At 46.1% G+C, this 72,089-nt stretch overlaps 1 long non-coding RNA gene across 1 annotated transcript; it reads right to left on the bottom strand.

The window, feature by feature from the left end:
* Positions 1–19,553: 19,553 nt before the first annotated feature.
* On the bottom strand, positions 19,554–67,098 carry LOC146035688 (uncharacterized). The gene is made up of 3 exons (XR_014460698.1): positions 66,681–67,098; positions 54,298–54,504; positions 19,554–20,655 (listed from the first exon to the last, which is right to left on the bottom strand). It is a non-coding gene; the product is annotated as an uncharacterized LOC146035688 (long non-coding RNA).
* Positions 67,099–72,089: the final 4,991 nt, after the last annotated feature.

Here is a 72,089-nt window from a genome sequence, read left to right as displayed (position 1 = left end):
TGGCAAGGCTCTGATTGACAGGAGGAGATGTGCCTGGGTGGTCACCTGGCATCTCATGGGCATGCCCACAAAAACTGGTGAGAGCGCCCATAATACCGTTGGACAGGTTAGCACGAACGTTCATTTGTCTGTTTAGGGCAGGTGCATGACATTGGTGCCCGACCCTATTTTGCTTCAAACCCAGCAGGCTCCTGGGTCATGCCACGAGAGCCAGGGAGAGGAGAAATCCTTTGATGATAAGTAACCACTGAATGATTTCTCCTCTGTGCAGGTGCTAGCAAACTGATGTGTACCTGCACAGCGGCGCGGAAGGCTGTAGGCGTGCACTCAGCAGGGCGGTGTCAACCTGCTCACTGGGTTCCGAACACACGCAGCCCAGCAAGCAGGTCTGAATTGGGTCATGTGTCTGAATGCCCTCAGAGAGGAGCTTGTGCCCGGAGGGGAGAAGCCTGTGATCAGGAGCTGGAGAGAGGGGGAGCCTGTGACCAGGTGCCCGGAGAAAAGGAGCATGTGATCGAAAAACCTCCCTCTTCACCCCTCTCCTCATTCTCTACCCTACCCCTCTGTCCCCTCTTTCTCATTCCTCCTCCGTCTCGGCTCTCTTTATCTCTCTCTCTGCCACTAATCTCTCTCCTCCCCACACTTCCCCTCTCTATTTCCTCCCTCTCTAGCTGACCATATCTAACTGGTACGGTCTCTCCCCCTTTCTCTCCCTAACACACTCTCTCTCCCTATGATTTTGTTCCCACACTGCTGTTCACACACCTCCCTGTCTCTCTTGCTCCCCCTTTTTTCCATAAAGCCCCCTCTCTTTCCCAGCGGTCATTCAATTCAGCGCACTGTGAACAGTGCTGTGATAAAGCTCCCCAGCATTATTTATCAGCGCACTGTTAAGTCTGACTAGTGGAGTCTGCGTGCACCCCAGGAGTTTTGCAAGCAGAAATCCCACAAAACTATCTTGGCAATGCTGTTTTGTGCCCTAGTGTGGTGCGAACACAGCAGTGCGATAAGACACCTTAGTCTCAGAGTGCTGTTACTTCAGTGAATATTGTCATTTTCCGTCATAATAGCGCTTCCAATTGGAAAGCCTCAGAAGCTCCAACCCAGTGCTATTTGCAGTGCGCTGAATTATAATTGAACTCTGCCTCATATAGTCTCTCTTCTGTCCCCCCCAGAAGAGAATATGTAGTGACAATGGTGGGGGCCATTTCATAATATTGCTATGGGGCGCACAAAGTACTAGTTACGCCCCTGCCTTGTTATTATAGAAAGCAATAATTATCAGGTGCAAAAGAATAATTCATAATTCTTTAAAACACTCTGAGCTCATTACATTCTAATTTAAATTATGCAGCTCCAAAATGTAATCTGGAAATTAATTTATGTAGACAATAAAAGATGAAAAAGAGCACAAATAAGGAGAATATATATTTTGTAATATTTGCATATATAGACATAAAGATATTCAACTGACTTATAAATTAATATTGTCTATCAACAATCCAAATAGGCAATGCACAATCACCATCAACCGACCAATTATGTTTTAATGTCCATAGATGAGCGCTATGCCCAGTGATCAGGTGTTTAATGTAGTGCAAGATGATTTTCTTCCAACGACATGGATATTGGTCAAGGCATAAACGGTAGTAGAGGTCCAGCCTTAGGTGACATTGTTGACTATATAGCAAATTCCAATTGGAATTCAAGGGGCTGGATCCACTGACTTGATGAACTGGTTGTTTTAAGAAGCAATAGTAAGAAAGTTTAATTTATATAGCGCACTTTCTCCAACAGGACTCAAGGCTCAATAGAACCACTGGAAATAGATAAGTAAATTAGATGCCAACCTTTTGCGCTGCATAGGGACAGCAGGCATTGTGCCAGGAGCATCAGCACCAGACCTGCACAGTGAGGACAAGTATGGATACAACTGGTGACAGGGAGCTGATGCAGGACTCTGATAACAGCAATGATAGACCCACACACCGGGAGGTGACATGATCACCACTGGCAGGGAGCCATTGCAGGGCTCAGGTAACATCAGCGTCCACCTGCACGCTGTCAAGACCAAAACACTGCTAGCAGGGGGCAGATACACACTTCTAGTGCTGTCAGATCCAAACCCGCTTGATGGAGAGGAGGGGTAGGGATAAGGTTAGCAGAGAGCCAGGGCTGCAATGAAGTAGCAGCCATGCCGGTCCAAGCTGTCTCTATGGAAATGTAGCTGTCTAATCAGAGGGAGGGCGTTCAGTTCATATGCAAGTAGCAATGGGCAAGGATAGGTGATAGTGTGTAGACCCCAACTTTTCTCTGCTGTTAAGGCTATAGCGGTTTCCTCAGATGATAGTTGGGGTCATCCATATTTAACAGATGCCACAGCCAATCGGTATTCAGATGTACTTATTGATCTCAGGTTTATCAAGGATTTACCCAAACATACAGAAAATGGGGATGATTCATTCAATACAAAACCCACCTTAACATATAATATACAAACCATACAAACATTTTCAATAAATATAGGCAATACAGTTACATTATTAATGGAATCCAGCATTACTTATAATACAATACAATATTAAAAGATTTTAATCTTATATTTTTATTATCTTAATTATTTGCAATCTCTTTTTCATCTTTTATTGTTGTGCGTATATTTTGGGTTTCCAATGGAAGGCCCTGTGATATATCCCAGTGCACAACACTGACATTATCTCAGCCCTCACTACTGGGACTCATCTGAGTGGGCATTACAACAGGAACAAAGCTGAATGAAAACATGGTTGGGAAATAAACGGACCTCCAGCTGCTTCAAAACTACACATCCCAGCATGCCCTGCAATACTTAAAAAAAAAAATACTGTAGCAAGGCATGCTGGGATGACAGTTATTGCCCACCTCTAGTGTAGTGGTTAACATTACAGCCCATGACATTTGTTGACAAACAGAGCCTGTTTCTCACCAAATAACGGAATGTAAAGATGACATCATGGCTGACAGTTCTGTATGTTGGAGGTGGCAAGATATAATCTCAATTTGGCACCCCTAAATTGCTATATGTCACCCCCATGTTACAAATGGAGAAACTCTCATCAGAGCAGCTCCCAGCGCGACTACTGCCATGCGTCGTCCACCAGAATGGGGCGCGTGCACCTCCTGTCCCCATTCCCCCAGAAACCTGCAGATGGCGGTCTGGAGGCAACAAAGAGAATGACCCCATCTGTATATCTCATAATAAAACAATCAACCAGACATAGGGCATTGTGCACTCAGTCATCATTACCTGCCGCTCTGTATAGCCTACCTATCCAATTCTCTACCAGACGGAGACCAGGGTGTAGGGTGTGGGGTCTGGGGATAATCAGATGGATGTGGATAGCTGGCATACTTTTTTAAATAGGGAAAAAATTCAGAAAAACTAGGACACCGTGATACAAAAATGTAGGAACCACTACAGTTAGCGATACTATAATTATTATCACGCTGCAAATCCCTGTGCAGAAGCTGTGTGATCAAAGCACTTGCCAATAGACAGAAAGGAATACAATAATGTCAATATAGTTATAAATCCAACTGCAGAATATCCATGTGCTATAGTAATAAATATATATATGTAACAGGGTGAGAAGATAAAAGCTGTCCCTATGCATGCAATTTGGACACATTTTATGGGACTGCAGTGACCAATCACATAAAAAGCGAGAAAATTGCATGCATTTAACAGCAGGTCCAATGCGATGCGCGGCCCCGTGCGCATCACTCCGAGGCCTGCAAGTCGTACCAGCTGCAGAAGTGATCCGCTAGATTGCATTTAAACCAGGCAGGCTTGGCTGGGATCGCACAGGCTGGATTAAAAAGTAATGCAGACACTTTTTCTTTATTTTTATACATGATAACTCAGTTTATCCCCTACGTAATGCACTGCTCACTTTTCAACATAGTCCCCATCCCTATCCACGCATGTGCGCCAAAGCTTGACGAGCTGGACAAACCCATCGGAGAAGAAAGCTGGTGTTTGATGTCGACACCAGGATCATACGGCAGCTTTCACCTCGTCGTCAGAGTTGAAGTGTGACCCTGAAGGTGGTCTTTCATCTGTGGGAAGAGGTGAAAGTTGCAGGGCGCAAGGACGGGTCTGTACAATGGGTGTGGCAGAACCTCCTTGAACTGCAGGTGCTGCAACCCTAAGGTGATCTTTCATCTTTGGGAAGAGGGTTACAGCACCTGCAGTTCACGGAGGTTCTGCCACACTGTTATACAGTCTTGACCTTGCACCCTGCGACTTTCACCTCTTCCCAATAATGAAAGAGCACATTAAAGGCCAACACCCCAACTCTGACGACGAGGTGAAAGCTGCCGTTTGATCCTGGTGTCGAGAACAACCACCAGCTTTCTTCTCCGATGGGTTTGCCCGACTCATCAAGGGTTGGTGCACATGCGTAGAAAGAGATGGGGACTACGTTGAAAAGTGAATAGTGCATTACATAGAGGATAAACTGAGCTATCATGTACAACAAAAATAGTGTTCAAATGTGTTCACAAATAAAAAACTGCCATGGATGCATTACTTTTCAGTCCAGCCTCGTATGTAGCATGCAGAAGGACCACATATGCTATACGACGCGATCCTGGCGGGCGGCTCAAGAGGAAACATTGCCATGTAACCATGCGCAAAGCAACCCAACAATACTAATCCAAATACAAAGCCAGTAGCACCAGGTCGGTAGAAGGCATCTGATGCAGGCAGCTAACAACCACCTGTTTCCTGATTGCAAATATAAAGCTATTTTCTGCCCATTTCACATGGTTCCTGGAATTATTATTATCGTTTATTTATATGGCGCCACAAGGGTTCCGCAGCGCCTGACAATACAAAGATGATCAAAAGAACAAAACAAGAAAATAGTGATTTACCGTACAAATGCAAATTAGTACAAGTACAGTACATGGTAAAAAAAAGACAGTTATAGCAGCGAACACTGATGCAATTAGAACAGTGGCAGAGATATATTCTTAGAAAAGCACACGAGGAGAGAGGGCCCTGCTCTTTAGAGCTTAGACACCATCAACCTGGTTACATTCTAATATTAATGGTGACTAGTAGAGATGAGCGGGTCCGGATCTCCGGGATCCGACAGATCCGAATATCGCGATCCAAGTCTGGATCCGAGCCGGCTCGGGAGTTCCCGCCTTAATTCCGGACCGAAAACGAGTCAAAACATCATCATCGCGCTGTCGGATTCTCGCGGGATCTGGATTCTATATAAGACGCACGCGCGCCCCGCCATCTTTACTCCAGCATAGGAGAGGGAAGAGGGTGGTTGTGCTCTGTGCTGTGCTATAATAATAATATATTATTTTGCTGCTGCTCACTCGATTAGGGTCTGCAGGGGCTGCTGTACACAAGTCCAGTGTACAGGCGCTGCAGTGGCCAGTGTACAAGGGGCTGTACAGGGGCTGTGTTCAGTGCGACAGGGTTTGTGTCCAGTGCGACAGGGCCTGTGTCCCGTGCGACAGGGCCTGTGTCCCGTGCGACAGGGCCTGTGTCCCGTGCGACAGGGCCTGTGTCCCGTGCGACAGGGCCTGTGTCCCGTGCGACAGGGCCTGTGTCCAGTGCGACAGGGCCTGTGTCCAGTGCGACAGGGCCTGTGTACAGGAGCTGTGTCCAGTGTCCAGGGGCTGTGTACAGGGGCTGTGTCCCGTGTACAGGAGCTGTGTCCAGTGTCCAGGGGCAGTGTCAAGTGTCCAGGGGCAGTGTCCAGTGTCCAGGGGCAGTGTCCAGTGTCTGTGTCCAGGGCCTATGTCCAGTGTGACAGGGCCTGTGTCCAGTGTGACAGGGCCTGTGTCCAGTGTGACAGGGCCTGTGTCCAGTGTGACAGGGCCTGTGTCCAGTGTGACAGGGCCTGTGTACAGGGGTTGTGTCCAGTGTACAGGGGTTGTGTCCAGTGTACAGGGGTTGTGTCCAGTGTACAGGGGTTGTGTCCAGTGTACAGGGGTTGTGTCCAGTGTACAGGGGCTGTGTCCAGTGTACAGGGGCTGTGTCCAGTGTACAGGGGTTGTGTCCAGTGTACAGGGGCTGTGTCCAGTGTACAGTGTACAGGGGCTGTGTACAGGGTTTGTGTCCAGTGTACAGGGGATGTGTCCAGTGTACAGGAGCTTTGTACAGGAGCTGTGTCCAGGGGCTGTGTCCAGGGGCAGTGTCCAGTGTGACGGCTGTGTCCAGTGTACAGGAGCTGTGTCCCGGGGCGGTGTCCAGAGGCTGTGTCCATTGTCCAGGGGCTGTGTCCAGGGTGACGGGCTGTGTCCATTGTCCAGGGGCTGTGTCCATTGTCCAGGGGCTGTGTCCAGGGTGATGGGCTGTGTCCAGTGGCAAGGTCCTGTGTACAGGGCCTGTGTCCAGTGTGACAGGGGCTGTGTCCAGTGTACAGGGGCTGTGTCCAGTGTACAGGGGCTGTGTCCAGTGTACAGGGGTTGTGTCCAGTGTACAGGGGCTGTGTACAGGGGTTGTGTCCAGTGTACAGGGGTTGTGTCCAGTGTACAGTAGCTGTGTCCAGTGGCTGTGTCCAGGGTCAGTGTCCAGTGTGATGGCTGTGTCCAGTGTACAGGAGCTGTGTCCCGGGGCGGTGTCCAGAGGCTGTGTCCATTTGTCCAGGGGCCGTGTCCAGGGTAACGGGCTGTGTCCATTGTCCAGGGGCTGTGTGCAGGGTGACGGGCTGTGTCCAGTATCCAGGGGCAAGGTCCAGGGGCAGTGTCCAGTGTGACGGCTGTGTCCAGTGTCCAGGGGCAGTGTCCAGTGTGACAGCTGTGTCCAGTGTACAGGAGCTATGTCCAGGGGGGGTGTCCAGAGGCTGTGTCCATTGTCCAGGGGCTGTGTCCATGGTAACGGGCTGTGTCCATTGTCCAGGGGCTGTGTCCAGGGTGACGGGCTGTGTCCAGTGTCCAGGGGCAAGGTCCAGGGGCTGTGTCCAGGGTGACGGGCTGTGTCCAGTGTCCAGGGGCAAGGTCCAGGGGCAGTGTCCAGTGTGACGGCTGTGTACAGGAGCTGTGTCCAGGGGGGGTGTCCAGAGGCTGTGTCCAGGGTGACAGGCTTTGTCCATTGTCCAGGGGCTGTGTCCAGGGTGACAGACTGTGTCCAGTGTCCAGGGGCAGTGTCCAGTGTGATGGCTGTGTCCAGTGTACATGAGCTGTGTCCAGGGGCGGTGTCCAGAGGCTGTGTCCAGTGTACAGGAGCTGTGTCCAGAGGCTGTGTCCATTGTCCAGGGGCTGTGTCCAGTGTGACGGCTGTGTCCAGTGTACAGGAGTTGTGTCCAGAGGCTGTGTCCTTTGTCCAGGGGCTGTGTCCAGTGTGACGGGCTGTGTCCAGTGTCCAGGGGCTGTGTCCAGGGGCAGTGTCCAGTGTCCAAGAGGCTGTGTCCAGTGTGACAGGCTGTGTCCAGTGTAAAGTAAGAAAAATAAATAAAAGTAATAAATAAAATAAAAACACATTTTTGGAGGATGATGGAGGAGGAAATAGTGGGAGATCAGCAACCTGATAGAAGTGCTGAAGCTGCTACCACCAGTCATGACAAGGCCGATACCTCTTTGTATTTTTTCTCTTTGGAGCATTTCTCTTTTATTGGGATAGTTATTAAACTGCCACCCTGTCTGCCCCTGCAGTGCCGCTCTGCTTCCAAGATGTTCCAGGTTGGAAGTGTAAGGTCCACATGTATGTGATGCCCACTGCTGTCGCTTAGCTTAGTCATCCAGCTACCTCGGTATACCCTTTTGGCCCAACTAAGCTGTGAAGTGATCAAAATTGACTAGAAATGAGTGGAAACTAATGTTATTGAGGTTAATAATACTTTAGGGGCAAAAACAGGCCCATATTCTGTTATTTTAGCCATTTTTAGCATTTTTTCATAAAAATACAGATCCAAAACCAAAACCCACAAGGGTGGTTTTGCCAAAACCAATCCAGATCCAAAACACGAAGGGAGATCCAGATCCAAAACCCGAAAAAGTGGCCGCCGCACATCTCTAGTGACTAGTATGCCATCAATATTATTCTAATGAAAGAAAGTCTCTGGCAGCAGTTTAAAGGCCCCATACACTAGGGCGACTTGTCCTGAGGACAAGTCGCCCCCGACATCCCCCTGAGCTTCCCCGGCAGCTCCCCGGGGGGAGCTTGATAAGATTGGCACTTGATGTGCCATTTTTTACATGTGATAAATCGTCTCGATTTATCACATGTAAACCCGGAGCAGGGGGGGGGGGGGGGCTGCGGGGGGGGGGGCTGCGGAACAGGGCTGCTGGTGGGGGGCGCTGCTAAGGCAGCGTGCAGGGGACGCTGCGGGGGAAAGTGACAGAGCCGGGCAGCATACAATGAATGGGCAGCCTGTGATTGGCTGAGCGCTCTCTCAGCCAATTGCTGGCTGGCTGAGAGAGCGCTCAGCCAATCACAGGCTGCCCATTCATTGTAGGGGCTTTTTTTTTCCAGCGCTGACAGCTTTTCCTGCCCGGCTCTTGTACTGCCAACTCTGTGTCCCCCGCAGCGCCCCCCTGTCTTACTAGCAGCGCCCCCCCGCATTGACCGCTCCCTGCGGAGGTAGTGCAGGCGGGGACCGCAGGCGTCGCAGAGCAGATACTGTTGGCGCGGCGGGAGAATAGAAAGAAATCTTATTCAAAAGACCGGGCGGCCGCTGAGCTCAGCCAATCAGGGCCGCCCGGTCTTTTGAATAGGATTTCATCCTATTCTCCCGCCGCGCCGACGGTCTCTGCTCTGCGACACCTGCGGTCCCCGCCTGCACTACCTCCGCCGAAGCCGTCAATTTTGGGGGGGGGGGCGCTGCTAAGACAGCGGGGCTGTATATAAAGATATATCGGATCGGAACATCGTGGGTGCTAAAAAGCACCCATGATGGCTCAGATTCCGATATATCTTCTGTTCTGCAGGTCCGACGCCGTGATCCGATCCGCGCGGGACCGCGCATCAGATCAGATGTCAAACACATGCGATTTTGGTCCGATTTATCTGCCCAAAGGGCCGAAATCGGATGAAATCAGCCGAAAATTGCATAGTGTAAGACCTCCCACAGGTACTGTAATACGCATGGTACATGTAGAAGTAATGTCTTGTTGGTGGTGACACTAAGCAGATGTACAGCAGGGAGCTCTACAGACATCACATACTAAAGCTGTTCCATGGAAGCGTTTTTCCACATTAATAAGCTGATCTTGCACAGCTCTTGTAGTAAATGGAAAAGGTTCTCGTGAGTGCCTTATTATCAGAGACTTTACTCATCTAGGCCTACTGACATTGCATGACTTTACAGAAAGAGGTCTGCGGAAGCTAGATGGTGGAATCTTAGTGATAGAAATATTCTAACCATAGACAGGTATATTACTAAGATTAGTTACATTGGGGCAGATGTACTAACCCCACCTTAGCGCTTCTCAAATAACGGGTCCCGCTTCTCCTGCATAACGAGGAGAAGCAGGCTCCCGTTATTTGCTAATGTATTAACCCCCTGCAAGCCGATAAGGAGAGCCGTTATGCCCAGCGTTAACGTCTCTCCTTATCGGCTCCCCCGGCGTCCCGCGCATGCTCAGTGCGCTCCCCCCCCCCCCCCGTCCGGCTCTAATGGGCATGCGCGAGTTCTCGCAATAAACGTGCGATCTCCTGCACAGCCCGAGCCAGAAGCAGGGCTAGCGTTGTCCCCACAGTGGGGGATAGGACAACGCTAGCCCTGAGCTGTCGAAGCGGCCGGGGCAAAATAACGCCTTGAAGGCTGTTAATACATCGCCCCGGACATTAATTTCTGGGGGGGATTGCAGGGGACAGCCCCGCCGAGTTACACGTTAGGTGCGCTAGTGATACATTAGGGAAATCGTAATCCCCCCGGTTAACCAGCGTTAAGTGCATTTTTGCACTTAATGCTGGATCATACATCTGCCCCACAATCCTGGGATGGATATTTTAGGATACGGTCACTAGGTATACAAGCATTGGGTCGAAAAGCATTAAGGTCAACATGACTGAATGTCGACAGGGTAATTCGGTCAACCAAAGCATTAGGTCAAAATGGGGAAGATTTACAGTCAAAAGGCTGACATGGGGTTTTTCACTTTTTTTTTTAGTTTTATGTGCCAACAGGCGGTATTTCATGCCCTACCATCCACTAGGGCGTGGTGGGAGAATAAAATAGTGTGCCAGAGCCATGAGAGGGGATGCAGTGAAGTTTCAGTGTCCATGTCGACTGTGTCGAAATTCGGGACAAAACCCCATGTCGACCTAATGCTTGTGTCGACCTAACCCATGTCGACCTTAATGCTGTCTACCCAATGATCCATACCCTTTTAGACCAACACCATATATTACAGTCACACACAGCATCTAACCAGTCTATCTCTAGTGGTCATCAAACCACTGTAACACCAACATTATCACGTGACCCATAAGGCACAAGAACTAACACCATACTGCGCGTCTGATCGGCAGCCTTGCAAATATCAAGCGGTCTGAATACAGCAACAATTGTGGACAAAGTATATTAAATATGGGGGAGGGGGGTTTACAAGCAGAAAGCAACATTCTGTGGTATAGGGCTGATGCCGTCTGTCTAACCTGTACTTCAGGCATTAAGGAGGCACCAGAAAATGTGTTCCATGATGACTAGAGACAGGATTATATGCAACAAAAAAATCTTGAAATATGCATGCAAATATGCATGAACAATGCTTAAAATATGCATGAAAAGTGTTAAAATATGCTACATTAAATAATTAAAAAAAAGTAATTTTTAACTTATTTATTTAAAAATCAGCATACAATTAGTTGCAAAGAAACCTCAAAAATAGGCCCACAGCTGCAGATGTCTAGTGCTGTACACAGGATTTTTTTCTTCCTGGCTGCTACAGCATACTGCATTATCCAAAGCTCTTCAACTACACGGACCCTCATCTCCAGCTCCGATGGATCCAATGTCAGCATACCTGTAGCATGTGAGGGCAGCGCAGTGGAAGGCTTCCTCCCTGCGCCGCATACTCACTGTGACACAGCATTTCCTCCGCGCCATGTGATGTCACAACCCTTCTGCCCGCCTCCTCTGCTGCAGAAGTCTGTCTCTTGGTGTAAAGTCCCAGGCCAGGGGCAGGCAAAGGTTCAGGAGCTCCGTAATGGCATCCGCCCTGACTGACTTTTATCAACATGGATTGGCAGCCTAGAGCAGTGTCAGACATCGCGTACATCCAAGGTTCCCCACACTGCGCACATATTGCCCCAGCCTGCACACTCTACCACTACCTGGTCTGCAACAACAGGGCAAAGCAGTGCTGTGACTCGCAGGTGGGAGGAGGGTGGGGCCTAAAATATGCACCATCACTAGATTTTAGGTAAAATATACAATAACCAGTGAGAATGGGCAAAATATGCAAATGCATATGCAAATATGCAAATGCATATAATCCTGTCTCTAATGATGACAAATAGAATTGTATGACAAAGGAAAAAAGACCTCTAAACAATGATCATATTCAAGAAAAGTGTAAGTAGCTGGAATTGTTCTCTAAACAAAAGAAGTCACTTGTCATAAAATAGTCAAAACAGAGCAAATATGTAATGTTCTTAACATACACCATGGAAATAAACTGCCAGTACACATAGTTCGATTGTGACGATTTTTCTATTTGATTTTGCTTATATAGTGTAAATCACAAGGGTTTCAGAAGCATTCGGTCCCGATGCGTGGCCCTGCGGAATCGAAACTGAACAGAAAATAGACGTCAGGCAAGACTATATAAAACAGTTCTGTCCTATATAGTCTGACCCGCAGGGTGCCGGACGGCTCCCCGACAGTCGGTATTCCGACAGTCAGTACTCCGACGTCGGAATCCCGGCTGCTCCCTAGTGGGGGTCCACGACCCCCATAGAGGGAAAATAAAATAGGTGGCGAGCGCAGCGAGCCCGCAAGGGGCTTCATTGCGCTCCCCACGCTGTGCAGTCTGGATCCTGACGTCGGAGTACTGACTGTCGGAATCCCGACTGTCGGGGTATTATACCACACCTGACCCGAATGTGCACATCCAATCCTGACCGAATCGTGATTGAATAGAAAAGGAATTGCACGGTGTGTACACCCCTGTAACATTTATAGCAGTCTACACTGCACAACACACTGTCTATACTGTACAACATGTTACCAGAACATAAAACCAGTTTAGGATTTCAAACCCCCCTAAGAATATTCATGTTGCAAGCTATTTATACTCACAGAGATACAGTAAGTCCAGATTTATTGGGGGGAATTTAATTAATCAGAATGGACACAGTGCTTCCGGAACATTCGTTTGAAGGCACTTTGCAACCAGTATCGTCACTGTGGGCCTGATTCAGAGTTTATTATTTATTTATTAACACTTACACTACCGTTCAAAAGTTTGGGGTCTTCGATATTTCCTTATTTTTTTTAAAGAAAAGCACCATTTTTTTCAATGAAGATATAATCAAATTAATCTGAAATACATTCTATATATTGTTAATGTGGCATATGAATATGAGCTAAAATCACCTCATAATGCAGTGCCTCCTCCACCCCGATGTCTGACCAACTTCCTAAGCTTTCTAACATCTGAACTATATAGGAGGAGGGGGCAGGTTAGCGTGTGGGGGGACAAGGGGGGCACAGGCACATATGGAAGATGGGGGTTGCATGTAGCCTGGCGGTGAGGGCAAAATGTGATGCACTGGAAGAGGTGGGGGTGAAGTAGGAGAGGCAGCTCCTCCAGTTCCAGTGCATCTCCCCCCCCAAGCAGGTTACCTGCATCTTGGTTCAGGAGCTGACCTGTGAGCATTGCAAAGGGTGTGTGCAGCCAGCACCCATCTGAATCCCTGCTGTAATGCATCGCTGATTGCACTGGTGGAGCTCTGAATCTGACAGTCTACTTCCCTCCAACGTCCCCACGCACAGTGCTGAGTGCAGCATTTGGGCAAAGGTTTGCTGATCTGTTGCACAGGTAGAGAGACAGGTATGGGGTATATTTAAGCTTGGCCCCCTCTAGTAAGGATAAGTATAAATTGTAATTTTCTTAGGGGTGTGCTACCACAGACAGTATTAGTAGAAGACTTTTTTTAAGGAGAGAAAGAATTGTCATATGGTGGTGCACCATTTATAAGAACTTGAGTCATAAAATATACCTTTTATTAGTTATCACTTAAAAAGGAACGCGAAATATGACATACAACATAAAACATATACACAAGTGAAAACAGTGTGTTTTAAAAGGCATGTGCGAGTTCAAGGAGCAACTAACCATTTAATACTCCTTTTTATCATAAAACAATTGTTAAGGAGAGAGGTGTCAATATGATTCTATTAGGGTTTGGTGTGTGTTTAAGTACAGTTTCAGTCAGCCATATTAGTAGCTACTATTAGGTTACAGTGTTGATAATTGTAGGGTGTCACTTTGCAATCAATTGGTTACAATAGACTAATTTGTTAATTCGGCATCAGAGTGCTGGCAGTCTGCCTAATATGTATCACTTCTGAACCAGATACATGTTAGTCTTAGTAAATGGGCGTTTTAAATTAGATCTTATATACCCCGTTATTTACAGTCATCTCCTTTAATGGAAAAAGGTGCTGTGATACGGGTTTATTAAATCACACTTGTCTCTCTTCTGTATCACCGTATTACCTGTATCTGTATCTGTAGCACTATACCGCCCCCCTGTGAGCACTAACAGTATTACAGCTCAAGAGCTACACTTCTTTAACATATCCCTGCCTGATAGGTGACCACTGTGTTTTAAGAAAATGATCCAATGATTACAGTCCTTATATACCTATACCAATACCATGGTGATATCATAGGATAAATGAGGATCAATAACTAAACACTAGAAACCGGCTGTCTCCTTCCCCCTAGGAGGCAAAGTTTGCCCCTCACCAAATACCACATATTTTTGCGGCGCTCTAAACACCAAGGTGACATATAATAAGGAACAATATGTTAGAGCATACCTAATAAAGATTTATTCCTTTTTAAATTGTATCAATAACATTCATCAACAACAGTGACATAAGGGTGCCCCCACCCAGAGTTTTCTTTCCCTCTTTACCTCCCTTGGCAAGCCTACATATTGCTATTCTAACTCCGGGGTGCACCATTGACTGTCCGACAAATAGGCACCCATTGGCTCAGAGCCACAAGGTGCATAGGGACACACAGATCCTATCTTACAGGTAAAAGTCAGTTTCTCATTGTTGTCTATTTCTATTTGAATTTTCATACACACCTGTGCGGTCATACTCCCTTTTTCCCAATTCCCCTTTCCCACCTGTATATAATTTTATATTATGCAAACCTGCTGCAGGTTCAATCTGTGGGATCCGACCCCTCAGCGGCAAATCGCGGGTGCTGATGTATTGGTTCCGTACTGTAGGTGTGTGTGTCAGTGGTAAAGCGCCACTGGCACACACCTACTGTATGTGCAGGGGTGGGCAGCAGTGGTGTTGGGCAGAGACGGGGTTCGGGAAACAGCGACGGGAAGCAGAAGGTGTCGGGCGGTGGGACAGAAAGCAGCAGTAGAATTTAAGAAAATATTTTTGAAAGACCCCACTGCTGGCCGCCAGTGTCTGCAACACTTTCCATGCCCTATAGATACACAGGCACTTGAGTGGGAAGCAGAGTAGTCCCTGTGTGGGGCTGCGGGGCTCACAAAGGCTAGTTAGCTTCACTGAGGATTAAGAACAGGGACAATAAATATGCTGGGAAAGCTCTAGTGTAGTTTTTGGGATTTTTTATCTATTTTAAGTTTACTGTAAGTTACTACTAGAAAACGGTAACCCTAAACATATTATGCCACTATAATTATATAAATCTTACCCTGATTATCTATAGATATACTGTATACTAAATGTTACATTAAAAAAGTACATGGCTGACATTGACATGCAAATAGTATTCTCTACACAAAATAAATAAAAATGAGAAATCCATGTAGAGCCTGTCCTAGTGGCGTGTGATAGCATAATGATTAGCAGTCCTCAAAAGAGGCATTAGGGAACTTGTAAATCTGGAGTTGTTCTTTATCTGTGGTTCAAGCCAAACAAATAGAAATGTGTATGAGATGGGTCTGATTCTGGTTCACTTACAAAAGAAAATTCTCTCTAATGGACAAAACCATGTGCACTGCAGGTGGGGCAGATGTAACATGTGCAGAAAGAGTTAGAGTTGGGTGGGGTTTTTTTACTTCAAACTGATATCTAAATTGCAGTGTAAGAATAAAGCAGCCAGTACTTAGCCTGCAGAAACAAAATAACTCACCCAAATCTAAATCTCTCTATACATGCTACATCTGCACCCCCCCCCCCTGCAGTGCACATGGTTCTGTCCATTAGAGAAAAAAAAATTGCTTTTACAAGTGAACCAGAATCAGGCCCCAAGTGCACATACAGAGCAGCGAGTCAGATATTATTCCCTAATCACTCCACCAAAACGTCATACTCAAAACAACATGAAGGGATGTAAAATGAACCTATCTGGGGCTCTTCAGTAGCTCTTTCAGCGGGTATTCCGCCCAATGTCAGATATGTAAACAAGAAGGGAAATGTTGATAGTTGAGTACGGTTAATTTTAATGTACATACAATCACCTATACAGACTTAGGGGCCAATTCAGCCCTGTGTCCGATGGTGGAGGTTTGCACATGTGTGAATATGCGCTTGCTCAAACCTCGGGAGAAAACGGCTGCAGCGAGTTTCCGCTCTGGACAGGGAGGACCGGGGCGGGCAATGAGCAGCAGCAGGAGAACGGGTGCCGGACGCGGTCCCAACAGTAGGGATCCCAACTGTTAAAACACTGACAGACGGGATCCTGACGGCCACTGGCTATTCCGCCCTCGTGGGGGTCCACGACCCCCATAGAGAAAAAATAGAATATGTGGTGAGCACAGCGAGCCCGCAAAGGGCTTTGTTGCGCTTGTCATGCTGTCTGAGTCCGGCCTGTCGGGATCCCGACTGTCAGAACCCTATACCACACCCCATGGGGGTCTCCATAAAGACGCTGGTCATTCCCCTGAGAAGAGACAGAATAGGAGAATCTGCCGCACAGGATACACTATTGTGATGAGAAAATAAGGATATTTTGGCCCCCTTATTTCTTATAATTGGCAATGACCATCAATTTATACAGGGGTGTGCTACCACTGACATTATCATGAGAATTAGATACACAAGAGAAGAAAGTATGTCATGGTGTGGTGCACCAAAGAAAATACAAATAAAATATAACCTTTATTTATACATTATTTAAGACTGCGAAATATTAAAAACATTTAAATGACAAACAAAGTGAGAATTGTGCATGTTTAAAAACAGCACGTGCGGGGACTGTTTGTGTGTTGTCAGTGTGTCTCTATACTGCATTCTGAGTGAGCAACAGTAGTTGTTAAAGGTCTGTGCACTGTAGTTACCTCTTGGCTCCCTTAATTACTCTGGTAGCCAGAGTGTTGCTAAATAATTCTCCCCTCCTTTTTTTAAACTAGGGGATGTTTTAATATGGTGGACCGTAATACAGTACATTTATGGGGTATATATCAACCTCCGAATAATTCTTACTGCCACCAACATATAACACAGCACCAGAGGTAAAAGAGCGGGTTACCTTGATAAAGCGGGGAGCGAAACGTGCGCCGGTAGTACGGCAGTGCGGGTGTCCTGTTGTGTGTTCTGCCTCTCCAAGCCAGACACATACAGCCTAGCGGCTCATACATCTAGCCCTTTTCAGGGCTGTAATTTGAAATGTTGTTGTATCTAATTTAATTGTGTCTAGGCAGATTTCTACAATAGACAGTGGCGTTCTATTCAATTTAACCCTATTCAGGGCTGCAACATTACTCCAAGTTGCATGATATCTCCAATAGCTGAATTGTTACAATGTACCTGAACAACGGGCATGCTCAATTATAGCACGTACCGCATTCAGTATCAGGCATTCCACGAGTAAATCTCGTTTCTGTGTTATATGTTGGTGGCAGTAAGAATTATTCAGAGGTTGATATATACCCCACAAATTTACTGTATTACGGTCCACCATATCAAAACATCCCCTAGTGTAAAAAAAGGAGGGGAGAAATATTTAGCAACACTTTGGCTACCAGAGTAATTAAGGGAGCCAAGAGGTAACTACAGGTCACAGACCTTTAACAACTACTGTTGCTCACTCAGAACGCCACATTATAACTGTATAGAGACACACTGACAACACGCAAACAGTCCCCGCACGTGCTGTTTTTAAACATGCACAATTCTCACTTTGTTTGTCATTTAAATGTTTTTTTATATTTCGCAGTCTTAAATAATGTATAAATAAAGGTTATATTTTATTTGTATTTTCTTTGGTGCACCACACCACGACATACTTTCTTCTCTTGTATATCCCATTCCCCTGAGAACACAGGTGTGGCATGATGTCAGCACCTAGCCGAATACGGAGATCACAGGCCACCTGAAGTACTGACTTACTTTTCAGAACAAATGCTGAAAATGTATTCGATGGTCCCATATTCAAGAGGGGATTCGGCGGCAGAGAAGCGGTGCTGACTTGATGGCTAGGCTGCGAGTATACACAGCCTAGCGAACATGCCTGAATCAGGCCCTTAGTCACATACAATGGCAATCACAGCAGCCCAATAGTGCAGCAGAAAATGACAGGAAATGACCAGATCAGCAAGAGCTTGGATAAAGTGACAGGAATCCCGGACAATCCATCCATTCACATAGAGATCTCACAGGGAATCCAGTCCCCCACTCTGGTAAACACCCTCTGGTCATGCTGTAGGGCCAACGCGTTTTCACCCCTTGCTGGGGCCCTTTTCAAAGTGCCAGAAAATATCAGTGTGGCGTACAAATGGTTACCAACCAGGAACCTATTCCCGAGCAACAGAAATATATACATATATGCCCATATCCATCCAAATTATTTCATTTAGAATTTGAAAGTGACCCTTCTAATAATGTAGTCTTCAGCCATAAGGACAGACACATTCCCAGCAGCTCACACTTCATAGGGATAACAAGCACTAATGCTTCTATTACTTACGTACAGATATACTGTATGCTCATATACCTATTCCTTTTGCACCTTATGACACAAGATACATGTCGCAACTTAGACTCTCCACCACCAGTAGTGACCTGCAAACCTTCATACCGTTACCTAAAGTATGGCTGATATCCTATTAGCTGTGGTAAATTATCATAACTAGTTACCGCTGGTGGGGCTACTTACTGTCAGCACTTATCAGGGATTTTGTTTCAAACTGCTTTCGGCAGGCAAACAAAATACCTGATACATGACAATTTTTTACCTGACATCAGCCATGAAAATACATAGGTCTGCGGCTTTTGCAGTGCATGACAAATGGGCCCTAGTTGGATAGCCCAAATTGAACATCGGGGTTTTATCATGAAAAAAAGCCTGTTCTTGTACATGCAGCAAGTTACTGCAGGTAATACCCCTTTCACACTTGCAAGCCGGGTACAAAATACCAGGTGCAACCTGGCTTGCAAGCGCTTTCACACTAGCCACCCGACCCACCATAAAGCCGGGTGGTTGGCATAATCGAGACGGCGTTGGGAGATGTCAGCATCTTTCAGCGTTACCCATTCACACTGCCCCTGGACCCGCGAGCATCCTGGGTCCAACCCTGGTGAAGACCTAGTTTGAAATACTGGAACAATTTTCAGGACCCTTTCACACTGACCAATTTCCTGGGTTGCTGCGTGTTCATGTGCAATAACCCAGGAAATATTTGTCAGTGTGAAAGGGGTATAACAGAATACCGCCTTAGCATCTTATTCACATCACAGCCAATACAAAGTAGCACCAAAGTCAACTTTATATTCATCAATAAAAAATTAATTTATATAGCGCTCTTTCTTCAACAGGACTCAAGGCTCATTAGGCATCTGCCTAGGGCACCGGGATCTGAAGGGGTCACCACCGAGACTGCTTATCAAAAAATGAAGGATGTCTACGAGGAAGACAGGCATGTAGTATTTAATGCAGGAAGTGGCTGTGGAACATCTAAGCATCCCCACTATCACTTGAGAGGCAGGAAAGAGGACTTTGGTGGCATTGTGGGGTGGAGGTTGTAGGAGTTGTAGATTTGTTGCATTAGTGATGCAAATATATTGCATCCTTTAAGAAAAGTCTATGACACAAAATTTTCCAAAAATCTTCACCTTGTGCTGCACTTGGAAGAGACAATATGTACAATTTGTCCAACATGCTTCAAGTCTTACCCAAAGGCATAGTAAATCTACAACTATAGTGGATTAGTGATACATAAGCCAAATGAAAGATGGTATCCGTGGAACCATCGATGTGAAGCAGTCTGTTCTGCTACAAAACTACTTTCACATATGCGTGCAAACTCTTATCCCTGCACAAACAAGAAGGGATCAGTACATGTTACCTGTCCAAGCACCCGCATCTCATTCACACTCGCTATAGGAGTAACAGTCATGACACTTGAAAAAAATAAGATTAAATCCCAAATAGATGGTTAATTGCTTTATTTATGGGTTTTGACACTTTAATCCTACTGAAATTCTCAATGCGTCTCTTGTAATTGGAGTTTTATGGACAGCGGTTGCAGAGATTACCAATTGTAGCACTTTTCCCCGACATCCAAGTGTTCTTGGCCCCTAATCACAGGAGCACAAGTGAGCCAAACATGGATGCTGATCAACTCACCTGTGCTCATGTACGTAGAGCCTAAGAGCCTTCCAGATCAGGCAGCTTGTTAAATTGAGGTTGGAACCCTCTGGCCTTACACTCTGGTTGGCCCACGTCCATTAATGCAGCAATACTTGAAGAGGTCTTCAACCATAAAAAAGGTGCTAAAATTCAAAACATATACTGAAAAAAAATTAAATAACAAAAAAAAAAATACGTAGTGATCCCATTATTTAGTGTGCAGAACAGCAGCCTATTAACACTCACTACAAGGAGTGTTACAGCAAACAAATGGAAGGCAGGAATCACTGAAGATGGTGCAGAAGCAGACGTGATTACAAGTGATATGAAACAATAACTTGATTGTTATGAATCACATTTTTTTCAACTTTAAAATCTTTGATTGAGTATGAACTGAGCACCAAACCACAGCTGTCCTCTGTCTTACAAAGTGCTATCTTCTTTGCTTGGGTCTGAGTGAGTCATATACACTCGGCAGCAGATGTCATCCTTCCTACGGACTCTCCAACAAAACACAATGCCAAGCCACTCTTCTCAGCCTACAAGGCATAAGGAAGGGTTTGGCCTTCCTAGGCCTGGTAAGGAGAAGACACACTGAAATGGCTTTCTGGAGAAGATCGGCTTTGGATACTTGTGGAGACCAGAGAAATTATAAGGGAAAACAGTTTTTCCATGAACTGAAAACTGATATCCACAGTGGCAGCTGTGTGAATCCTTTATGTCCGTGTTAGGACCACTGATTCCTCATTCACTGTCCAACAGTTTAACCTTCTTCAGTACTAGGCATTTATTATTTCCCCAGGATGGGAATTAGTCTCTGGATTGGTAGAACAGGATATATCCTGACTCTGAGTTTTTGGAAATGTCTGACGTTAAACCGTAGAACTCTTCAATGGCTTGGGCATCTATCTTCTGTGGAAGGATGGAAGAAAGAAAAAGTTCTTAAATATGTCAATTTTTAGACACTGAAAAGTTTTGCTTGACAATGTTTCACACAATGATGGACATTCTGGGGCAACTTGTGATGTTGCTATGGGCAACCAATCAGATCATGTCCACTATCTTCTAGAGGGTGCTAAATAAATAAGAAGTAGATTCTGATTGGCTGCCCATAGCAACATCACAAGTGCAGTAGAATACACATCTTAGTAAATTTCCCCCTCTATGTCCAATTCTGATCCAGTCTAATACCTGACCCTACAAAACATAGATGATGGAACTGTATAACACCAAATTTATTAAGCTCGGTGAAGTGATAAAGTGTCTGGTTTGTTTTTATCACGGCCAATTAGCTCCTAACTGTGAAGTTACAGGCGTGGTTTGAAAAATGACAGGTAGGAGCTGATTGGCCGGTGATTAAAACCAGACACTTTATCACTTCACCGAGCTTAATGAATCTGCCCCTCAGGCCCTTCTTATTCAGGAGCATAAACCTCTGCCAAATTGCTTTGAATCCCTACTGTACCCAGGAAAAGGCATTTGGGCTGAAATTAGATCTCCAGGATAGGAATACTTTTATTTACTTAGTAGATGGGACACAGAATACATTTAAATCCATTTCATGGATCAATGCGCCAACCCAACCCAATAATATTCTTTTAACCCCTTCCCGACACATGACGTACATTTACGTCATGAGTCGGTTGCGGGGGAATCAAGCCAGCTCACGGAGTGAGCTGGCTTGAAAGAGAGCAGGTAATGGCTGTATATTACAGCCAGACACCTGCTCTCACGGCCACGAGCGGCGAGTTCGCCGATCGTGGCCGTTTAACCCTTTAAGCACCGCGGGCAAAGCGCCCCCAGTGCTTAAATAGCTGATCGGAGGGGGGGCGCCCCCCTCCGGCGCCGATCGGGGCCCCCCGCGGCGAGATCGGAGGGTGCCGATCGGTTGCCATGGCAGCCAGGGGTCTAATGTAGACCCCTGTGCTGGCCATGTCAGCATACCTATTACATCCTGCCTGAGGCAGGATGTAATAGGAAGTGCTGAAAATCACTATGTTCAGCCATAGAGCTCTATGGCTGAACCTAGTACAGGCGATCACGCCCCCTAGTGGTCAAGTACACTAGGGGGCCTTGTAGTAAAAATAAAAAAAAAATAAAAAAATATTAAAAGTTCAAATCACCCCCCTTTCCCCATTTCACAAATAAAAAAAAATAAAAAAAATAAAAAATAAACATATTTGGTATCGCCGCGTTCCTAAAAGTCCGATCTATTAAAATATAACATTAGTTATCCCGCACGGTTAAAGGCGTAAACGGGAAAAAATTCCCAACGCCAAAACTACGTTTTTTGGTCGCATCGCCTACCCAAAAAAAAATAACTAAAAGAGATCAGAAAGTTGCCCATATCCCATACTGGTATTAATTAAAAAGTACACTTCAGCCCGCAAAAAATGAGCCCTCACCCAGGTCCGTAGGTGGAAAAATAAAAAAGTTATAAGCCGCAGAACATGGCGACGCGACGCAAATTAGAAAAACCGTAAAATTTTCTATTTTTTTTTTTAGTGGTAAAACGTAACGAAAACTATATAAGTTTGGTATCACCGGAATCGTAACGACCCATAGAATAAAGATAACCCATCATTTTAAACCAACTATGAACTCCAAAAAAACCGTAACCAGCGCAAAATTGTGGAATTGCGTTTTTTTTCCTTTTTACCCCACATTGAATTATTTCCTGATTCCCCAGAATATTATACGGTATAGTAAATGGTACCATTAAAAAGTACAACTTGTCCTGCAAAAAAAAAGCCCTCATGTGTCTATATAGCCGGAAAATTAAAAAAGTTACGCTTATTTGAACGCGAGGAGGAAAAAAAAAAGAAAAGTTAACAAAAAAGGCCCCGTCGGGAAGGGGTTAAAATTGTTTAACCGAAACATGTAACATTAGCTCCCTTTTTAAAACCAACTCCTTTATAAATTGTCACTTCTAAGAACTCCCATGGTGCAAACTATGGGGCGATTCAGACACTTCTCCAATGGTGGGGGGTTTGCACTTCTGCGAATATGCAAATATGCAGAGCCATTTGCTCTAGACAGTAAAGCTGGGTACACATATATACAATTGTCGGGCCATTCTTCCGTTCTGGGTCGGGTGGCCGTTCAATTGTATAGGTGTGTACGCTGTCCCGTACGAGCGATAAACGGCAAAAAACGGTCTTGTCCGTCCATACTCGGTCAGTCGAAGGTTCTTTGCGGTTTAATTTTCATCCGACAGGACGGCCCCATATCGGAACAAAAGTGCAGTGTGTACGCACGTTCGATTGATATGCTGCCGTCCTTGCGACTATACTGCCAAAGCTGGAACGCCCATGTGGGCGTTCCATAGCTGCATGATCTCTCAGCAGGGTGACTATAAAAAATAAAAAAACAAAACGAGAAAGTCGGCTCCTGATTGGCCGCTAGGCGGCCAATAGAATCATTCGGATGAGAGGCGCGGAAGATGAAACATCTCTGTGCCTCTCAAAGTCCATCGTGTACCGGCGGCTGATGCGGCGGAGACGGAGAAGATGGAGAAGATGTCAGGATCTTCGCCAGAGGACCTGGTGAGTAGTATTTCCTTCCACAGGTCCCCCATGGATTTCTTTGGATCCAGGACCCCGGACTCTTCAGCCCTGGAGCCCCCGACCAGCCCCGGAACCAGGGACCTACCGACGGGCTCAAGATAGGTAAGAAGTATCAGTATGTATGGGCTTTGGATGTAATAAAGTTTTATTTTTATCGTGTGTCAGTGTGTTTATTTTACTATTTTTTTTCCTGTGGAACTATAAGTGCCAGCGGGCCCTTTAATGCCGTGCATGCTGGGACTTGTGGTTCTCCAAGTCCCAGCATGCGGGGGAGGCTTGCTGGGACTCATAGTTCCACAGTAGAAGACAATAGTTTTTATTCTATTTTTTTTTACACTTCAATCAGCCCGATGACCACCGCACAGGGTCACCGGGGACAGCACCAGGCTTCAGCCTGGTCAGGTAAGTCCTGGAGGGGGAGACCCCTTAATTGGGGGGGGTCCCCACTCCCCCAGGGCCCCTGGCCAGGCTGACCGGTCAGAGGGCTGAATGCTTTGGCCTGGGGGACTTGCTGGCTGGTTTGGCCTGGGGCTGGTTCTTAAAATACGGGGGGACCCATAGTCATTTTGTCCCCCGTATTTTGGGAACCAGCCCCGGACCTGGAGCCTGGGGCTAGTTTAAAAAAAAAAAGCAAAGCCCTATAAGGTTGGTTTCCTGATTTTTTAATACCAGCCCCGGCTCTTCAGCCTGGTGCTGGTTACAGCCGTGGGGGGGGGACCCCACGTCGTTTTTTTTTTTTTTAATGGGTAAAAGGGTGACTAAAATGTAGACGCATAACCCATCTATATAGAAGTTTAGTCACCCTGCCAGCTGACTAAAGTTCTATATAGATGGGTTTGCGTCTAAATTTTAGTCACCGTGCCGGCTATTTCGCACATATAGTGGTTTGCTATAAGTATGCCCTAACCCAGCCTATTATGATAATTTTGTTCACATATGACGTGTCAATAGCCCAAATCGAGACAGTGTGTACGTTGGTACAATCTTTTTCTTGCGACTGTTTGGACGGGAATACATCAGACTTCGCAAGTAAAATTGTACAGGTGTGTACGCGCGTGATCGGCTGTTTGTGGACGATCTGATGGGTGTACGGTCGGTCGAACGGTCGCAAGAAATAGGGATTGTATATATGTGTGTACCCAGCTTAAGGTCCGAGGGGACTGCAGGGGAACGTGTACAGTTTTGTGGGCATTCTCCTGGGAACATAGGCTGGTTGATGCCTGTGTGGGGCCAGTGGCTGATCTGCGTCCGGAATAAAAGTCAGTTTAGACTTGACTTTTATTCCCAAAGGGGAGAGAAATCATTCAGTGGTGTTCCACCTTCGAATGATTTCTCTCCCATTCGGCCACATGCGAGGGGACGTGTAAGGGAACACATCCCCTCGCATGGTAGCGACCGGATTGGGTCGGCTCGGGATAAGCGGTGCTGACCTGGTGCTAGGTTGCGAGTAACCGCACAGCCCAGCAAACAGGCACGAATCAGGCCCTATGTGCAATAGGACACTATAATAGATGACGTTCTAGGTTACCCTTTTACATCATTGAGATAATGTGATGGTATATACAGGGACACCAGAATTCCTGCATCTACTCCTCAGCCAATAAAGAAATGTCACTCATCACTAGTTACCATCTGGTTTCATGAGGGAAAAGTATTACCAACAATATACTTATTCTCAATACGCATTTCTCTAGTGCATCCTATAAATGCTAGATAGAATCAGATAAGCTGCTATGGGCAAAATCACCTTTCTTCCGTTTTAGTAGCTTTATTAAATGTACCTTTAAAGGTGAAATAAAACAGACCAAATATAATACTGGATGATAAATGAATTCAGGAGAAGGAGCTTCTAAGGAGGTTACAATACGGTCACTGAACACGAGTACAATGTATGTGATGCGCTCAGGGCCGGTGCAAGCCCCCCGCCCGCCCCAGGCAAAAAAAACATGCGCCGCCCGCCCGCCGGGGGGGGGGGGGGGGGTGGCGGGCGATACTGCGGTGGGCGATATCCCCCCCCCCCCCCCCCCGGAGCGCAGGTGGTGCTGCACAGAAATCTCCTTGGCGGGGAGCGGGCGGCACAGCTTAGTAGTTTCATGGCACGGGCGGGATGGGAGCGGGCGGCGCGAGCAGCGTTTTTTTTATAACACGGGGATAGGAGAGAGGAGAGGGGAGCGGGCGGCGCGAGCAGCGTTTTTTTATAACACGGGGATAGGAGAGGGGAGCGGGCGGCGCGGGGGGAGCAGCATTATTTCATGCCACGGGCGGGATGGGAGCGGGGAGCGGGGGGAGGAAGGATGAAGAATCACAGACTTACCTGCTCCCTGCTTTCGGGTACCTCGGCGGCTCACTACCGCCCTCCAGCGGCCGGCGCCCTAGGCAAATGCCTAGTTCTGCCTAGTGGTGGCGCCAGCCCTGGATGCGCTGCAGTAAACTCCTTAGAGGCCATCCTTATTCTGGACCAGGCATACCACCATGTACAGTGGATATGGCAGTATATTCAATGTATATTGAGCAAGAACAGGATGCACTCTGTAAGAGATACAGGTTTTAAGCTACAATACATAAAAAAATGTTTGACTGGGGGAGATTATGGGGGAAATTTACTAATATGAAAAACCTAGTTTTTCGTATTAGTATTTTCCCTACGACTGCATACGACTGTTTCAGTCGTATGCAAAGTCGTGTTCCGGAGGGGAAATTACAAAGCAGTCGTATACAACTGCTTTGTAACCCTCCGATGGTGTAACTATTCGTATTAGCTGGCCATATATACGGCCGCTAATACGATTTTTTCAGGCAGTCTGCACGGATCAGTCATATCCGTGCAGGCTGCAGAGTGTAAAAAATAAATAGAAAAAAATAAATAAATAGAAAAAAAAAACGGCTTGGGGTCCCCCCCACAGCTGTAACCAGCACCAGGCTGAAAGAGCCGGGCCGGTAATTAAAAATCAGGGAACCCGACAAATAGGGGTTCCCCGATTTTTAACAACCAGCCCCAGGCTCCAGGTCAGGGGCTGGTTCCCAAAATACGGGGAACAAAATGAGTAGGGGTCCCCCGTATTTTAAGAACCAGCCCCAGGCCAAACCAGCCAGCAGGGTAATGCCACAGCCGGGGGGTGACTTTTTATACAAGTCCCCCCGGCCAAAGCAATAACCCTCTGACCAGTCAGCCTGGCCAGGGGCCCTGGGGGAGTGGGGACCCCCCCAATGAAGGCCCCCCCCCCTCCAGGACTTACCTGACCAGGCTGAAGCCTGGTGCTGTCCACGGTGACCCTGGGCTGTGGTCACCGGGCTGATCTTGGTGTAAAAAAAAAAGAATAAACTATTGTTTAATACTGGTGTACTATGAGTCCCAGCAAGCCTCCCCGCAAGCTGGGACTTGGAGAACCACAAGTCCCAGCCTGCGGGGCATTAAAGGGCCCGCTGGCACTTGTAGTTCCACAGTATGAAAAATAGTAAAATAAACACACAAGGACACACATTTAAAATAAAACTTTAATACATCCAAAGCCCTTACATACTGATACTTACCTATCTTCATCCCGTAGGTAGCCCTGGTCCTGATGTCCTGGTCTGTGTCGGCGTCTGTATCCATGTCGGCATCCCTGATGGCGTTGGCGTCCGGAGTCCGACAAAATCCATGGTGGAAGCTGTGGAAGGAAACTATACTCACCTGTCCCAGGGCGACGTAGTCCAAGGGGGTCTTGGCAAAATAACAAAGCGAGAACGCGAACGAGACGAACAGCTGAGCCACACGGTACTCTGTGTACATGTGCGGCTCTGCCCCCGAATGCCGCTATTGGCCGCCTTGTGGCCAATCAGGAGCCGCTAGGCTGCAAGGCAACCAATAGCGGCATTCGGCTTGTATAAAAAGTCTCCCCCCGGCTGTGGCATTACCCTGCTGGCTGGTTTGGCCTGGGGCTGGTTCTTAAAATACGGGGGGGACCCCTACTCATTTTGTCCCCCGTATTTTGGGAACCAGCCCCGGACCTGGAGCCTGGGGCTGGTTGTTAAAAATCGGGGAACCCCTATTTGTCGGGTTCCCTGATTTTTAAATTACCGGCCCCAGCTCTTTCAGCCTGGTGCTGGTTACAGCTGTGGGGGGGACCCCACGCTGTTTTTTTAATTTATGTAATTTTCCTTTTTTTTTTTTTACACTAAAGCCTGCACGGATCTGACTGATCCGTGCAGGCTTCTGCCAAATACGACAGGGAAAGCAAGGTGTATTTTCCTGTTGAATTTGCGTGCCTGTTTTACACCAATTAGCAGTCGTATTATCAATACGGCTGCTTAGTACATCAGGAACCACCATTCTTTTGAATGGTGATTCCTGTCGTATTCTATCGATGGTGTAGACATTCGTATTTGTAAATACAAATACGAATGTGCCCTCAATAGGAATACGAATTGTATTTTCGGGATTGTAAATCCCGAAAATACAAATGTGTAAAACATAGGTGTATTTCTGCCAACGAATACACCTATTTTTTACGGATCCATTTTGGTAAATTTCCCCCTACATGTCACACTGGACACAGGATATATGTTGTGACTTGTGACACTGGACACAGGATATATTGTCGTCACACTGGACACAGGATATATGTCGTCACACTGGACACTGGATATATGTCACGCTGGACACTGGATATATGTCGTCACACAGGACACAGGATATATGTCATGAGTGACTTGTGACACTGGACAATGGATAAGATATAGGCCGTCACACTGGACACAGCCCCTTGTATTACTGCAACCCCTGTACACAGTGTACTACTCAGCAGCACTGCAGCCCCTGCGTGTGAGCACTGCAGCCAGGGCCGTCTTTCCCATTGGGCTGAATGGGCAGTTGCCCAGGGGCCCTTTGACCTAAGGGCCCACCCCAATGGGGAATACAGCACTGCACGAACACCCACACCAGCTGGAGGTGGCAGCTAGGGGCAGTCCTGTCAGTCATCCGCCTGCTCTCCGTCAAGCCCGGTGCAGCCTCCAGCAGTGCCCACCAGCACACCCCCTCTCCGCTGGATAGGCTGCATCAGCTGACGGGTGCGCGCTCCGGCCAATCACAGCATTGCAGCCTCCCGGGTACCTGGGGGAAGTGGTGCTCCGGCTAGCTGGGATATGGGGGGGCATCCTGTGCGCAGGCTGCCTGACAAACGGGCGTAGCGGAGTGGTGTACTGTGCTCCATCTGCCTGCCTGACAGCAGCTGGACAGTGTCCCGCTATTTGCCGGGTCGGTGGGACACTGAAACTGGCCGGATGCAGTGTCCAGTGGACACTGATTGGCTAAATTCTCTCACCCAATCAGCATCCGGGCCAGTCTTTTCAAAATCAGCAGCGCTTCCCACTGTCCCAGCAAATAGCGCTACAACTCCCAGACGCCGCTGCTCAGACCCTGCTGCCCATAGGTATGTGGGGGGTTGTATGTGAGGGGTGCCGTATGTGAGGGGGGCCCACACTACTGTTCTGCCCAGGGGCCCCTGACAATGTTAAGACGGCCCTGACTGCAGCACTGAGTTAGTTAGTTAAATCACAAAAAACACAGGGTTCAGGGCTAAATAAATCACAACACAGGGCTTAGGGCTAAATAAATCACAACAGGGCACGGGCCACAGGACAGCCCCTGGACAGTGGACACTGCAGCCCCTGCGTGTGAGCACTGCAGCACCTAGTTAGTTAAATCACACTACAGGGCTCAGGCCTAAACAGTCACTCACTCTCAATACAAGTCTACAACACAGGGCAGTGAGGGCACAGGGCAGGTCACAGAGCACAGCACAGGGCAGTGAGGGCACAGGGCAGGTCACGGAGCACATGGCACGGAGCACAGCACAGGGCAGTGAAGGCACAGGGCAGGTCACGGAGCACAGCTCGGAGCACATGGCACAGAGCACAGAGCACAGCACAGGGCACATGGAGCTTGCCAACCACCCTCTTCCCTCTCCAAGATTGGAGTGAAGATGGCGGGGCGCGCGTGCGTCTTTTATAAGATCCCGCGAGAATCCGACAGCGCGATGATGACGTTTGGCCTCGTTATTGGTCCGGAATTCAGGCGGGAACTCCCGAGCCGACTCAGATCTGACCCGGATCCCCGATATTCAGATCTACCGGATCTCGGGGATCCGGACCCGCTCATCTCTAATCCCCAACATACAGTAACTGGAACAGTACACAATAAAATAAAAGAAATCCCTCAGACAGATGGAATGTAATGTCCTTATCTCCTCTATCTTATGCCAGATTAAAAAAAAAAAAAAAAAAAGTGGATTCCATAGGTTGTCTAATTTTTAGAATAGTATCCAAGTTGGGCTACCAGACTGTTCCTACATGTAGGAAGCAACTAAACTTGCCCCTAGAATACTTTTTTGGCAAGATGGATTATTTCCAAATAAGACGTGTTACTTGAAATTTCAATAGAAACACTTTTCTGGACATTTGGGTATTTTCTGTTGCTGTTGACATGTTAGAATGAGTAAAACACAAATTACAGTTTATTCAATCGCCGCTGCTATTTCCGATGGGGGAAATAGCGGCGGGCGCCTATTCAATGTGGTCTTGCCCGATAGCATCGAAGAGGCAGATCGACAGAACGGGCCCAACAGCTGTCGGGCCTGCTTTGCTGAGAACAGCAGTGAATTGTCATGGTCACGGCCGGATCAAGAAAATTCACGTCCGTTTACGTGGACATGCCCCTTTTCACAGATTGGCAAGCAGGGCCATAGCTGTCGGGGCAGACCGACAGTGGTGACCTGGGATTGAATACCCCCCTAAGACTTCTTAAAAAAAAAAGGTATAATTTGTGTGGGTACTGCATAAAGCAATCAGTGATATTGATAAAGTGAACATCAGAAAATCATACCAGCACAACAATAGGGAAACCCTTAGCAGGGAAGGCCAAAGGTGTTAATGAGACCAAAGTAATCTCAAAATTTAGCAATTTATTAGTCAGACAAAATAGTCTCTTGCCTTTAATCTGATTTGCCCATAGTTATACAATACATTTTCATACTTCAACAACCAATATACACTGCTCAAAAAATAAAGGGAACACTATCATAACACATCCTAGATCTGAATGAACTAAATATTCTTATTAAATACTTTGTTCGTTACATAGTTAAATGTGCTGACAACAAAATCACACAAAAATTATCAATGGAAATCGTAATTTATTAACCCATGGAGGTCTGGATTTGGAGTCTCCCTCAAAATTAAAGTGGAAAAACACACTACAGTCTGATCCAACTTTGATGTAATGTCCTTAAAACAAGTCCAAATGAGGCTAAGTAGTGTGTGTGGCCTCCATGTGCCTGTATGACCTCCCTACAATGCCTGGGCATGCTCCTGATGAGGTGGCAGATGGTCTCCTCAGGGATCTCCTCCCAGACCTGGACTAAAGCATCCGCCAACTCCTGGACAGTCTGTGGTGCAATGTGGCGTTAGTGGATGGAGCGAGACATGATGTCCTAGATGTGCTCAATTGGATTCAGGTCTGGGGAATGAGCGGGCCAGTCCATAGCATCAATGCCTTCGTCTTGCAGCAACTGCTGACACACTCCAGCCACATGAGGTCTAGCATTGTCTTGCATTAGGAGGAACCCAGGGCCAACCGCACCAGCATAGGGTCTCACAAGAGGTCTTAGGGTCTCATCTCGGTACATAATGGCAGTCAGACTACCTCTGGCGAGCACACGGAGGGCTGTGCGGCCCCCCAAAGAAATGCCACTCCACACCATTACTGATTCACTACCAAACCAGGATGTTGCAGGCAGCAGAACGTTTTCCTTGGCATCTCCGGACTCTGTCACGTGCTCAGTGTAGTAGTAAATTCGGTACAGTCAAAGGAGTGAAAGGTTACAAGTGGAGTACCCCTGGGATCTGTACTTGGACCAGTGCTTTTTAATATCTTTATTGGTGATATTGCAAATGGAATTGAGGGTAAAATGTGCCTTTTTGCAGATGACACAAAGGTATGCAACAGGGTAGACACACCAGGAGGGGTAAAACAAATGATTGATGATCTAGGTAGATTAGAGGAATGGTCAAGAGCATGGCAACTACAGTTTAATGCCACAAAATGCAATATCATGCACTTGGGTCTCAGATATCCAAAGACTAAATATAGTATAAATTGCACTATAATGGAAACTACTGAGGAAGAGAGGGATCTAGGTGTGACTATTTCAGGGGACTTAAAGGCAGTTAGGCAATGTAACAAAGCAATGAAGAAGGCAAGTCAGATGCTTGGTTGCATAGGGAGTGGTATCAGCAGTACAAAGAAAGAAGTATTAATGCCACTGTATAGGTCATTGGTATTGTGTTCTGGAGGCCATATCTCCAGAAGGATATAAATACATTAGAGACTGTACAAAGAAGGGCAACTAAAATGGTGCATGGCCTACATCACAAAACGTACCAGGAAAGACTAAAAGATCTTAATATGTATACTTTAGAGAAGGGAAAGGAGGGACATAACAAAAAACTTTCAAATATATCAATTGTTTTAACAAGGTACAGGTGGAAGACATTCTTTACAGGAAGAGGAGCAAAAGAACCAGAGGACATGCACTGAAACTAGAGGGAGGAAGATTCAGGGGAAATTTGCAGAAAAATTACTTCACGGAAAGAGTAGTGGATAAGTGGAATAGACTCTCATCAGAGGTGGTAGAGGCAAATACAGTAGAACAATTTAAACATGCTTGGGTAAAGCATATTGATATTGGGTCTGCCCGCACCCCCCCCCCACCCTACTGCATCAGCAGGTATGCCCACACCCCCCCAACCCCAGAGCAGCGGGTCTGCACCCAACCCACCGCCTGCAGTAGTGGGTACGCCGACCCACCCCCGGAGCACAGACCCGCCGCTCTGGGGAAGGGCGGGCATACCCGCAGCTCCTGCAAGGGGGGGGGGTGCAGGTCCGCCACTCTGGGGGAGGGGGAAGGGGGGGGTGTGGTCAGACCCGCTGCTCCAGGGGGGTGTGTGGCCAGACCCCCTACTCTGGGGGGGGGGTAGCCCCTTACAACGGTGTGAAGAGCGCCCAGAGTGCGCAATGAATCACCTAGTATATACATATATATATACACACACACATATATACATACATATATGTATATATATATATATATATATATATATATATACACACATACATACATACACACATATATATATATATATATATATATATATATATACATACATATACATACATACATATATATAATTTGTTCTATATATATATATATATATATATATATATATATATATATATATATATATATATATATATACATATATATGTATACAGTGGTCGAAGTGGGGCGGTATACGGGGGTATGCCATACCGCCACTTTAATCTGAAGATAAAAAAACCAACTTTTTTTTCCCCCTCAGGATGCTCTCTGATCACTCAGCAGCGCATATTGTGCTTTTGTAATGCCCCTGTACAACGGGGCAGTCTGGCAGGGGACGTTGATGGACAGGGGGGTGTCCGAAGGTGCGCACTATATTCACTCTTTACTTTTCCATACCCCCACTTCAAAATTTCCATACCCCCACTTCAAAATTTCCACTTCGACCACTGTGTATATATATATATATATATATATATATATATATATATATATATATATATATATATATATATATACACACACACACACACATACATACATATACATACACACACATATATATATACATACATACATACATACATACATACATATAATTTGTTTATTAAAATCAGACTACACATAACACTCACCAAAATCCTGATCCCACTGGTGAATGCCTGAGGAATGATGAGCCCAGTGTAATGCAATTTTCATTGATAAGCGCTACAACTCCAAAATGACTAAACCAAAAGATCTTTGAGAAAAGTGTAAAAATAGATTCTCTTCAAATTAACAGTATTCCAACATTGAGGGGATACAATTCAATCGGGCATCTGTTTTTTTTACCTGTCTAAACATGTATTTGAGACATCCAATTAAACCATCACCATTAATGAAGTTTTGGGCATCAAAGCTTGTCTATCTTTAACATCTGTAAACTTATCAGTAACAATAGTTAGCTCAATTCACCAGAATTACAGATACTCAGTTGTTGATTTCCTCAATGCCAGTAACAAATATGGCTGCCTGGCTGCAGTGACATCAGCAGGTCGGCCATCTTGCCATCCCATAATCAGTGGCATTTTGTCAGTTGGTCCACTTGTGGATGTAGACAGAGACTGCCATTGGAAGAGCTAACTAGTTTGCCACGACAGCTAGTGTTTTACTTCCGGCACTTTTTGACAGGATCACGCTGTTCAGAGCACCATAACATCTGTGCTTTCCTGAACACTTTTTTTTCACTTATTTGTGCTCTTATTTCAGACATCGAAATGAGCAGAAGGGAGTTAAGACGGCTCCAGGAGGACCAGAGAAGATGGAGCCGTCAGGAAGATCATGGTAAGTGAGCTTTTTGGGGTAGTTATTCCAGCTAAGGGGGAGATTTATAAAAGCAGGGAGAGAGATAAAGTACCAAACAATCAGCTGCTGGCATTAAACATAGTTGACTGGCTGGTACTTTATCATCTGAATTTCTACATGGCATGGTATATCTCTCCCTACCTCCTCTCACTGTGTGTGGCATGCGGGTGGCAGTTGGAGTTAGCTGCACATGAGCTGTATGTCCTACCTATCACTTTGTGGGAGATTCATGAAAGCTTGGTGAGAGATTTAGGGGGAAAAGATACAGGGCCCAATATTTCAATCAGTTTTAGCCATTTAACACATGTTGCTTATGAAGAATGGTGCTCCAGACAATCAGCCCCCAAATGTAATTTCTCAAAAACATGACAGGAGCTTATTGGCTAGAGCTAAACTGTTGATAAATGGGCCCCACATTGGTCTATGTACTAAGACTTGGAAAGAGATAATGTGGACAGAGACATTTTCTGCAATTTCTCAAACACAGCCTGTAACATGGCAGTTAGGAGCCAATTGGCTGGTACTTAATCTCCAGACACTTTATCCTAGAGTTAGTACATAGACCCTAAAGTATCAACCAATCAGCTCCTAACTATCATTTTACAGGCTGAGGGGGAGATATACTAAGCCTTAGAGACTGATATACAGTAGTAGAGAAATAAAATACGAGCCAATTAGTTAACTGCTATGTTACAGGCTAGGTTTGAATGATGACAGATGCTGATTGGCTGCTACTTTACCTCTCTCCAATTGATAAAGCTACCTCTATGTCACCACTTAGCCTGCGTGGTATGTGGGCATCAGATGGAGATGTGGCCCCCACACATCAATCAACTGGCGCAATTTATCATTATGCATAAACAAACAATATTGGGAGAAATGTAATAGGATGAAAGATTCAGAAAGTTTGATATTTGGTAAGAAATCTCCAGTTTGTTTAAAGCAGCAATCATTTACACTGCAAAACCAAACTGTTTTTTTTTTTTGCAGTGTAAACGATTTCCGCTTTAAAAATCACCCATTGTGTAAACAAAATCTATGATGTAAGGGGTTTACAGACTGACTAAAAAGTGATTGGCATTGGTAAATCAGGCTGTTCATGTTGAATTTCACAGATCAGCTGAAGCTGCAGGATAGCTATTGCATGGTAATAATTAGCAGATTTGCAGACCATTGCTAGTAAAATGATGACCCTTTTAGTGCACAGGAGACCTGCAATTGCTGATCATCATCTGCAAATCACTGACATATATATGAAATGTGTTAACATTTTTAAGTAGGATCTGGGAATTTTTGTGTTTGTGTGTAATAGTGTACAGGGGCCTTAGCTGGAGATTTGCTCCATCCTACCGCACGCAATTTTATTCACACATATACAAAACATTCAGCATTTGTAGGTACTGTTGGCAAACTGGTGCAGAGGATTGGGGTAACACCTAAAACAAGGCTAAAGCCCCGTACACACTGGGCGACTTTCATGTGAAAGCCGCCCAGTGTGTACAGGGCAGTGATGAGCGGTGAGCGCAGATGGCAGAATTACCAGCAGACGAGCGGCTTTGTGTACGGCTTTCCATAGTGCTGCGCTATGGACAGCCGTCCGACCCCCGCTGATGGTGCCGGGCAGGGGGTAAGCCGCTCAGTGTGTATGCTTTAAGCGGCTTCCCCCCGAGCGATGCCAACGTTCATCGCTGTCCATACAAGCTCGGCAACATCACCCAGTGCATATGGACCATAACTTAAAAACTGCCATCTGTATTCAGCTGCTGGACCAATAAAGGGGGCTGTAAAGTCTGATGATAGTGTAATGTGGTCTCTGAGTGTCAAAATGAAGTGGCAATGGTGTATGAGGGGTTATGAATTGAATAGATAATGGATAAGTGTGAGTTTGTTATAACCAGGGGCTGTTTTATAAAGTACACAGGGGAGGAATGGCAGGGCAGATATGTGGGTCAGGAGGGAGGGATTAAGGTGCGTACACACCAGTGGCGGGCTGAACCGGGGGGCAGGGTGCCGCATGCCCCCCGGGCCGGTATATATATCACTGTCCTGGGCCTGTCTGTGTGTACAGTACCTGGCGGCCTGGCGGCCGGCAGGCAGCATCCTTACCTCCAGGACACGCTAATTATTCTTCCGCTCCTGCAGAAGAGAAGGGGAGGAAGTGATCCCCGTACAAAGCAGCTGCTGCTCCTGTGTAGAGGAGACTGCCGATGCCAGGCCTGAGACAGTCTCCAGAAGCAGCAGCAACTAGTCTGGGGGTGCAGAAACACATGACCGATTTTTATTTATTTGTAAAATGCACGCAGCCTCCGTCAGGCTGCGTGTGTGTGGCTCCCGACAGCTGGCTGCTGCTGCTGTGCTGGCTGACAGCAGGGGGAGCTAGCTGCAGAGGCAGTATGCAGCTGAGCTCCTCCAAGGCTGTGCTCCATGTGCCGGGTGTAGCAGGCAGGGATGTTCAGAAGCCTAGGAGGTAGGTGTTATATGCCTCAGGTTTTAGTTATTATTTTGGATAAGTGTTATACTTGTTCTAGTGATGTTTGATAGAGAAGGTAAGGTGTGTTCATGCTATGTGTGTCAGTGTGTACATGATGTGTGTATGTGTCTGTATACATGCTACTGAATATGCTACAGTATGTGTGTGTATGCTATTTGTGTGTCAGTGTGTATGCTACGTCACCGGTGCGTGCGCACACTCGCGCAATGCATTCCTGGGACCGCTGGAGACCCAGAGAAGATGCCGGAGGCCTGCTGTGGACGCCCGGGGACTGCGTGGACGCCGAGGGACCACCGGACACCATCAGGGGACAGGTAAGTATGCTTTAATAAAAAATATTCAAAAAACCGAAAAATTCCCCTCTCCGGAATGCTCGTGGTCCCGAGCATTTCGGATAGGGGATACTCAACCTGTATATATATATATATATCCTCAGCGCTGCCTCTGATTAAAAACTCTCTGATGACAATGCAGCTGCTGCTATCATTCATGGGCTGAGAAGCAGAGCTCAGCACAAGCCTCTGACTTCTTGTACAAAGTCTTATCGGAGATCCCTGCTGCGATCCCCCCCTGCAGCGCTGCCTGCTGCATCCCCTATAGGTTTCTATGGGGGATGCGAAGCTGCCCGATGTATCAACATCGGGCAGCCCGGCATCGCACCCCTGGGCTATCGCCATTCTAATGTGGCGATAGCCCGTTGTAGCCTATGGGTGCATATCGCACTGCCCGAGCGGCAGTGTGGTCAGTGAGGTCGCGGGGGGGTCAGCGCATATCCACGCATGCGCAGACCCCCCGGCTTCCGGCGCCAGGCATCGCAGGGACAGGCTCCTTTTGGAGCCCTGTCCCTGCGCCTGCCAGATGATACATCCCGGCGGTATTGCAGGTTATCGCAATGAGATGTCGGGCGATGTCACCGCCCCGGCATCGCATTCCAATGATAAATGCGCCCCTTAGTCAACTCCCAGTAATGCAGATAGGTGAAGCTGAAGCACTACCCCACTCTCATGCACAAAACCATTAGACCCTATTCGATCTGGGTCGGTTACAGTGTTCACATTCGATTTTGACTATGTAGTATAGATCTGGTCTGCCAAGACTATTTTTCTATTCAATTTACAATACACAAGCGTATGCAATGGGATCGAATCTGCATCGAATGTACAAAAACCATTCGATTTCAATTTGATTTTGCTACTATAAGCAAAATCAAATAGAAACATAGTGCATATCTCACCATGTGTACCCTCTACTAGAAGCATGAGCTGGAGGGAACGATTTGGGGTGAAGAGAATGGATCTGCATGTTCAGCCGTGGGGGCATTGAGCATACACACTAGAGAATATTTTATATTGCTCAGAAACCCTTTTCTGTGCAATTTGTTCCCCTAATATCTGCGACTTAAGAATTTATCGTTAAATTAGTGTGAACAAAATAAGTTTGCAATATGATTTTCCAGCTGCATTTAAATGACAGGATATAATCAATAGGCCGGTTAGTCACTGACATATCACAGAGCACTCAGTCCTAAGAATAATACAAAGTACACATCCTAGGCCTACTGTAACATTACCTTCTCATCTGTTGTGATTTTCTTTTTTAAATACATTTTAATTTATACTTATCCAGCAGTGTCCATGCCCATTATTACATTTGTTTGAGGAGTCTCTGGCTTTGGTACACCTAATAATAGTAGAGGTACCTTGCACTATACAACACATCTAGTGTATTTGGTCTATTCAACACCCCTGTCCCCATTTAGTAAAAAGCCAGACTTTCTCCATCAAAAGCCTTTTTAACTATGGAATCGATACTGTATATTATACTCTGATCAGTGATAGATGTTAGATGAACTCTAATGAGAGGGGCTCCCTATGACACTCTTATGGTGGTTCTGTAGGATAATCACAGGGTTCTGGTCTAGTACCATCAGGTCCTTTCTGAGGTTCTTAAGGTCCATACACACTGGGCGACTATGCCCAGTGTGTATGGACAGCGATGATCGCGTTCATCGCTGCGGGGGAAAGCCGCTCAGTGCATACACACTGAGCGGCTTTCCCCCTTCCCAGCACCGACGGAAGGGGGGAGGACGGAGTTATATAGCAGAGCGCTATGCACAGCCGTCCTGAAAGCCGCTCATCTGCTGGTATAACCAGCAGATGAATGGCTTTCCCGGCGATGTTGTGGGAGCACGCAGCAGTGCTCATCGCCGGGCCATACACACTGGGCGGTTTTGAGCAGAAAGCAGCTCAAAGTCACACAGTGTGTATGGGCCTTTAGAGACCTAGGAAACCCAAATTAAGGGGCCTCTACCACCTCTTTCTTAGAAAAAAAATACAAAACAATACTGTATACATATAATAATGTAGTGGGTAATTTGTGATTTCAAGTTCTTTTCTAGCTTAGACACTAGGTTATAACCTAATTGGAAAATTAGCAAGTGAACATAATTTTTTTTTAAGAAAAAACACAAAAATAATAAGTCAGACAAATTTGAGTCTTCCTGCCAGTTGGAGGACCAGGGAACAACACCCCTGCAGCTCTCTGGTAGGGCCTGTGTATTATTGCCCTGTAATGTGTTTTCCTAAATAAACAATAAGAGCATTCACATAAACATGTAACCCTCATATCCATAATCCACCCTCTTATCACTGATGTTCCAAAATGTTATTACTGTCACTGTAAAGTTACTGGTCAACAATTGCATTGTTCATGTTATCTATAGGTAATTATTATAGCTACAATATAAAAGGTATATCTTTTCAGATGATTCTGCGCAGACCGTATTTGAGGAGAGGCTGCGGTCCGAGCGCCAAAGAAATCGTCAGCAAGCCCGGGCAGAACCATCAGGAGGTGCTCGTGTACAAAGACCTCAAAGGGAGAACAGAGACAGAAGCCGCTCTCCTATTGCTGTTCTGGAGAGACCACCAGATGGACCAAACGCAGATCTGTTCCCAGATCCAGGTCCTCAACCTCCAGCTGAGAATGAGCCGAATCTCCCAGCAATAGTGGAAGACATCAACCATCAGAATCCACCTGCCATAGATGTGGAGCTCGACAGGGAGATTATAAATGCCAGGATGAGAGAGATCCTTGAACGGAACGCCCTGCCGACCATGGTGGTAGACATCAATGAGCAGCATGTCCAGTCAGCGACGATGGTAGAGATGACCGGGCTTCGGTATCCAGCAATGTTGCTACAGATCAACGAGCAGAACCTACTGGCAATCGAGGTAGATGCCAGCACACATAATCCCGAAGCCTTGCAGGTTGTGCTCGACTGGGATGAAATGCCGCCCAGGACTGTAGAGATCACAGGATTCCCATCTTGCACGATTGCAGAGGATGAAGAGACACCACCATCATGCGTCATCTGTCTGACAGAGTTCCGAAATGGAGAGCGGGTGACAATTCTGCCCTGCGGCCACAGATACCATCCATGCTGCATCTACGAGTGGACGGACGCAAACCCCAGCTGTCCCATGTGCCGCAGACAGTCCTCTCCGATGCAGGTCCTGTTTCATATCCCCTGAACATGAAGATCGATGCCACCGAACATCGTGGTAATTCCTCCTCTCTCTCTCTCTCTCCTCTCAGCTGTTATTTCATTTCCCTCTGCTTTCTGGTCTCTCCTGTTTTCTATTTCCATATCTCTTCCTGTTCTATTCTTTCTCCACTTCACCACATACATCCACACCACTCACCCATCAGCATTCAGCTATTTCTATTACACTCCTCCCACACTCATATAGTCTAGGGCAGACACACTCACATACTAAATTAGCATATTGGGCCCGATTCATAATCTGACACTTTAGCAGCACATACAGTAAAGTACCGATGTTCACAAATGGACACGACTTGGGAGCATTTTGCCACTCGTCACCGTTAGTGGTGAGGGTCCCAAGGGATTTTTCCCTGTTTTCTCCTGAATACACGGTGACACTATTGGCTCGTGTTCTCCGTGATGTTTTTTCAGGTTTTCAGGTTTTTACCTTGGGCCAAGTCGTCCCATCCCCCCCCCCCCCCCCCCCCCAAGGCATTAGTCAGGTTATTTGTATCAAAAGTTGAGGAGTTCACTACCCACCATATCCCATTCAATCCGTACATTGTGGTAATTCCTCCTATATCTCTCCTCTCAGCTGTTATTCCATTTCCTTCTTTTTCTGGTCTCTCCTCTTTTCTATTTCCATATCTCTTCCTGTTCTATTCTTTCTCCACTTCTCCACATACATCCACACCACTCATCCATCAGCATTCAGCTATTTCTATTACACTCCTCCCACACTCATATAGTCTAGGGCAGACACACTCACATACTAAATTAGCATATTGGGCCTGATTCATAATCTGACACTGTAGGGTCACATCCAGCAAAGTACCGATGTTCACAAATGGACACGACTTGGGAGCATTTTGCCACTCGTCACCGTTAGTGGTGAGGGTCCCAAGGGATTTTTCCCTGTTTTCTCCTGAATACACGGTGACACTATTGGCTCGTGTTCTCCGTGATGTTTTTTCAGGTTTTCAGGTTTTTACCTTGGGCCAAGTCGTCCCATCCCCCCCCCCCCCCCCCATGGCATTAGTCAGGTTATTTGTATCAAAAGTTGAGGAGTTCACTACCCACCATATCCCATTCAAACCGTACATTGTGGCAATTCCACCTATATTTCTCCTCTCAGCTGTTATTCCATTTCCCTGTTTCTGGTCTCTCCTCATTTCTATCCATGTTTCTCCCTGTTCTATTCTTTCTCCACTTCTCCACATGCATCCACACCACTCAACTATTAGCATTCAGCTATTTCTATTACACTCCTCCCACACTCATATAGTCTAGGGCAGACACACTCACATACTAAATTAGCTTATTGGGCCTGATTAATAATCTGACACTGTAGCAGCACATACAGCAACGTACCGATGTTCACGAATGGACACGACTTGGGAGCATTTTGCCACTCGTCACCGTTAGTGGTGAGGGTCCCAAGGGATTTTTCCCTGTTTTCTCCTGAATACACGGTGACACTATTGGCTCGTGGTCTCCGTGACGTTTTTTTCAGGTTTTCAGGTTTTTACCTTGGGCCAAGTCGTCCCATTCCCCTTCCTTGGCATTATTAAGGTTATTTGTTTCTACTACACTCCTCCCACACTAATGCAGCCTAGGGCAGACATACTCACATACTAAATTAGCATATTGGGCCTGATTCATATTCTGACACTATAGTGGCACATCCAGCAAAGTTCCGATGTTCACGAATGGACACGACTTGGGAGCATTTTGCCACTCGTCACCGTTAGTGGTGAGGGTCCCAAGGGATTTTTCCCTGTTTTCTCCTGAATACACGGAGACACTATTGGCTCGTGGTCTCCGTGCCGTTTTTTTTCAGGTTTTCAGGTTTTTACCTTGGGCCAAGTCGTCCCATTTCCCCCCCACCCCCACCCACCTTATTAGTCAGGTTATTTGTAACAAAAGTTGAGGAGTTCACCACCCACCATATCCCATTCATACCTTTTTTCTTTTCTTTTGTCGTTGGGGTTTGTCAACCTCTTTGTAGCAGGAAAGAACGTCAGTCCAGTGGCTAATGCGCTACTTTATGGAGGTGCGTTCTCTTTCCAATACACTGATCTAGTATGACCTACCCTCCTGGGGGTCAGGGGCACTGGCTGTCTAGCCGGCCTATTATGGTGTATTGGGAGGAGAGTTGGGGCCTCAACACATTCTATATGAGAATGGCCCATTGGCATAGTTAAGTACATCGGATCAGCGTACATCGTATCGCTGATAAACTGGCCGTTCTTTCTTTCTCCCACCATGCTTATTTAAAGTGCTGCAAAATAAAAAGGTTGACTGATTTTAATGGCATTTCTGTTGTCGGTGTCATTATTTGTAGATAAGTTAGATGGTATTCATTAGCAAATAAGGTTAAATGTGTGTGGTTACACTCAATGTCACATCTGCTGATATGAAGTTTAATTAAAAATGTACCCCATCCAGCCACAACCAATATGATTTATTGCTAGAATTACCCAATATCTTTGAAATCCTCAAGTTAATACCAAATTTTACAGTCACTACACCTGTACTAAATATTACTTTACCCATCAATAATGACAACATCATTGGCTCAACAGGCAGCCTAATGTTAAAAGCATTAGGCAACATTTTAAATGTGTTTGTAGAATGAGATGGTTCGGAATGACAAAATCTAAATATTGTCTAGTGCAGGGGTAGCCAACTCCAGTCCTCGAGAGCTTCCGACAGTTCATGTTTTCCAGCTCACCTTGCAGGTACAGAGGTGCATTTATTACTGACTAACACATTTTAAAAGGACCACAAGTGGAGCTACAGATGGAGCCGGTCTCCCTCTTGCTGGCGAATCGCCAGACTGTCACCACTGGCGATCCGCCAGCAGCCCGGCTCTCCATCTAACTGAGACGCGCGTGCGTCTCACATGCACGCGGGTCTCAGTTTCCGGGCGGCGGTGCGACGGAAACCTGTCCCTATCCGCTTCAGGGAGACGGACAGGGTTAGGGGGGGTGCGGGGAGGCGGTGGGGACCCCGGCTGACCGTCGACAAGCCGGCGGGGACCCGGGGGAAGCGCCGTCGGAAGGGGACGCGCGCGCATCTCGTGCGCACGCGTCCCCTTTCGCAGATACAGATAGCGGCTGGCGTCGCCATCCCCTGCAAAGACAAGCTCGGCTCCATCTGTAAATACTTCACTTGTGATTCTGGGAGGAGACATGGAAAACCGTAACTGTTGGTCGCTCTTGAGGACTGGAGTTGGCTACCTCTGGTCTCGTGTGTACCTACAATGTTGATGATGTGTGATCCCCGACTGTCACTCTTCGCAGCCGGCATTTGCAAGTGCGTATGCAATTACCAATGCCAGCACCTCACCGGGTCTCGTCACGGAACACAAAGCTTGGTACACACGTTGTCCAGTGTGTACACAGCTTTACACTGAATCGTGTCATCTTCTAGGTAAAGTAGCTCTACTTCCATGTCTTAGAGCAGGCACCATATAAAACTGCTAAGCAAGTCCCTTAACTGTAGATCCCTTATCCGAAAACTTAGGTTTTCAGAATATTTCGGGATTGGTTTTTTATTTTTCCAAACCACCTTTTTTCGGGCACTTGAATTATTTTCAGTGGAATCCATGGTCCCAAGGATGCATTGCGCGGGAGATGAAAGAAGTAATAATGTCACTGTATAGGGCATTGGTTCGACCTCATCTAGAGTACGGTGTTCAATTCTGGAGGCCATATCTCCAGAAGGATATAAATACATTAGAGACTGTACAAAGAACTAAAATGGTGCATGGCCTACATCAAAAAAACATACCAGGAAAGACTAAAAAATCTTAATACGTATAGTTTAGAGCAGAGAAGGGAAAGGGGGGACATAATAGAAACTTTGAAATATATCAAGGGTTTTAACAAGGTACCGGTGGAAGACATTCTTTACAGGAGCAAAAGAACACGAGGACATGCACTGAAACTAGAGTGAGGAAGATACAGGGGAAATTTGCAGAAAAATTACTTCACAGAAAGAGTAGTGGATAAGTGGAATAGCCTCCCATCAGAAGTGGTAGAGGCAAATACAGTAGAAAAATGTAAACATGCTTGGGATAAACATATTGATATCCTTACAAAAACATAAGGATCAAATACAGTTTGAGGTAACATGTTTAAAAAAGGGGCAGACTAGATGGGCCAAGTGGTTCCTATCTGCCATCAAATTCTACGAAGTCACCGGTGTTCCGGCGCACCCATGCAATGCATTCTTGGGACCAGGCATGGTGCTGAAGACGGATCAGACGTATTTTATCTACCCCTTTCCCTGAATCCACATACATTGCAAGACTGAGATCAAAGATCACATTACTGTGACAAATAAACAGATCTCCATCTTCTCTGGCTTTATGGTAGTACAGTATTTCATAGTAGTTCGTACAGACAGCACTAAGCTGGGCACAACAAGCTCTACTAACATTAGTTTCTAAGTATCCAGACCACTGATTGGCGGCTATTGTGAGCTGCCCCATTTCTCCTTACAAATGTCACTAGTAGTTAAAAAATCATTTAAAGAGTGAAAGATTGCACAACTATGTTCAAAGGTTAAATCCCTCTGTTATGCCAAATTCCTGCATTTCACATTTGAAAAACATTGGGCCTATTAAAGTTTAGCAAGGCAAAATCAAAAGCACTACAGTACGTTCATGTATTCTTCCCATCTAATTTCAGTGTTCACATCCGCAGGGCCGTAACTAGGGAGGGGGGGGGCTGGGGGGGTCACGCGCACCGGGCGCTGGAGGGGGGGGGAGGACGCTGTCAGGTCCGGGGACAGCCAGCGGAGGTTCAGTGACATGCAGCGGGGTTCCGGGGACTGGTGTAGCCGCTGTAGCGGCAGCTTACTTTGACTCCGTCCGTCTCCTACTAGCGCTGCGGCAGGAAGCGCTGATGACTTTGAAAAGACTTGCTGGACGCTGATTGGCTGAATTCAGAAGAATTCTTTTCAAAGTCATCAGCGCTTCCCGCCGCCGCGCTAGTAGGAGACGGACGGAGTCAAGCTGCCTCTACAGTGGCTACACCAGTCCCCGGAACCCCGCTGCCTGTCCCCGGAACCCCGCTGGCTGCACATAGGTATGTATGTTGTCAGCAGGGAGGGGGTCTCCGGCGCCAGGGGCAAGGCGGTTATTTGGTCCCCCCCCGTCAAGGGGAAGGGGGGGCACTAAATGACTGCCTTGCCCCGGGCGCCGGAAACCCTAGTTTCTGCCCTGACATCCGTCAGCATAGTTGCTGCACAGTAGGCCTGATTCACTTGCAGTTGGAGCTGCTATCACTACCACATCCTTGGAAGTAGTGATACCGCTGTATTGGTAATGCAGCAGGTGGTATGTAATAGTAGTTGCATTCTGCTGCAGTAGCAATAGATCAGGCGATTATCGAAATTCTACGTAGGCAGCCCTATAATCACGCAGCATGGCCGCATAATGTAACACACAGGGGACATTGCAGCTGCTACTGGACTGAAGACGCAGTTTTAGACAGACAACCAAAATGGTCACATGATGGCGATTTTGCTGCTACTTCTACTATAATGACCCATATCCTCTCGGTGACCACTGTTGCAAGATATTACAACACATGCTCAGTGTAACTTAAAATGAAAATAACTGCAGGGGAAAAAAATCAGGTTTGCATACATCTCTGAAACAGGCCTCCTTAAAACTGCTAGCGTCCATAGGATTCTACTTAGACACTTCTATGTGTCTCCAGCAGGGTGTGTGATCATTCTGGGGTTTCTTTACCCTGAGAATCATACACCTTTGGATACATGCAGTAGTCCTCATTGGTGCACTGAGAAGTGATTACTCGGTATTTCACAAGCAATATGGTCAGTGGCTACTAGTGTGGCCAATCACGGGATCGGCGGGATCCCTGAATTTGGCCTAAAGAAGTCAGAGATTTCAATGCGCAGTCTAATGCCGGGCAGTGTCTGAGCACTCGCTCAGACGCTGCCCGGCTATTCCCGTAGCCTGACCCCGGCGTGTGGCCTGCGTAGTGTGGCAGTAGAAGTCACGCTGCGCAGGCCACACGTCACCAGTCACTGCCCGCCTCTTCTCTGCCCGTCCGCCTGCCCGCCGGTCTGCCTCCGCCTGCACCGTGCACCTCCAAACCCACTCCTGGCTGCCCGCCCGCTGCCTAATGTAAGTAAATGTGCGGGTCGGCCGGTGTGGGTTTATTGAAAATAATGGCATTTTTGGTGTGGATGCCAATCCCAGGATCCCGGGATTGAGCATTTTTCCATCCCGGAACCCGGGATGGAAAAAATGCCCTGGGATTGGCATCCCTAGTGGCTACATCCAATAGTACAGGGATAGCTAACTCCAGCCCAGCTACCAACAGTTAACGTTTTCCATGTCTCCTCACAGAATCACAAGTGAAGTAATTAACTCCACTTGTGGCTCTTTTAAAATGTGTCAGGCAGTAATGAGTGCACCTGTGTACCTGCGAAATGAGCTGGAAAACGTGAACTGTTGGTAGCTCTCGAGGACTGGAGTCGGCTACCCCTGCAATAGTATAACAGAGGTTGTCGGCGACTTCACACTGCTATTTATTTGGCTAGTAATAATAATAAAGTTAGTCATATACAATGTCTGGAGAACCATTTACCATATGTTAAAGGGTTGCCACAGTAAAGACAAATAGCAACTACTTGGTAACTATTAAATTATGCCCAATACAACATTATTCCCTTGTTGAAGGAAAGTGTTTCCCTGGGAAATAACAATAGCTGTAGAGAATTAAAAGCCCAAATATAAAATAGAATTGATCTGAGAATACAGAGACCTAATAAGCCTTAATAACCAGTTTATAATGAGAAATGTCATAGGTTGTTCATATAGATACAAATGAATTAGCAGTGGGTGAGATTCCCTTGCTCTTCAACTTAAGATTCGAGTGCTATACAATCTTTGCTATCGCTGTATTTTTTTTACATACACTTCATACAATCAGATTAGATTTGCACTATATAGTCATTGCTGCCCTGTTTATCTGGGATTCGATTTGTGCTGTCACGGGAGCGCGCCTCGGGATCGCAAAGTAAAAAAACCTGTGCGATCTGCATACGATGTGCATGGGATGTGCATGTGATTTTGACTATATAGTCAAAATCTCATGTCAAATCTCACCATGTGTACACAGCATTAGAGGCAGACAAGGAGCATAGAAATTTAAACCTCAAAAATATACAGACCTTTCATATTTATTAAATAAAAAACATTTATAAACTCACTGTACAAATAATAAACATAAAATATACAGAATGAAAACACTCCACACACATACTGTATATATGGTCGCCAGAAAATATTGCACTCACTTCTTCTTACCAATGCAGTTGGAAAGGGATAGTGAGGGAACAATAGAAACAAATATTTCAGTGACTGCTCACTGTAACATAAGTAGGATCTTGTTACATTAATTCTGACCTTTGCCAGATTCCTGCTACTTGACTAACTTCATTAAAAAAATTAAAATAAAACGCATGTACAATTTCCAATCTATTGAACAAGAGAACAGCTAAACACTACACCAGGCCATTACTTGTATGCAGTGCCCAAGTCATACTTGCCTACGCTCCCATAATGGCCGCAAGGCTCCCGAAATTTGCATCTGCCTCCCTGTCTCACGGAAAGGTTGGCAAGTATCCTGCAATTTTTCTTTGACCCCTGGAGTTTGAAGCTGCCGTTTGAGGCAGTTTGGGGAGGAAGCGGGGCTAAAATGATGAGAATTAGCCCCGACATCTCCCGGAAGTGCTGCGAATCACAGCATTTATCTGGAATGGGTGTGGTGCTTACTAACATTAGCGTCTGCTCCACCCCCCCCCCCCCCCAGAGATCAGTCTCTCCTCTCCAAGCGACACCAAAGTAGGCAAGTATCCCCCAAGTAGAATTCCATAGAGAAAATAATAGATAAATCATGTTCTGGAGAGACTAGAATTCAATGAAGAATATTTATTATAATCATCATCATTATTGTTATTGTTCTCCTCCTTTATTCATATGGCGCCACAAGGGTTCCACAGTGCAAAAAAACACAGAATGAAGGCTAGAGGTTATTATATCAGTCATCTTACCAGAAAATTGGGGTATTCAAAATGTAGTTAATATACAGTCAGACACCATACCGATGGTCAGAATACTGACAGCAGCATCCAGACAGTGAGAATCCCAAAAGTACAGGGATTAGGATTAAAATACTGGGATCTGTCAGAATCACAACCATTGGGATAATGCATGTCAGGATTATCAATACCATCCCGGGTATGCTACTAGAGCAGAGATCGGAACGATAACCTTAACTTCCAGAACCTTACCCGAATATTCAATGTATGGCGATAATATCGGCACACACCTATTCAATTTTGGCCATTTTCATCTGTCTTTCCCCCATGCAAATACAACTTTTGGTACTTGTGTATTTTGGCGGCGCCCCCGATCTCCATCGCGCGATGTTTTCATCGCATCGCATGCCATGCACCCGATGGCATGCGATGCGACGCGATTTTTGCCCCTATGATATGAAAGATTGTTTAAGCACCCTAATGGGTGCTTACAATGTTAAATGCACCCCGACGCCACCCCCCCTCCCCACTATAAACGTGAACCCGAAGCGTGGCGAGCGGCGGCGGTACGCGTCTTCTGACCTTTTCATACCCCCACTATCCACGTCGGCGTGGAGTTGAGAATAGAAGTGTGGCGAGCGCAGCGAGCCACCGAGCCCGAAGCGTGGCGAGCGCAGCGTGCCCTGCGAGGGGACGCGGATACCTTCACAGGTATCAGAGTCCCCTTGCGGGCTTCACAGGTATCCCTGTCCGCTCGCCACGCTTCGGACTCGGTGGCTCGCTGCGCTCGCCACACTTTCTATTCTCATCTCCACGCCGACGTGGATAGTGGGGGTATGAAAAGGTCAGAGGACGCGTACCGCCGCCAATCGCGGGCTCACTGCGCTCGCCACGCTTCGGGTTCACGTTTATAGTGGGGGGGTGGCGTGGGGGTGCATTTAACATTATAAGCACCCATTAGGGTGCTTATACAATGTTTAATCGCATCGCATGGTATGGCATTGTATGCCATATACAATGGCATACAATTTTAAAATTGTATGCCATTGTACAATATTGCGCGATATCGCATCGCATCGCATGCCTTATGGTATGCGATGCGATGGGCGCCGCCAAAATACACAAGTACCCAACTTTTTACATATAGCATCTGCATTGTCGCTAGATTGTTCAATTTTTCGCCATTCCAGGTGTTTTTCAACTGTCTGAACATTTTCAACAGATGGAGATCGAATAGCGATTACAATTTTAATAGGTTTTATTTATTTAACCTCTCTACTATTTTAAAGACTTGCTTTTAAAACTACACCACCACAGCCCACCAGGTATAGTTACACGAAGGCTCTTGTTCTGGTTCACTCGCAAAGGCAAAATCCTTCTCAAATGGACAAAACCATGTGCACTGCAGGTGGGGCAGATGTAACATGTGCAGAGAGAATTGCATCTCTCCCCCCTGCAGTGCACATTGTTCTGTCCATTTGAAAATGAATTTGCCTTTGCAAGTGAACCAGAATAAGGGCCATAGTGTGGGGGTACTACAAACAAAGAAGAGTGCAGGCAAAAAGGTATGTACATGCCAGTAGGGGCGTGGCTTTATAGCTGGTTCATCACTTCGGGGTCCCATAAATACAGGCTGCCACTGGAGACCAGTGTAAGTACATTGCCGGCTCCTACATGTCACCCCTCAGCAGATAACACCCAGGGGGACCCGCACCCCTCACTGCAGCAGTCTCTATCACCCTTCTTTTACCATTGTAAAGCGCAACGGAAACTGCTGCGCAATGTAAGAAACTGGAAATAAATAAATTAATTCTGCTTTACATTTTTTTCCCTTCTTCCTAATCAGGACGGTATCCTGTTTATTTTGTGATGTGAGTGATACTTTTTAGTTTTAATCTATTAAAATGTATGTACCTAACATTTTGATAAACCAATCATTTCTAATTTTGGATGTACCTCCAGAAAACAACAAGACTTTTTTCTCTTATCATACAGGAGTAGTTCGCAAGGTAGGACATACAGTAGAATTCATATTATCTCCAAGTGCTCAGCGCCTTAATGGCGCCTGGAGAGGTGCTCAGGTGCCCAGAGAGGAGGAGCCTGTGGGGCCGATTCAGACCTGCACACAAAAGTCTGAATTCAGCCCATATTCCTAAGGTGGCTCCATTGCACATGCACATGTCAGTAACTCACAAGCGCAGGGCCGGCTGAGGGCGTCTTCAGAAATGTTTCACTTGGCAAGGCTCTGATTGACAGGAGGAGATGTGCATGGGTGGTCACCTGGCATCTCATGGGCATGCCCACAAAAACTGGTGAGAGCGCCCATAAAACCGTTGGACAGGTTAGCACGAACGTTCATTTGTCTGTTTAGGGCAGGTGCATGACATTGGTGCCCGACCCTATTTTGCTTCAAACCCAGCAGGCTCCTGGGTCATGCCACGAGAGCCAGGGAGAGGAGAAATCCTTTGATGATAAGTAACCACTGAATGCTTTCTCCTCTGTGCAGGTGCTAGCAAACTGATGTGTACCTGCACAGGGGCACGGAAGGCTGTAGGCGTGCACTCAGCAGTGCGGTGTCAACCTGCTCACTGGCTTCCAAACACACGCAGCCCAGCAAGCAGGTCTGAATTGGGTCATGTGTCTGAATGCCCTCAGAGAGGAGCTTGTGCCCGGAGGGGAGAAGCCTGTGATCAGGAGCTGGAGAGAGGGGGAGCCTGTGACCAGGTGCACGGAGAATAGGAGCATGTGATCGAAAAACCTCCCTCTTCACCCCTCTCCTCATTCTCTACCCTACCCCTCTGTCCCCTCTTTCTTATTCCTCCTCCGTCTCGGCTCTCTTTATCTCTCTCTCTGCCACTAATCTCTCTCCTCCCCACACTTCCCCTCTCTATTTCCTCCCTCTCTAGCTGACCTTATCTAACTGGTACGGTCTCTCCCCCTTTCTCTCCCTAACACACTCTCTCTCCCTATGATTTTGTTCTCACACTCCTGTTCGCACACCTCCCTGTCTCTCTTGCTCCCCCTTTTTTCCATGAAGCCCCCGTTCTTTCCCAGCGGTCATTCAATTCAGCGCACTGTGAACAGTGCTGTGATAAAGCTCCCCAGCATTATTTATCAGCGCACTGTTAAGTCTGACTAGTGGAGTCTGCGTGCACCCCAGGAGTTTTGCAAGCAGAAATCCCACAAAACTATCTTGGCAATGCTGTGTTGTGCCCTAGTGTGGTGCGAACACAGCAGTGCGATAAGACACTTTAGTCTCAGAGTGCTGTTACTTCAGTGAATATTGTCATTCTCCGTCATAATAGCGCTTCCAATTGGAAAGCCTCAGAAGCTCCAACCCAGTGCTATTTGCAGTGCGCTGAATTAAAATTGAACTCTGCCTCATATAGTCTCTCTTCTGTCCCCCCCAGAAGAGAATTTGTAGTGACAATGGTGGGGGCCATTTCATAATATTGCTATGGGGCGCACAAAGTACTAGTTACGCCCCTGCCTTGTTATTATAGAAAGCAATAATTATCAGGTGCAAAAGAATAATTCATAATTCTTTAAAACACTCTGAGCTCATTAAATTCTAATTTAAATTATGCAGCTCCAAAATGTAATCTGGAAATGAATTTATGTAGACACAAATAAGGAGAATATATATTTTGTAATATTTGCATATATAGACATAAAGATATTCAACTGACTTATAAATTAATATTGTCTATCAACAATCCAAATAGGCAATGCACAATCACCATCAACCGACCAATTATAATTTAATGTCCATAGATGAGCGCTATGCCCAGTGAACAGGTGTTTAATGTAGTGCAAGATGATTTTCTTCCAACGACATGGATATTGGTCAAGGCATAAACGGTAGTAGAGGTCCAGCCTTAGGTGACATTGTTGACTATATAGCAAATTCCAATTGGAATTCAAGGGGCTGGATACACTGACTTATGATGAACTGGTTGTTTTAAGAAGCAATAAGAAGTAAGTTTAATTTATATAGCGCACTTTCTCCAACAGGACTCAAGGCTCAATAGAACCACTGGAAATAGATAAGTGAATTAGATGCCAACCTTTTGCGCTGCATAGGGACAGCAGGCATTGTGCCGGGAGCATCAGTACCAGACCTGCACAGTGAGGACAAGTATGGATACAACTGGTGACAGGGAGCTGATGCAGGACTCTGATAACAGCAATGATAGACCCACACGCCGGAAGGTGACATGATCACCACTGGCAGGGCGCCATTGCAGGGCTCAGGTAACATCAGCGTCCACCTGCACGCTGTTAAGACCAAAACACTGCTAGCAGGGGGCAGATACACACTTCTAGTGCTGTCAGATCCAAACCCGCTTGATGAAGAGGAGGAGTAGGGATAAGGTTAGCAGAGAGCCAGGGCTGCAATGAAGTAGCAGCCATGCCGGTCCAAGCTGTCTCTATGGAAATGTAGCTGTCTAATCAGAGGGAGGGCGTTCAGTTCATATGCAAGTAGCAATGGGCAAGGATAGGTTATAGTGTGTAGACCCCAACTTTTCTCTGCTGTTAAGGCTATAGCGGTTTCCTCAGATGATAGTTGGGGTCATCCATATTTAACAGATGCCACAGCCAATCGGTATTCAGATGTACTTATTGATCTCAGGTTTATCAAGGATTTACCCAAACATACAGAAAATGGGGATGATTCATTCAATACAAAACCCACCTTAACATATAATATACAAACCATACAAACATTTTCAATAAATATAGGCAATACAGTTACATTATTAATGGAATCCAGCATTACTTATAATACAATACAATATTAAAAGATTTTAATCTTATATTTTTATTATCTTAATTATTTGCAATCTCTTTTTCATCTTTTATTGTTGTGCGTATATTTTGGGTTTCCAATGGAAGGCCCTGTGATATATCCCAGTGCACAACACTGACATTATCTCAGCCCTCACTACTGGGACAGCATGGACTGCTCACTACTGGGACTCATCTGAGTGGGCATTACAACAGGAACAAAGCTGAATGAAAACATGGTTGGGAAATAAACGGACCTCCAGCTGCTTCAAAACTACACATCCCAGCATGCCCTGCAATACTTTAAAAATACTGTAGCCAGGCATGCTGGGATTTGTAGTTCTACAACAGCTAGAGGGACAGTTATTGCCCACCCCTAGTGTAGTGGTTAGCATTACAGCCCATGACATTTGTGGACAAACAGAGCCTGTTTCTCACCAAATAACGGAATGTAAGGATGACATCATGGGTGACAGTTCTGTATGTTGGAGGTGGCAAGATATAATCTCAATTTGGCACCCCTAAATTGCTATATGTCACCCCCATGTTACAAATGGAGAAACTCTCATCAGAGCAGCTCCCAGCGCGACTACTGCCATGCGTCGTCCACCAGAATGGGGCGCGTGCACCTCCTGTCCCCATTCCCCCAGAAACCTGCAGATGGCGGTCTGGAGGCAACAAAGAGAATGACCCCATCTGTATATCTCATAATAAAACAATCAACCAGACATAGGGCATTGTGCACTCAGTCATCATTACCTGCCGCTCTGTATAGCCTACCTATCCAATTCTCTACCAGACGGAGACCAGGGTGTAGGGTGTGGGGTCTGGGGATAATCAGATGGATGTGGATAGCTGGCATACTTTTTTCAATAGGAAAAAAAATCAGAAAAACTAGGACACCGTGATACAAAAATGTAGGAACCACTACAGTTAGCGATACTATAATTATTATCACGCTGCAAATCCCTGTGCAGAAGCTGTGTGATCAAAGCACTTGCCAATAGACAGAAAGGAATACAATAATGTCAATATAGTTATAAATCCAACTGCAGAATATCCATGTGCTATAGTAATAAATATATATATATATACGTAACAGGGTGAGAAGATAAAAGCTGTCCCTATGCTAGGAGATATGCATGCAATTTGGACACTTTTTATGGGACTGCAGTGACCAATCACATAAAAAGTGGGCAAATTGCATGCATTTAACAGCAGGTCCAATGCGATGTGCGGCCCCGTGCACATCACTCCGAGCAGTGGCAAACGCAGGATTTTCAGAAGGGGGTTTCCAGAGGGGCGGAGCAAAGCACAGAGATGGACACTTAGGTGACCCAGTATATGTCGGGTCAGTTAAAGTATTATAGATAGACCAAATGTATATAAATAATAATAAAAAAAAAAATATATATATATATATATATATATATATATATATATATATATATATATATACAGGGAATGAAGACAATGGCACTCTGAGGTCTTGTTTAAATAGAAGAAGTGTATTCAAAGATACATGCTGCTGCTGACGTTTCGGAGCTCTCGCTCCTTTATCAAAGCGTGTGGGTAAGACAAAGTGACATAGTGAAATCTTACCTTAAGTAGGATGTCTTCCCGCCGGTGCCCCGTGTAGGTTCCCGCCTGCTGCTCACGCTGCTTGTTCCGGAAAATGGAAGTTGGCGGTAGCCGGAAGTTTAGGTGGGGGAAAATGCTCAGGCGCTATGCGTGACCCGCAAGCGTCTTGGTCTCCAAGGAGATCTCCCTGCATGACTAATCTATGATGCGTCTCAGCTGGCGGGGAACCTAGGAACGGGTGCACAGGGTGAAAAAAGACATTAACATGCGTGCAGATTAAACTGTATACATATAATACCTGCAAAAACATTTGCTGTGCATAACTGGCATATTACAGTATGGGCATATGGTTCCAAGAAAAAACGTGAAAAACATTATAAATATTGTGTGGTACATCTAATAAAAATAAAAATAATTCTATCATGTAAGGGAACCTATGCCTGCTGTTTCTGGTATTAATAAAGTGTTAGTGCTATTGATATGTGCATACATTTGGAAATTTAAAACGGATCTGATTAAAAAACCAGGTAAAGACGCCTGTTAGTAAGTGTGCCAGTACTGATGCGCTAAATACGCATATCTTCTTTTAGCTTGAACATGGTGATATTACTGATGAAACTTCTATATAATTGCTAGGATGCAACAAATAATTAATTAATTAGGTCACGGTCAGTGCTGGTGTGGGTCCTACCAATTTTCATTCTATTTATGATGAATGCTACACTACATCTAGTGTGTTGGTGATGGGGTCACCGAAGTGATGTCCTTGGTCCTAGACCTCTCTTGCAAACTTAGAGCAGAGTCTCCAATGGTAGCCTCTCATTCAGTCCTTTCGGTTTCGTGGCTTCTAGTCGAAATATCCATTTCGTCTCCAATCTCAATAGATTGCCACCTCAGAGGAGCGGTGTATAGTGGAGTGGGCATATTATTCATAATTTTCTGGTGGGAGGACAGCTTGCTTGACTGCAGATATCTCCAGTTCCTGGAAATAGATTTCTTAGATTTTAATGGAATTAAAAACTAGAGAATCCCACCTACCAAATGGTATTGGGGACTACCGGGGTCAGAGTTCAGGAGGCAGAGCAATTTGCCAACGAGGATATAAAACTACATACCAGGTGTGTGGAGCTGGAGCAGTAATCAGCTGCTGGAAGGCTGATATCTCTGATTTTGGGAACGGTAGAGACAAGCTTCTAGTGTCCATCAAAGGGGGGGGGGGGGGGGGGGAAGCCCCAGCTTTTGTAATATACCCTAAAAAAAACTCTAAGTCAGACAGAACCTGAAATATCTGACTGGGAAGAGCAATTAATAGGCTTGGATGGGGACCACTGCTTTGAAGTCAGATATCTCCGGTTCCCAAGGGCCGATTTTTAAAATTCTTATACCGATGGAAAGAGGGGACCCTCAGCTTTCAGCATAGGGTCCTTAGACTCCTGGGGGGGGGGGTTTATGGGTACTCAGAAACCCCCCCCCTGCTTGCGCTACTGACAATGGACAATGGATATATGTCATCACACTGGCCACAGGATATATGTTGTCACACTGGACAATGGATATATGTCACGCTGGACACTGGATATATGCCATCACACAATGGTTACATGTCACCAGAGGCATAGAGAGGGTGGAGCCACTGGAGCTCACGCTCCGGGTGCCGATTGGTCGAATGGCGCCGACGGCCCGCCCCCCCCTCCGCAAATGATCTGTGCACTAGATAATACTAATAATAGTACTAGCGGGCAGCGTGCGCCGGCGGCTGCCCTGACCGGCGCCTGCCTCCTGCCCTGCTCACCCGGTCCAAAGATCACGGACGGTGAGGCCGGGCGTCTTACTCACTGCTCACACTCTAAGTTGCTGCTGCTCGGGACGCAGAGAGCAGATTCCAGAACTCCAGACTCCTCCCAGAGTCACCTGCCCATGCTACCCTCCTCCCTGGCTACAGCAGCGTCATCAGAACATCCAAAGCGCTGGCTGTAGCCTGGAGGAGGAGAAAGTTTTCTGCTGCTGCCCGTGCCGCCCTGGACCTGCTGCAATCATTTATCTAAGGATCAAGGTGAAGGTGGATTTTTTTTTTAATACAGCTAATTAACGATGTTCTAAACTTGGTATTATAAACTTGGGGTTTGGGGGATCGGTGGGGCCTGGGGGAGGGAAAGGGTGGGGGGGAGAGTGAATCTCTCTGGCTTTTTCTGACGCCCTGCTGTATATATCTTTATGTGTATATATATATTTATTTACAGCATCTTATATAGCGCAGCGGATTCAGTTACAGTGTCTTACATAGCACAGCAGATTCCGTTACAGCGTCTTATATAGCGCAGCAGATTCAGTTACAGCACCTTATATAGCGCAGCAGATTCCGTTAGTGTCTTGTATAGCACAGCAGATTACGTTACAGTGTCTTATATAGCGCAGCAGATTACGTTACAGCACCTTATATAGTGCAGCATGTTCCATTACAGCGTCTTATATAGCACAGCAGATTCCGTTACAGCGTCTTATATAGCGCAGCAGATTCTGTTACAGCGTCTGTTACAGCGTCTTATATAGCGCAGCAGATTCTGTTACAGTGTCTTATATAGCGCAGCAGATTACGTTACAGTGTTTTTAAGTTTTTTCTTTTCAAATGTAACATGCCAACACATGTTAGCCACGCCCCCAATTTATTACTGGGGGGGGGGGGCGCGAAATATGCCCTTGCTCCGGGCACCATGACAACTAGCTACACCGCTGCATGTCACACTGGACACTGGATATATGTCGTCACACTGGACACAGGATATATGTCGTCACACTGGACACAGGATATATGTCACACTGGACACAGGATATATGTCATCACACTGGACAATGGATAGATGTCACGCTGGACACAGGATATATGCCGTCACACAATGGTTACATGTCACACTGGACACAGGATATATGTCGTCACACTGGACAGGGCAGCCGCCGGCGCAGCGTGCGCCGGCGGCTGCCCTGACCGGCGCCTGCCCTGCTCACCCGGTCCAAAGATCACGGACGGTGAGGCCGGGCGTCTTACTCACTGCTCACACTCTAAGTTGCTGCTGCTCGGGACGCAGAGAGCAGATTCCAGAACTCCAGACTCCTCCCAGAGTCACCTGCCCATGCTACCCTCCTCCCTGGCTACAGCAGCGTCATCAGAACATCCAAAGCGCTGGCTGTAGCCTGGAGGAGGAGAAAGTTTTCTGCTGCTGCCCGTGCCGCCCTGGACCTGCTGCAATCATTTATCTAAGGATCAAGGTGAAGGTGGATTTTTTTTTTAATACAGCTAATTAACGATGTTCTAAACTTGGTATTATAAACTTGGGGTTTGGGGGATCTGTGGGGCCTGGGGGAGGGAAAGGGTGGGGGGGAGAGTGAATCTCTCTGGCTTTTTCTGACGCCCTGCTGTATATATCTTTATGTGTATATATATTTTTATTTACAGCATCTTATATAGCGCAGCGGATTCAGTTACAGTGTCTTACATAGCACAGCAGATTCCGTTACAGCGTCTTATATAGCGCAGCAGATTCAGTTACAGCACCTTATATAGCGCAGCAGATTCCGTTAGTGTCTTGTATAGCACAGCAGATTACGTTACAGTGTCTTATATAGCGCAGCAGATTACGTTACAGCACCTTATATAGTGCAGCATGTTCCATTACAGCGTCTTATATAGCACAGCAGATTCCGTTACAGCGTCTTATATAGCGCAGCAGATTCTGTTACAGCGTCTTATATAGCGCAGCAGATTCCGTTACAGCGTCTTATATAGCGCAGCAGATTCCGTTACAGCGTCTTATATAGCGCAGCAGATTCTGTTACAGCGTCTTATATAGTGCAGCAGATTACGTTACAGCACCTTATATAGTGCAGCATGTTCCATTACAGCGTCTTATATAGCGCAGCAGATTCCGTTACAGCGTCTTATATAGCGCAGCAGATTCCGTTACAGCGTCTTATATAGCGCAGCAGATTCCGTTACAGCGTCTTATATAGCGCAGCAGATTCTGTTACAGCGTCTTATATAGCGCAGCAGATTCTGTTACAGTGTCTTATATAGCGCAGCAGATTACGTTACAGTGTTTTTAAGTTTTTTCTTTTCAAATGTAACATGCCAACACATGTTAGCCACGCCCCCAATTTATTACTGGGGGGGGGGGGCGCGAAATATGCCCTTGCTCCGGGCACCATGACAACTAGCTACACCGCTGCATGTCACACTGGACACTGGATATATGTCGTCACACTGGACACAGGATATATGTCGTCACACTGGACACAGGATATATGTCACACTGGACACAGGATATATGTCATCACACTGGACAATGGATAGATGTCACGCTGGACACAGGATATATGCCGTCACACAATGGTTACATGTCACACTGGACACAGGATATATGTCGTCACACTGGACACAGGATATATGTCACACTGGACACTGGATATATGTCGTCACACTGGACACAGGATATATGTCATCACACTGGACAATGGATAGATGTCACACTGGACACAGGATATATGCCGTCACACAATGGTTACATGTCACACTGGACACTGGATATATGTAGTCACACTGGACAATGGATATATGTCACACTGGACACTGGATATATGTCGACACACTGGACACAGGATATATGTCACACTGGACACTGGATATATGTCGTCACACTGGACACAGGATATATGTCGTCACAATGGACACAGGATATATGTCGTCACAATGGACACAGGATATGTCACACTGGACACTGGATATATGTCATCACACTGGACACAGGCCATATGTCGTCACACTGGACAATGGATATATGTCACGCTGGACACAGGATATATGCCGTCACACAATGGTTACATGTCACACTGGACACTGGATATATGTCATCACACTGGACACAGGATATCTGTCATCACACTGGACACAGGATATATGTCGTCACACTGGACAATGGATATATGTCACACTGGACACTGGATATATGTCGTCACACTGGACACAGGATATATGTCGTCACAATGGACACAGGATATATGTCGTCACAATGGACACAGGATATGTCACACTGGACACTGGATATATGTCATCACACTGGACACAGGCCATATGTCGTCACACTGGACAATGGATATATGTCACGCTGGACACAGGATATATGCCGTCACACAATGGTTACATGTCACACTGGACACTGGATATATGTAGTCACACTGGACAATGGATATATGTCACACTGGACACTGGATATATGTCGTCACACTGGACACAGGATATATGTCACACTGGACACTGGATATATGTCATCACACTGGACACAGGATATATGTTGTCTCACTGGACACAGGATATGTCACACTGGACACTGGATATATGTCGTCACACTTGACACAGGGTATATGTCGTCACACTGGACAATGGATATATGTCACGCTGGACACTGGATATATGCCGTCACACAATGGTTACATGTCACACTGGACACTGGATATATGTCGTCACACTGGACACAGGATATACAGTATGTCGTCACACTGGACACTGGATATAAGTCGTCACACTGGACACAGGATATATGTCAGGGTTGCCAACTTTAAGAAGCCCGGAGAGGAGAGATTCAGCAGCCACTCAGGGGGCGGGGCTTGCGGGTGACATCACTAAGCCCCGCCCATGCTGTTAAAGCAGCTAATTCACGGATCTCCGTGGAGGGGGCGGGGCTAAAATGACACGACTGTGCCGTTTTAGCTCCGCCCCCTCCTCTGAGACCCGAGGATTGCGGCATTTTAATGCCGCGATCCGGGGGTCAGCAGGGGTCCCCCCTGAATCCGGGAGGGTTGCCCACCCTTCCGGGGGGCCGGGAGGGGGACCCGATTTTCGGGAGACTCCCGGAAATTCCGGAAGGGTCGGCAACCCTGATATATGTCATCACACTGGACAATGGATATATGCAGCGCTGGGCATAGGATATATGCCGTCACACAATGGTTACATGTCACACTGGACACTGGATATATGTTGTCACACTGGACACTGGATATATGTCGTCACACTGGACACTGGATATATGTCGTCACACTGGACACTGGATATATGACGTCACACCGGACACTGGATATATGTCGTCACACTGGACAATGGATATATGTAGTCACACTGGACAATGGATATATGTCACACTGGACACTGGATATATGTCGTCACACTGGACACTGGATAAATGTCGTCACACTGGACACAGGATATATGTTGTCACACTGGACACAGGATATGTCACACTGGGCACAGGATATATGCCGTCACATAATAGTTACATGTCACACTGGACACAGGATATATGTCGTCACACTGGACAATGAATATATGTCACGCTGGACACTGGATATATGCCGTCACACAATGGTTACATGTCACACTGGACACTGGATATATGTCGTCACACTGGACACTGGATATATGTCGTCACACTGGACACTGGATATATGTCGTCACACTGGACAATGGATATATGTAGTCACACTGGACAATGGATATATGTCACACTGGACATATGTCGTCACACTGGACACTGGATAAATGTCGTCACACTGGACACAGGATATATGTCGTCACACTGGACACAGGATATGTCACACTGGACACTGGATATATGTCATCACACTGGACACAGGCCATATGTCGTCACACTGGACAATGGATATATGTCACGCTGGACACAGGATATATGCCGTCACACAATGGTTACATGTCACACTGGACACTGGATATATGTCATCACACTGGACACAGGATATATGTCATCACACGGGACACAGGATATATGTCATCACACTGGACACTGGATATATGTCGTCACACTGGACACTGGATATATGTCGTCACGCTGGACACAGGATATATGCCGTCACACAATGGTTACAGGTCACACTGGACACTGGATATATGTAGTCACACTGGACACAGGATATATGTCACACTGAACACTGGATATATGTCGTCACACTGGACACAGGATATGTCGTCACACTGGACAATGGATATATGTCACGCTGGACACAGGATATATGCCGTCACACAATGGTTACATGTCACACTGGACACTCGATATATGTAGTCACACTGGACAATGGATATATGTCACACTGGACACTGGATATATGTCGTCACACTGGACACAGGATGTATGTCACACTGGACACTGGATATATATCGTCACACTGGACACAGGATATATCACACTGGACACTGGATATATGTCGTCACACTGGACACAGGGTATATGTCGTCACACTGGACAATGGATATATGTCACGCTGGACACAGGATATATGCCGTCACACAATGGTTAGATGTCACACTGGACACTGGATATATGTCGTCACACTGGACACAGGATATATGTCGTCACACTGGACAATGGATATATGTCACGCTGGACACAGGATATATGCCGTCACACAATGGTTACATGTCACACTGGACACTGGATATATGTAGTCACACTGGACACAGGATATATGTCACACTGAACACTGGACACAGGATATATGTCGTCACACTGGACAATGGATATATGTCACGCTGGACACAGGATATATGCCGTCACACAATGGTTACATGTCACACTGGACACTCGATATATGTAGTCACACTGGACAATGGATATATGTCACACTGGACACTGGATATATGTCGTCACACTGGACACAGGATATATGTCACACTGGACACTGGATATATGTCATCACACTGGACACAGGATATATGTCGTCACACTGGACACAGGATATATCACACTGGACACTGGATATATGTCGTCACACTGGACACAGGGTATATGTCGTCACACTGGACAATGGATATATGTCACGCTGGACACAGGATATATGCCGTCACACAATGGTTTGATGTCACACTGGACACAGGATATATGTCGTCCCACTGGACACAGGATATATGTCGTCCCACTGGACACAGGATATATGTCGTCACACTGGACACAGGATATATGTCGTCACACTGGACACAGGATATATGTCGTCACACTGGACACAGGATATATGTCGTCACACTGGATATATGTCGTCACAGTGGACACAGGATATATGTCGTCACACTGGACAATGGATATATGTCACGCTGGACACAGTATATATGCCGGCACACATTACATGTCACACTGGACACAGGATATATGTTGTGACTTGTGACACTGGACACTGGATATATTGTCGTCACACTGGCCACTGGATATATGTCGTCACACTGGACAATGGATATATGTCGTCACACTGGACAATGGATATATGTCACGCTGGACACAGGATATATGTCGTCACACAGGACACAGGATATATGTCGTCACACTGGACACAGGATATATGTCGTCACACAGGACACAGGATATATGTCGTCACATTGGACACAGGATATATGTCGTCAAACTGGACACTGGATATATGTTGTCACAGTGGACACAGGATATATGTCGTCACACTGGACAATGGATATATGTCACGCTGGACACAGGATATATGTCGTCACACTGTACACAGGATATATGTCGTCACACTGGACACAGGATATGTCATCAGTCGTCACACAGGACAGGACACAGGATATATGTCGTGAGTGACTCGTGACACTGGACAATGGATAAGATATAGGCCGTCACACTGGACACAGCCCCTTGTATTACTGCAGCCCCTGTACACAGTGTACTACTCAGCAGCACTGCAGCCCATACGTGTGAGCACTGCAGCACTGAGTTAGTTAGTTAAATCACAAAAAACACAGGGTTCATTGCTAAATAAATCACAACACAGGGCTTAGGGCTAAATAAATCACAACAGGGCACGGGCCACAGGACAGCCCCTGGACAGTGGACACTGCAGCCCCTGCGTGTGAGCACTGCAGCACCTAGTTAGTTAAATCACACTACAGGGCTCATTCCTATAAACAGTCACTGACTCTCAAGTCTACAACACAGGGCAGTGAGGGCAGGTCACGGAGCACAGCACGGAGCACAGCACAGGGCAGTGAGGGCACAGGTCAGGTCACGGAGCACATGGCACAGAGCACAGCACGGAGCTTCCCAACCACCCTCTTCCCTCTCCAAGATTGGAGTGAAGATGGCGGGCGCGCGTGCGTCTTTTATAAGATCCCGCGAGAATCCGACAGCGCGATGATGACGTTCGGCCTCGTTATTGGTCCGGAATTCAGGAGGGAACTCCCGAGCCGGCTCGGATCTGGCCTGGATCCCCAATATTCGAATCTGTTGGATCTCGGGAATCCGGACCCGCTCATCTCTAGAAAGAACGGAAACAAAACGCAGTTCTTGCAGGTATAGAGAGAGGTTTTGAGAGAATGGCAGGGTTTCTTAAAGAAAAACGAGATTAAAATTGAACTCTGCCTCCTATAGTCTCTCTTCTGTCCCCCCCAGAAGAGAATTTGTAGTGACAATGGTGGGGGCCATTTCATAATATTGCTATGGGGCGCACAAAGTACTAGTTACGCCCCTGCCTTGTTATTATAGAAAGCAATAATTATCAGGTGCAAAAGAATAATTCATAATTCTTTAAAACACTCTGAGCTCATTAAATTCTAATTTAAATTATGCAGCTCCAAAATGTAATCTGGAAATGAATTTATGTAGACACAAATAAGGAGAATATATATTTTGTAATATTTGCATATATAGACATAAAGATATTCAACTGACTTATAAATTAATATTGTCTATCAACAATCCAAATAGGCAATGCACAATCACCATCAACCGACCAATTATAATTTAATGTCCATAGATGAGCGCTATGCCCAGTGAACAGGTGTTTAATGTAGTGCAAGATGATTTTCTTCCAACGACATGGATATTGGTCAAGGCATAAACGGTAGTAGAGGTCCAGCCTTAGGTGACATTGTTGACTATATAGCAAATTCCAATTGGAATTCAAGGGGCTGGATACACTGACTTATGATGAACTGGTTGTTTTAAGAAGCAATAAGAAGCAAGTTTAATTTATATAGCGCACTTTCTCCAACAGGACTCAAGGCTCAATAGAACCACTGGAAATAGATAAGTGAATTAGATGCCAACCTTTTGCGCTGCATAGGGACAGCAGGCATTGTGCCGGGAGCATCAGCACCAGACCTGCACAGTGAGGACAAGTATGGATACAACTGGTGACAGGGAGCTGATGCAGGACTCTGATAACAGCAATGATAGACCCACACGCCGGAAGGTGACATGATCACCACTGGCAGGGAGCCATTGCAGGGCTCAGGTAACATCAGCGTCCACCTGCACGCTGTTAAGACCAAAACACTGCTAGCAGGGGGCAGATACACACTTCTAGTGCTGTCAGATCCAAACCCGCTTGATGAAGAGGAGGAGTAGGGATAAGGTTAGCAGAGAGCCAGGGCTGCAATGAAGTAGCAGCCATGCCGGTCCAAGCTGTCTCTATGGAAATGTAGCTGTCTAATCAGAGGGAGGGCGTTCAGTTCATATGCAAGTAGCAATGGGCAAGGATAGGTTATAGTGTGTAGACCCCAACTTTTCTCTGCTGTTAAGGCTATAGCGGTTTCCTCAGATGATAGTTGGGGTCATCCATATTTAACAGATGCCACAGCCAATCGGTATTCAGATGTACTTATTGATCTCAGGTTTATCAAGGATTTACCCAAACATACAGAAAATGGGGATGATTCATTCAATACAAAACCCACCTTAACATATAATATACAAACCATACAAACATTTTCAATAAATATAGGCAATACAGTTACATTATTAATGGAATCCAGCATTACTTATAATACAATACAATATTAAAAGATTTTAATCTTATATTTTTATTATCTTAATTATTTGCAATCTCTTTTTCATCTTTTATTGTTGTGCGTATATTTTGGGTTTCCAATGGAAGGCCCTGTGATATATCCCAGTGCACAACACTGACATTATCTCAGCCCTCACTACTGGGACAGCATGGACTGCTCACTACTGGGACTCATCTGAGTGGGCATTACAACAGGAACAAAGCTGAATGAAAACATGGTTGGGAAATAAACGGACCTCCAGCTGCTTCAAAACTACACATCCCAGCATGCCCTGCAATACTTTAAAAATACTGTAGCCAGGCATGCTGGGATGTGTAGTTCTACAACAGCTAGAGGGACAGTTATTGCCCACCCCTAGTGTAGTGGTTAACATTACAGCCCATGACATTTGTGGACAAACAGAGCCTGTTTCTCACCAAATAACGGAATGTAAGGATGACATCATGGGTGACAGTTCTGTATGTTGGAGGTGGCAAGATATAATCTCAATTTGGCACCCCTAAATTGCTATATGTCACCCCCATGTTACAAATGGAGAAACTCTCATCAGAGCAGCTCCCAGCGCGACTACTGCCATGCGTCGTCCACCAGAATGGGGCGCGTGCACCTCCTGTCCCCATTCCCCCAGAAACCTGCAGATGGCGGTCTGGAGGCAACAAAGAGAATGACCCCATCTGTATATCTCATAATAAAACAATCAACCAGACATAGGGCATTGTGCACTCAGTCATCATTACCTGCCGCTCTGTATAGCCTACCTATCCAATTCTCTACCAGACGGAGACCAGGGTTTAGGGTGTGGGGTCTGGGGATAATCAGATGGATGTGGATAGCTGGCATACTTTTTTCAATAGGAAAAAAATTCAGAAAAACTAGGACACCGTGATACAAAAATGTGGGAACCACTACAGTTAGCGATACTATAATTATTATCACGCTGCAAATCCCTGTGCAGAAGCTGTGTGATCAAAGCACTTGCCAATAGACAGAAAGGAATACAATAATGTCAATATAGTTATAAATCCAACTGCAGAATATCCATGTGCTATAGTAATAAATATATATATATACGTAACAGGGTGAGAAGATAAAAGCTGTCCCTATGCTAGGAGATATGCATGCAATTTGGACACTTTTTATGGGACTGCAGTGACCAATCACATAAAAAGTGGGCAAATTGCATGCATTTAACAGCAGGTCCAATGCGATGTGCGGCCCCGTGCACATCACTCCGAGCAGTGGCAAACGCAGGATTTTCAGAAGGGGGTTTCCAGAGGGGCGGAGCAAAGCACAGAGATGGACACTTAGGTGACCCAGTATATGTCGGGTCAGTTAAAGTATTATAGATAGACCAAATGTATATAAATAATAATAAAAAAAAAAATATATATATATATATATATATATACAGGGAATGAAGACAATGGCACTCTGAGGTCTTGTTTAAATAGAAGAAGTGTATTCAAAGATACATGCTGCTGCTGACGTTTCGGAGCTCTCGCTCCTTTATCAAAGCGTGTGGGTAAGACAAAGTGACATAGTGAAATCTTACCTTAAGTAGGATGTCTTCCCGCCGGTGCCCCGTGTAGGTTCCCGCCTGCTGCTCACGCTGCTTGTTCCGGAAAACGGAAGTTGGCGGTAGCCGGAAGTTTAGGTGGGGGAAAATGCTCAGGCGCTATGCGTGACCCGCAAGCGTCTTGGTCTCCAAGGAGATCTCCCTGCATGACTAATCTATGATGCGTCTCAGCTGGCGGGGAACCTAGGAACGGGTGCACAGGGTGAAAAAAGACATTAACATGCGTGCAGATTAAACTGTATACATATAATACCTGCAAAAACATTTGCTGTGCATAACTGGCATATTACAGTATGGGCATATGGTTCCAAGAAAAAACGTGAAAAACATTATAAATATTGTGTGGTACATCTAATAAAAATAAAAATAATTCTATCATGTAAGGGAACCTATGCCTGCTGTTTCTGGTATTAATAAAGTGTTAGTGCTATTGATATGTGCATACATTTGGAAATTTAAAACGGATCTGATTAAAAAACCAGGTAAAGACGCCTGTTAGTAAGTGTGCCAGTACTGATGCGCTAAATACGCATATCTTCTTTTAGCTTGAACATGGTGATATTACTGATGAAACTTCTATATAATTGCTAGGATGCAACAAATAATTAATTAATTAGGTCACGGTCAGTGCTGGTGTGGGTCCTACCAATTTTCATTCTATTTATGATGAATGCTACACTACATCTAGTGTGTTGGTGATGGGGTCACCGAAGTGATGTCCTTGGTCCTAGACCTCTCTTGCAAACTTAGAGCAGAGTCTCCAATGGTAGCCTCTCATTCAGTCCTTTCGGTTTCGTGGCTTCTAGTCGAAATATCCATTTCGTCTCCAATCTCAATAGATTGCCACCTCAGAGGAGCGGTGTATAGTGGAGTGGGCATATTATTCATAATTTTCTGGTGGGAGGACAGCTTGCTTGACTGCAGATATCTCCAGTTCCTGGAAATAGATTTCTTAGATTTTAATGGAATTAAAAACTAGAGAATCCCACCTACCAAATGGTATTGGGGACTACCGGGGTCAGAGTTCAGGAGGCAGAGCAATTTGCCAACGAGGATATAAAACTACATACCAGGTGTGTGGAGCTGGAGCAGTAATCAGCTGCTGGAAGGCTGATATCTCTGATTTTGGGAACGGTAGAGACAAGCTTCTAGTGTCCATCAAAGGGGGGGGGGGGGGGGAGCCCCAGCTTTTGTAATATACCCTAAAAAAAACTCTAAGTCAGACAGAACCTGAAATATCTGACTGGGAAGAGCAATTAATAGGCTTGGATGGGGACCACTGCTTTGAAGTCAGATATCTCCGGTTCCCAAGGACCGAATTTTTAAAATTCTTATACCGATGGAAAGAGGGGACCCTCAGCTTTCAGCATAGGGTCCTTAGACTCCTGGGGGGGGGTTTATGGGTACTCAGAAACCCCCCCCCCCTGCTTGCGCTACTGACAATGGACAATGGATATATGTCATCACACTGGCCACAGGATATATGTCGTCACACTGGACAATGGATATATGCCATCACACAATGGTTACATGTCACCAGAGGCATAGGGAGGGTGGAGCCACTGGAGCTCACGCTCCGGGTGCCGATTGGTCGAATGGCGCCGACGGCCCGCCCCCCCCTCCGCAAATGATCTGTGCACTAGATAATACTAATAATAGTACTAGCGGGCAGCGTGCGCCGGCGGCTGCCCTGACCGGCGCCTGCCTCCTGCCCTGCTCACCCGGTCCAAAGATCACGGACGGTGAGGCCGGGCGTCTTACTCACTGCTCACACTCTAAGTTGCTGCTGCTCGGGACGCAGAGAGCAGATTCCAGAACTCCAGACTCCTCCCAGAGTCACCTGCCCATGCTACCCTCCTCCCTGGCTACAGCAGCGTCATCAGAACATCCAAAGCGCTGGCTGTAGCCTGGAGGAGGAGAAAGTTTTCTGCTGCTGCCCGTGCCGCCCTGGACCTGCTGCAATCATTTATCTAAGGATCAAGGTGAAGGTGGATTTTTTTTTTAATACAGCTAATTAACGATGTTCTAAACTTGGTATTATAAACTTGGGGTTTGGGGGATCGGTGGGGCCTGGGGGAGGGAAAGGGTGGGGGGGAGAGTGAATCTCTCTGGCTTTTTCTGACGCCCTGCTGTATATATCTTTATGTGTATATATATTTTTATTTACAGCATCTTATATAGCGCAGCGGATTCAGTTACAGTGTCTTACATAGCACAGCAGATTCCGTTACAGCGTCTTATATAGCGCAGCAGATTCAGTTACAGCACCTTATATAGCGCAGCAGATTCCGTTAGTGTCTTGTATAGCACAGCAGATTACGTTACAGTGTCTTATATAGCGCAGCAGATTACGTTACAGCACCTTATATAGTGCAGCATGTTCCATTACAGCGTCTTATATAGCACAGCAGATTCCGTTACAGCGTCTTATATAGCGCAGCAGATTCTGTTACAGCGTCTTATATAGCGCAGCAGATTCCGTTACAGCGTCTTATATAGCGCAGCAGATTCCGTTACAGCGTCTTATATAGCGCAGCAGATTCTGTTACAGCGTCTTATATAGTGCAGCAGATTACGTTACAGCACCTTATATAGTGCAGCATGTTCCATTACAGCGTCTTATATAGCGCAGCAGATTCCGTTACAGCGTCTTATATAGCGCAGCAGATTCCGTTACAGCGTCTTATATAGCGCAGCAGATTCCGTTACAGCGTCTTATATAGCGCAGCAGATTCTGTTACAGCGTCTTATATAGCGCAGCAGATTCTGTTACAGTGTCTTATATAGCGCAGCAGATTACGTTACAGTGTTTTTAAGTTTTTTCTTTTCAAATGTAACATGCCAACACATGTTAGCCACGCCCCCAATTTATTACTGGGGGGGGGGGGCGCGAAATATGCCCTTGCTCCGGGCACCATGACAACTAGCTACACCGCTGCATGTCACACTGGACACTGGATATATGTCGTCACACTGGACACAGGATATATGTCGTCACACTGGACACAGGATATATGTCACACTGGACACAGGATATATGTCATCACACTGGACAATGGATAGATGTCACGCTGGACACAGGATATATGCCGTCACACAATGGTTACATGTCACACTGGACACAGGATATATGTCGTCACACTGGACACAGGATATATGTCACACTGGACACTGGATATATGTCGTCACACTGGACACAGGATATATGTCATCACACTGGACAATGGATAGATGTCACACTGGACACAGGATATATGCCGTCACACAATGGTTACATGTCACACTGGACACTGGATATATGTAGTCACACTGGACAATGGATATATGTCACACTGGACACTGGATATATGTCGACACACTGGACACAGGATATATGTCACACTGGACACTGGATATATGTCGTCACACTGGACACAGGATATATGTCGTCACAATGGACACAGGATATATGTCGTCACAATGGACACAGGATATGTCACACTGGACACTGGATATATGTCATCACACTGGACACAGGCCATATGTCGTCACACTGGACAATGGATATATGTCACGCTGGACACAGGATATATGCCGTCACACAATGGTTACATGTCACACTGGACACTGGATATATGTCGTCACACTGGACACAGGATATCTGTCATCACACTGGACACAGGATATATGTCGTCACACTGGACAATGGATATATGTCACACTGGACACTGGATATATGTCGTCACACTGGACACAGGATATATGTCGTCACAATGGACACAGGATATATGTCGTCACAATGGACACAGGATATGTCACACTGGACACTGGATATATGTCATCACACTGGACACAGGCCATATGTCGTCACACTGGACAATGGATATATGTCACGCTGGACACAGGATATATGCCGTCACACAATGGTTACATGTCACACTGGACACTGGATATATGTAGTCACACTGGACAATGGATATATGTCACACTGAACACTGGATATATGTAGTCACACTGGACAATGGATATATGTCACACTGAACACTGGATATATGTAGTCACACTGGACAATGGATATATGTCACACTGGACACTGGATATATGTCGTCACACTGGACACAGGATATATGTCACACTGGACACTGGATATATGTCATCACACTGGACACAGGATATATGTTGTCTCACTGGACACAGGATATGTCACACTGGACACTGGATATATGTCGTCACACTTGACACAGGGTATATGTCGTCACACTGGACAATGGATATATGTCACGCTGGACACTGGATATATGCCGTCACACAATGGTTACATGTCACACTGGACACTGGATATATGTCGTCACACTGGACACAGGATATACAGTATGTCGTCACACTGGACACTGGATATAAGTCGTCACACTGGACACAGGATATATGTCAGGGTTGCCAACTTTAAGAAGCCCGGAGAGGAGAGATTCAGCAGCCACTCAGGGGGCGGGGCTTGCGGGTGACATCACTAAGCCCCGCCCATGCTGTTAAAGCAGCTAATTCACGGATCTCCGTGGAGGGGGCGGGGCTAAAATGACACGACTGTGCCGTTTTAGCTCCGCCCCCTCCTCTGAGACCCGAGGATTGCGGCATTTTAATGCCGCGATCCGGGGGTCAGCAGGGGTCCCCCCTGAATCCGGGAGGGTTGCCCACCCTTCCGGGGGGCCGGGAGGGGGACCCGATTTTCGGGAGACTCACGGAAATTCCGGAAGGGTCGGCAACCCTGATATATGTCGTCACACTGGACAATGGATATATGCAGCGCTGGGCATAGGATATATGCCGTCACACAATGGTTACATGTCACACTGGACACTGGATATATGTTGTCACACTGGACACTGGATATATGTCGTCACACTGGACACTGGATATATGTCGTCACACTGGACACTGGATATATGACGTCACACCGGACACTGGATATATGTCGTCACACTGGACAATGGATATATGTAGTCACACTGGACAATGGATATATGTCACACTGGACACTGGATATATGTCGTCACACTGGACACTGGATAAATGTCGTCACACTGGACACAGGATATATGTTGTCACACTGGACACAGGATATGTCACACTGGGCACAGGATATATGCCGTCACATAATAGTTACATGTCACACTGGACACAGGATATATGTCGTCACACTGGACAATGAATATATGTCACGCTGGACACTGGATATATGCCGTCACACAATGGTTACATGTCACACTGGACACTGGATATATGTCGTCACACTGGACACTGGATATATGTCGTCACACTGGACACTGGATATATGTCGTCACACTGGACAATGGATATATGTAGTCACACTGGACAATGGATATATGTCACACTGGACATATGTCGTCA

Source organism: Crinia signifera, chromosome 9, assembly GCF_055691185.1.
Source record: "Crinia signifera chromosome 9, ASM5569118v1, whole genome shotgun sequence".
Classification (NCBI taxonomy): Eukaryota; Metazoa; Chordata; class Amphibia; order Anura; family Myobatrachidae; genus Crinia; species Crinia signifera.
The sequence above is the reverse complement of the archived record's forward strand: the minus strand, read 5'-3'. Positions and strand labels throughout refer to the sequence as shown.